General features: G+C 45.0%; 3 protein-coding genes across 3 annotated transcripts; 1 reads left to right on the top strand and 2 right to left on the bottom strand.

Annotated features, from left to right (window-relative positions):
* Positions 1-21,938: 21,938 nt before the first annotated feature.
* LOC120053933 (tudor domain-containing protein 5-like) lies at positions 21,939-35,900 on the bottom strand. The gene is made up of 13 exons (XM_039001248.1): positions 35,672-35,900; positions 34,652-35,134; positions 34,324-34,457; positions 33,917-34,000; positions 33,555-33,611; positions 33,201-33,375; positions 32,695-32,864; positions 32,200-32,420; positions 31,718-31,927; positions 28,779-28,845; positions 27,629-27,829; positions 27,339-27,512; positions 21,939-22,013 (listed from the first exon to the last, which is right to left on the bottom strand). The coding sequence occupies exons 1-13, from the start codon at positions 35,898-35,900 to the stop codon at positions 21,939-21,941; spliced, it is 2,280 nt and encodes a 759-aa protein (XP_038857176.1).
* An 8,327-nt stretch (positions 35,901-44,227) lies between these two features.
* axdnd1 (axonemal dynein light chain domain containing 1) lies at positions 44,228-59,655 on the bottom strand. Its single transcript, XM_039001249.1, has 25 exons — positions 59,648-59,655; positions 58,920-59,136; positions 58,604-58,707; positions 58,345-58,443; positions 57,970-58,059; positions 57,817-57,873; positions 56,877-56,985; positions 56,257-56,378; positions 55,439-55,579; positions 55,165-55,269; positions 54,723-54,843; positions 52,631-52,732; positions 52,261-52,427; positions 52,078-52,147; positions 51,305-51,539; positions 50,770-50,986; positions 50,532-50,625; positions 50,077-50,264; positions 47,620-47,710; positions 47,316-47,462; positions 46,366-46,452; positions 45,667-45,792; positions 45,459-45,550; positions 45,158-45,288; positions 44,228-44,459 (listed from the first exon to the last, which is right to left on the bottom strand). The coding sequence occupies exons 1-25, from the start codon at positions 59,653-59,655 to the stop codon at positions 44,344-44,346; spliced, it is 3,036 nt and encodes a 1,011-aa protein (XP_038857177.1). The 3' UTR covers positions 44,228-44,343.
* A 2,547-nt stretch (positions 59,656-62,202) lies between these two features.
* LOC120053675 (zinc finger protein 585A-like) lies at positions 62,203-65,150 on the top strand. Its single transcript, XM_039000852.1, has 4 exons — positions 62,203-62,647; positions 62,800-62,924; positions 63,681-63,783; positions 63,956-65,150. The coding sequence occupies exons 1-4, from the start codon at positions 62,374-62,376 to the stop codon at positions 64,927-64,929; spliced, it is 1,476 nt and encodes a 491-aa protein (XP_038856780.1). The 5' UTR covers positions 62,203-62,373; the 3' UTR covers positions 64,930-65,150.
* The last annotated feature ends 6,689 nt before the right edge of the window (positions 65,151-71,839 follow it).

Raw genomic sequence — 71,839 nt, forward strand, 5'->3', positions numbered from 1 at the left:
TGTTAACCTATACGGTCCGAATAATGATGATCCAAGCTTCTTTGAAAATATATATAAGAATTTATCAACTCTACAAGCAACACTAGACTCTATTATTATAGTGGGAGATTTTAATACGGTCTTAAATACCTCTATAGACCGGAAAGGAAATCACACTACAAACTATCACCCTCAGGCACTTAAGGAAATCATGAATGTCATGGATATATTGGAATTAGTGGATATATGGAGACTTAAATACCCTGATTTAGTGAGATATACATGGCGGAGGCTGAATCAAGCTAGTCGTCTTGACTACTTTCTTATACCATTCTCTCTGGCACCAAAAGTTAAAAAAGTGTTGATAGGGGACAGAATGCGGTCGGATCATCACATAATTGGCATATATATTTCTCTTACAGAATTTCCACGTGGGCGAGGATATTGGAAATTTAATCAAAGTCTACTAGATGATAAATTGTTTAGAACTAGGACAGAAGATTTTATAACTGACTTTTTCAGACATAACATAGGTACAGCAGATCCCCTTATTGTATGGGACACTTTTAAGTGTGCCTTTAGAGGCCATGCAATTCAGTACTCATCTATAAAACAAAGGGAATTTAGATCAAAAGAGTCCATATTAACAAAGGAAATTGAAGGACTAACAGTACAGTTAGATAGCAATAAAAACGGTACCATAGAGGCACAGAATAAGTTAGAGGAAAAACAAAAAGAAATGGAGGAACTTATTCAAGAAAGATCCAGTGTAATATATTATAAAAATAAAGCGAACTGGATGGAATATGGGGAAAAATGCACCAAATTCTTTTTCAATCTTCAATATAGAAATGCTACCAAAAAAAATGTATTAAAACTTGTTACAAATGATGGAGTCACGCATGATTCACCAAATGATATTTTGAAAGAGGAAGTAAAGTACTTTAAGAATATGTTTTCGTTTCAGGCTCCTCCATCTCCACTAACTGAAACTAATTGTATGGATTTTTTTCCTATTAATAATGTAAAATTAACATCTGTACAGAAAGACTCATGTGAAGGCCAAATTACAGAGGAGGAACTGCTTGATGCAATTGGGGCCTTTAAGGATGGGAAAACTCCAGGGCTGGATGGCATACCAGTGGAAGTATACAAAACTTTTTTTGATATACTCAAAGGACCATTATTAGCTTGTTTTAACCACTCCTATATAAATGGTAGATTATCAGACACGCAACAAGAAGGTCTGATATCGTTATTACTGAAACAGGACCCAAGTGGTATATATAAAGATCCAGTCCAATTAAAAAATTGGAGACCTCTTACACTTCAGTGTTGTGATGCAAAAATCCTAGCAAAATGCTTGGCGCATAGAATAAAAAAAGTTTTGTCAGATATTATTCATCCTAATCAGACAGGTTTTTTACATGGACGATACATTGGAGATAATATAAGGCAAGTACTGGAAACAATAGAACACTATGAAATATCGGGGACACCAGGTCTGGTTTTCATAGCTGATTTTGAAAAGGCTTTTGATAAAGTACGACTGGAGTTTATATATAAATGCCTAGAATATTTCAATTTTGGGGAATCTCTTATAAAATGGGTTAAAATTATGTATAGTAACCCTAGGTGTAAAATAGTAAATAATGGCTACATCTCAGAAAGTTTTAAACTATCTAGAGGAGTAAAACAAGGTTGTCCACTATCGGCATATCTATTTATTATTGCCATCGAAATGTTAGCTGTTAAAATTAGATCAAACATTAATATTAATGGATTAGAAATCCGTGGCTTAAAAACTAAGGTGTCATTGTACGCTGATGATTCATGTTTTCTTTTAAAACCACAACTAGAGTCTCTCCACGGCCTCATAGAGGATCTAGATACCTTTGCTATCCTCTCTGGATTAAAACCAAATTATGATAAATGTACCATATTACGTATTGGATCACTAAAAAATACACATTTTATATTGCCATGTAGTTTACCAATTAAATGGTCTGACGGAGATGTGGACATACTCGGTATAAAAATCCCAAAAGAAAGAAATGATCTCACTCCAATAAATTTTTATAGAAAGTTAGCAAAAATAGATAAGATCTTGCTACCATGGAAAGGAAAATACTTGTCTATTTGTGGAAAAATCACCCTGATTAACTCTTTAGTCATATCACAGTTTACCTATTTGCTTATGGTTTTGCCTACACCTAGTGACCTGCTTTTTAAATTATATGAACAAAAAATATTCCATTTTATTTGGAACGGCAAGCCAGATAAAATTAAAAGGGCCTATTTATATAACGAATATGAATTCGGAGGGCAGAAATTATTAAATATTAAAGCATTAGACCTCTCACTAAAGGCATCAGTCATACAAAAGTTATACTTAAATCCAAACTGGTTCTCTAGTAAATTGGTACGAATGTCTCATCCTATGTTCAAGAAGGGCCTTTTTCCCTTTATTCAGATTACACCTGCTCACTTTCGGTTGTTTGAAAAGGAAATAATCTCCAAAATATCCTTATTTTTTAAACAAGCCTTAGAAAGTTGGTTGCAATTTCAGTTTAATCCACCTGAAAGGACGGAACAAATAGTACAACAAATATTGTGGTTAAATTCAAATATAGTAATTGATAAAAAAACTGTATTTATCGAAGAAATGTTTAAAAAAGGTATAATTTTTGTGAATGATATCATAAATAGGACTGGTGGAGTTATGTCACACATGCAGCTAACACAGACATATGGAAATGTCTGCTCTACCCAAAATTACAACCAATTAATTGCAGCATTACCACAAAAATGGAAGAGGCAAGTAGAAGGGGAAAAAAGTAAGGAACTTGTATGTCGGCCCTGTATTAAAGAACATAAATGGTTAAAGAAAAGTGTGATAAATAAAAACATATACCAATTTCATTTAAGGACCAAAAAACTGACAGCTGTGCCATATAAATTGCAAAATAGTTGGGAAGAGATTTTCGATGTACCCATTCCATGGCACATGGTTTATGAATTGATACGCAAAACAACGCCGGATTCAAAACTTCGAATTTTTCAATTTAAATTACTGTACAAAATTCTTGCAACTAATAGAATGTTATATATATGGGGTATACAATCTTCCCAGCTCTGCAGATTCTGTTGTGAGGAGGCAGAGTCATTAGATCATTTATTTTGGTATTGTCCATATGTAGCTCGTTTTTGGTCACAGGTCCAGGAATGGCTGAAGAATTGCAACATTTGCCTAGAACTAACGCTACAGATAGCAATACTGGGGGATTTGAAAAGCCATAGTCAATCAATCAATAATATAATAATTATTTTAGCAAAAATGTTTATTTTTAATTTACAATCTGTAGAAGCTATGAGAATAGGAAGGTTCAAATCTTTTGTGAAGCATCACAGCACAGTTGAAAAATATATGGCAAATAAAAATCCGAAATGGATGATGTTGGAAGATAGATGGGAAGGGTTGAGTGGAACTGAAGGGTGGGACTAATAACAAGATAAACAATGTAGGGCATACGGGATCTGTGAAATGTGTATAGGTGCGGAGCTTTTGTGAAATAGCACAGTTACAAGTGGAAATAAAATTGGATGGACAACAGAAATAGAGGAAGGACTAAGAACAAACAAGAGAGAACTATTATAAAGTAGTCTGTGTCTGTAAAATAGGTATAAGATGTATAAATTGAAGGTAAAAGCAGAAGTGTTTATTAGTTTACTCCAATTGGGGGAGCGGTGGTAGGGTTACGGGGAATAATAATAAAGGTATATTCTTTAAAAAAGTATGTATGTCTATATAGGTATGTGTATGTATATATGTATATATGTATGCATGCGTGTATGGATATATATATTTACCCAAAAAAATATGGGGGATTGGAAATGATGCAGACAATTACATTGGAAGCAACATTCTTTCCGCAATATTAAGCTGATCCACCCCAAAAAAAAAAAAAAAAAAAAAACACACTCTAGATCAGAGACCTCTAACCCTGTTCCTGAAGAACTACCCTCCTGTAGGTTTACTCCAGGGCCCTCCAACCCTGTTCCTGAAGAACTACCCTCCTGTAGGTTTACACCAGAGCCCTCCAACCCTGTTCCTGAAGAACTATCCTCCTGTAGGTTTACACCAGGGCCCTCCAACCATATTCCTGAAGAACTACCCTCCTGTAGGTTTACACCAGAGCCCTCCAACCCTGTTCCTGAAGAACTACCCTCCTGTAGGTTTACACCAGGGCCCTCCAACCCTGTTCCTGAAGAACTATCCTCCTGTAGGTTTACACCAGGGCTCTCCAACCGTGTTACTGAAGAGCTACCATCCTGTAGGTTTACACCAGGGCTCTCCAACCCTGTTCCTCAAGAGCTACCCTCCTGTAGGTTTACACCAGGGCTCTCCAAACCTGTTCCTGGACAGCAACCCTCCTGTAGGTTTTCATTTCAACAGGTTTGGAGGCCCTGGTGTAAACCTTTAGGAGGGTAGCTTTCCAGGAACAGAGTTGGAGAGCCCTGCTTTAGATGGTCTATCCTAAGGTTTCCCAAACCCAGTTCAAATCTACACAGGAGTTGTTTACCAAGAACACCGTGAATGTTTCTGAGGCCAAGTTAAAGTTGACTTAAAATCTATGGCGAGACTTGAAAATCGTTCTCTACCAATGAACAACAACCGATTTGACAGAGCTTGAACCATTTTGAAAAGAATAATGGGAAAATGTTGCACAATCCAGGTGTGCAAAGCTCTTAGAGACTTACCCAGAAAGACTAGCAGCTGTAAGTCAGGGGTGTGAACACATAGAGTACCAGTCAAAAGTTTGGACACACCTACTCATTTCAAAGGTTTTTATTTATTTTCACTATTTTCTACATGGTAGAATAATAGTGAAGACATCAAAACTATGAAATTACACATATGGAATCATGTGGTAACCAAAAAAGTGTTAAACAAATCAAAATATATTTTATATTTGAGATTCTTCAAAGTAGCCACCCTTTGCCTTGATGACAGCTTTGCACACTCTTGGCATTCTCTCAACCAGCTTCATGAGGTGGTCAACTGGAATGCATTTCAATTAACAGGTGTGCCTTGTTAATTTGTGGAATTTCTTTCCTTCTTAATGCGTTTGAGACATTCAGTTGTGTTGTGACAAAGTAGGTGTGGTATACAGAACATAGCCCTACTTTGTAAAAGACCAAGTCCATATTATGGCAAGAACAGCTCAAATAAGCAAAGATAAATGACAGTCCATCATTACTTTAAGACATGAAGGTCAGTCAATGCGGAAAATTCAATAACTTTGAAAGTTTCTTCAAGTGCAGTTGCAAAAACCATCAAGCGCTATGATGAAACTGGCTCTGAGGACCGCCACAGGAAAGGAAGACCCTGAGTTACCTCCCATGTGAGTTAACAGCCTCAGAAATTGCAGCCCGAGTTCAAGTAACAGACACATCTCAACATCAACTGTTCAGAAGAGATTGCGTGAATGAGACTTTCATAGTCGAATTGCTGCAAAGAAACCACTACTAAAGGACACCAATAAGGAGACTTGCTTGGGCCAAGAAACATGAGCAATGGAAATTTGACAGGTGGAAATCTGTCCTTTGGTCTGACGAGTCCAAATTTGAGATTTTTTATCCAACCGCCGTGTCTTTGTGAGATGCAGTGTAGGTGAACGGATGATCTCCGCATGTGTGGTTCCCACCGTGAAGCATGGAGGAGGTGGTGTGATGGTGCTTTGCTGGTGACACAGTCAGTGATTTATTTAGAATTCAAGACACACTTAACCAGCATGGCTACCACAGCATTCTGCAGCGATACGCCATACCATTTGGTTTGCGCTTAGTGGGACTATCATTTGTTTTTCAACAGGACAATGACCCAACACACCTCCAGGCTGTGTAAGGGCTATTTGACCAAGAAGGAGAGTGATGGAGTGCTGCATCAGATGACCTGGCCTCCACAATCACCTGACCTCAACCCAATTGAGATGGTTTGGGATGAGTTGGACCGCAGAGTGAAGGAAAAGCAGCCATTATCTAAAATATATTTTGATTTGTTTAACACTTTTTTTGGTCACTACATAATTCCATATGTGTTATTTCATAGTTTTGATGTCTTTACTATTATTCTACAAATGTAGAAAATATTCAAAAATAAAATATTCATAAAGTAAAACTCTTGAATATGTAGGTGTCCAAACTTTTGACTGGTACTGTTTGTAAATTAGATATTTCTGTATATCATTTTCAATAAATTTGCAAAAATGTATAAAGATATTTTTTCACTTTGTCATAATGGGGCATTGTGTATATTATGGATCCCCATTAGCCTCTTCCTGGGGTAAAGCAAAATTAAGGCAGTTGTACAATTTTAAAAACATTACAATACATTCATAACAGATTTCACAACACACTAACTGTGTGCCCTCAGGCCCCTAATCCACTACCACATATCTACAACACAAAATCCATGTGTACGTGTGTATGTTATCGTGTGTGTGTATGCATGTGTCTATGTTTGTGTTGCTTCACAGTCCCTGCTTTCCATAAGGTGTATTTTTATATTTTAATTATTTAAAAAAAAAAGTTTACTGCTTGCATCAGTTACTTGATGTGGAATATAGTTCCATGTAGTCATGGGTGAGAAAAAAAAAAATATTTAATCAATTTTGAATTCAGGCTGTAACAACAAAATGTGGAGTAAGTTAAGGGGTGTGTATACTTCCTGAAAGTACTGTATACTCCAGGTTATTTTTAATCAACCTGTGAACAGTCAGATCGAGAAGCAGAGGATAAAGCAGATATTAAATGGTTTCTTAACCAGCAAGATATGACCCTCCCTCCTTGGAGGAAGACTTGCATTCTAGTTAACACTTAAGAACTGACTAAATTGGTGTCAGCTCACCATCTCAGGCCAGGGACCTAGAGGTTTAAGCCACTGCTATACAGTACTATAACTTATGCTTTCCGTTGCTAATTCTAGTTTCTGTGCTGCCCGCCCCCCTTTGAGCTGTAATGAGGCATTACCCTGAAGGCAGCATACGTTCTCCCTGCTACGGCCTTCTAAATGTCCAGGCCTCCTCCAATGCTGCTGGGGCAGGGCTCATTAAGGAACCATTTAATAGACTAATTGGCAGAGTTCAGTGCACAGGGGCCAGTGAGGATCCAAGGAGACAACACAGGCACATTCGGACCCCTGGCTCGCCATGTCACCTGGATCCAAAATGAAGGACGATATAGTCTTGTCGTGTCACAGACAGCACCGCAATAGAAAACAACGTCCTGTGTCCTCTGACATTGATCGTTTTGACAGGGGGAACATTTTTAGATACAGCTGTATACAGGGGTGAGTGGGTGGTGTTTCCTGATGAGGCAGAGAGTAGTTTAGTCATAGGGAAACAAGTCGTCAACTCAGATCACTCATGGTCTGATGCAGACGAGTTATTTTATTTATTGTTTTTCCATCATCATGTCCCAGGATTATTCGTCCTCTCTCCGAGTACACCTCAACACGCTGTAGGCCTGATGTAACGTCTTATTTGAAGTGACGTGCTGCAGAAAAAGCAGAGCATGAATAAAATGAGGAGCGAATGAGTAAAAGGATGAATCAGTGGATTGGTGGTTGGGGTGGGAGGGTTAGGTTCCGTCACATGTGATGGATGCACAGGGAGGTGATGGGTGGGGGCAGCCTTGGCCGGCCGGAGGGCAGGAGAGCGAGGGGTGCGGGGCGATGGAGGATGACAGGCTGCTTTCTCCTCTCTTTTCTTAGATGCTGACCACCTCTTCACACTCATAACTACCTTGGGTCACCGTTCATTTGGCACAAACAGATGAACAAGTTTTGAAATGGTAAACAAAAAAGACCGATCTTTTGCGACAGGTTTGGGTAGTGCTGTCCACAGTACTTCCTCCATTTCAAAAGCTTTTCTGTCATTTGTGTGCCACTTGACCCCGATGTGTGGGCGTATCTGATGGGACAAGATTTTAAGCATTTGCATTATAATTCTTACCTTTATTTGACCTTCTTGTTCTACTTTGGACATTGTCACTGTACTGTTCCTACTCTGTGTGAACGTGAAATCAAATTCAACATCTCCACAAGTTTTCAATTTGGTTTATTTTCAAAAAAATAAAATGACATTGTTTCTTTCTGTTTCATAACAGTGCCATTTGAAAAGTCCCTCGTCCTCTAAGGAAACTAACCTGCTGAGCAGTTAAACAGGCAACAGGCAACAGGTAGAAAAGGAGGAAACTAACCTGGTCATTATAATATGAAACACATAAAACGTATCAAAGCGTACCTAAAGGCAGAAAATAAAACTTAACTGGTAAAAACCCAACTCAAAGTTCTACAAAACAAGCTTTAGGATTATTTTCTATTTCGAAGGAGCGATCGACTCTGCACACATTCCTTGTAGTGTTAGAGAAAACATGGGAGACGTCTACATGACATCAATATCAAACCAAAAAAAGATGACTGACTGTAGGTAGCTAACATTCTAACAGGTAAGGATCATGGACTGATTGTAGGTAGCTAACATTCTAACAGGTAAGGATCATGTCTGCACATAGTAGGATGATGCTGGTTTGACCAGCTGTGCATTGAGGAAGTGTGTGTGTTCAGGCCATTTTGTGAGGGTACCAGTTGAGGAGGTGGGAACCAGTGCCGGTAGCCAGACGGGCGGCCGGGCCCAGGGCAAAGGGCGAGGTGACACGCAGCATGTCCCCCGTCCCAAACAGAGGGAACACGGATGTACCTAGACAACACAGGAAACACCTCATTAATGTAGACATCTTCCATGGCAGCAGAGTCAGAATCCTAACTTAAGATAAAAACAGCATCTTTGCATAAGTCGCCAACAGACATCAATGCACAATTTTCGTATGCACGACTTTTCCGGTGCCCCCGCACATTGACTCTGTACCGGTACCCCCTGTATACAGCCTCGCTATTGTTATTTTACTGCTGCTCTTTAATTATTTGTTACTCTTATCTTTTTTTTGTTGTTGGTATTTTTATTAAAACTGTATTGTTGGTTAAGGGCTTGTTAGTAAGCATTTCACTGTAAGGTTGCTGTTGTATTTGGCGCATGTGACAAATACAATTTGATTCATATAGCTGCAACACTGCTGCTGAACAACATTAGATGCTGGGTAAAGCTCAGCCTGCATGTTGTATTTCCATGGCCTGTGCGGGTCTTTTGTTCACAGCTTAACCAAAACCACTGCACTGTAACAGTGTATCAATATCAAGGCTTATGCAATTAGGTAACACAATTTGGTCAAATAGCTATGGTAACAGGTCTAATAGGATCAGTGTCAGTTTCTCTGTGCAGGGCCATTCACTAGTGGGGAATTTCATTGTGTTTCTCTAGCATAATTAGTGCTCAGGCTAACCCATGTGTGTGTACGTAAAATGTTTTCTGCATCGTGTGTGTGTGTGTGTGTAATGGTCTGTTTACCGTGTGTGTGTGTAATGGTCTGTTTACCGTGTGTGTGTGTAATGGTCTGTTTACCATGTGTGTGTGTGTGTAATGGTCTGTTTACACACACACACACACACACACACACACACATGGTAAACAGACCATTACACACACAAAACGGTAAACAGACCATTACACACACACACACGGTAAACAAACCATTACACACACACACACACGGTAAACAAACCATTAGACACACACGGTAAACAAACCATTACACACACACGGTAAACAAACCATTACACACACACACACGGTAAACAAAGCATTACACACACACACGGTAAACAAACCATTACACACACACACACACACACACACAAAATGGTACCATTACACATTAATGGTCTGTTTACCGTGTGTGTGTGTGTGTAATGGTCTGTTTACCGTGTGTGTGTGTGTGTGTGTAATGGTTTGTTTACCGTGTGTGTGTGTGTGTGTAATGGTCTGTTTACCGTGTGTGTGTTTGTAATGGTTTGTTTACCGTGTGTGTGTGTGTGTGTAATGGTCTGTTTACCGTGTGTGTGTGTGTGTGTGTAATGGTCTGTTTACCGTGTGTGTGTGTGTGTGTGTAATGGTTTGTTTACCGTGTGTGTGTGTGTGTGTAATGGTTTGTTTACCGTGTGTGTGTGTGTGTGTGTAATGGTTTGTTTACCGTGTGTGTATTTGTTAACCGTACCGTATGGGGCACTCTGGGTCTGCGTCAATCCGGAGGTATGGAGGCTCAGGGTTTTCAGAGTGGAGGGCACAGCAGGTATGAGGGACACCACCCCTCCATTTACATAGCATGGCTGCTTCAGCTCACCGGCACTAGGTGAAGGAGGAGGGGGCTGAAACACCTGGGGGACAGAGTGGGTAGTAAGGAAGATTATGCATTGACTGGGACTTCGGGAAAGCACCAAATCATAGAAACACAACCGGATAAAACAAATGCATATTTAGGGCACCAGCAATACATTCACACAGCATTCAGCATTAATAACACGTCATTTAGAAGAATGTGAAAACAAAACCCATCTCAAAGTAGAGCTGGGGGGATACAGGCTAGAGCTGGGGGAATACAGGCTAGAGCTGGGGGGGATACAGGCTAGAGCTGGGGGGGATACAGGCTAGAGCTGGGGGGGATACAGGCTAGAGCTGGGGGAATACAGGCTAGAGCTGGGGGGATACAGGCTAGAGCTGGGGGGGATACAGGCTAGAGCTGGGGGGGATACAGGCTAGAGCTGGGGGGATACAGGCTAGAGCTGGGGGAATACAGGCTAGAGCTGGGGGGGATACAGGCTAGAGCTGGGGGGGATACAGGCTAGAGCTGGGGGGGATACAGGCTAGAGCTGGGGGAATACAGGCTAGAGCTGGGGGGATACAGGCTAGAGCTGGGGGGATACAGGCTAGAGCTGGGGGGGATACAGGCTAGAGCTGGGGGGATACAGGCTAGAGCTGGGGGGATACAGGCCAGAGCTGGGGGGGGATACAGGCTACAGGCTAGAGCTGGGGTGAATACAGGCTAGAGCTGGGGTGAATACAGGCTAGAGCTGGGGGGGATACAGGCTAGAGCTGGGGGGGATACAGGCTAGAGCTGGGGGGATACAGGCTAGAGCTGGGGGGATACAGGCTAGAGCTGGGGGGATACAGGCTAGAGCTGGGGGGATACAGGCTAGAGCTGGGGGGGATACAGGCTAGAGCTGGGGGGATACAGGCTAGAGTTGGGGGGATACAGGCTAGAGTTGGGGGATACAGGCAGGAGCTGGGGGGATACAGGCTAGAACTGGGTGATACAGGCTAGAGCTGGGGGGATACAGGCTAGAGCTGGGGGGATACAGGCTAGAGCTGGGGGGATACAGGCTAGAGCTGGGGGAATACAGGCTAGAGCTGGGGGGGAATACAGGCTAGAGCTGGGGGGGATACAGGCTAGAGCTGGGGGGATACAGGCTAGAGCTGGGGGGATACAGGCTAGAGCTGGGGGGATACAGGCTAGAGCTGGGGGGATACAGGCTAGAGCTGGGGGGGATACAGGCTAGAGCTGGGGGGATACAGGCTAGAGCTGGGGGGATACAGGCTAGAGCTGGGGGGATACAGGCTAGAGCTGGGGGATACAGGCTAGAGTTGGGGGGATACAGGCTATAGTTGGGGGATACAGGCAGGAGCTGGGGGGATACAGGCTAGAGCTGGGGGGATACAGGCTAGAGCTGGGGGGATACAGGCTAGAGTTGGGGGATACAGGAAGGAGCTGGGGGGATACAGGCTAGAGCTGGGGGGAATACAGGCTAGAGCTGGGGGGATACAGGCTAGAGCTGGGGGGGATACAGGCTAGAGCTGGGGGGGATACAGGCTAGAGCTGGGGGAATACAGGCTAGAGCTGGGGGGGATACAGGCTAGAGCTGGGGGGGATACAGGCTAGAGCTGGGGGGATACAGGCTAGAGCTGGGGGGATACAGGCCAGAGCTGGGGGGGGGATACAGGCTACAGGCTAGAGCTGGGGATACAGGCTAGAGCTGGGGTGAATACAGGCTAGAGCTGGGGTGAATACAGGCTAGAGCTGGGGGGGATACAGGCTAGAGCTGGGGGGATACAGGCTAGAGCTGGGGGGATACAGGCTAGAGCTGGAGGAATACAGGCCAGAGCTGGGGGAATACAGGCCAGAGCTGGGGGAATACAGGCCAGAGCTGGGGGAATACAGGCTACAGGCCAGAGCTGGGGGAATACAGGCTACAGGCCAGAGCTGGGGGGGATACAGGCTAGAGCTGGGGGGGGGGATACAGGCTAGAGCTGGGGGGGATACAGGCTAGAGCTGGGGGGGATACAGGCTAGAGCTGGGGGGGATACAGGCTAGAGCTGGGGGGGGATACAGGCTAGAGCTGGGGGGGATACAGGCTAGAGCTGGGGGGGATACAGGCTAGAGCTGGGGGGGATACAGGCTAGAGCTGGGGGGGATACAGGCTAGAGCTGGGGGGGATACAGGCTAGAGCTGGGGGGATACAGGCTAGAGTTGGGGGGATACAGGCTAGAGTTGGGGGGATACAGGCTAGAGTTGGGGGATACAGGCAGGAGCTGGGGGGATACAGGCAAGAGCTGGGGGGATACAGGCTAGAGCTGGGGGGATACAGGCTAGAGCTGGGGGGATACAGGCTAGAGCTGGGTGATACAGGCTAGAGCTGGGTGATACAGGCTAGAGCTGGGGGGGATACAGGCTAGAGCTGGGGGGGATACAGGCTAGAGCTGGGGGGGTACAGGCTAGAGCTGGGGGGATACAGGCTAGAGCTGGGGGAATACAGGCCAGAGCTGGGGGAATACAGGCTACAGGCCAGAGCTGGGGGAATACAGGCTACAGGCCAGAGCTGGGGGAATACAGGCTACAGGCCAGAGCTGGGGGGGATACAGGCTAGAGCTGGGGGGGATACAGGCTAGAGCTGGGGGGGGATACAGGCTAGAGCTGGGGGGGGATACAGGCTAGAGCTGGGGGGGGATACAGGCTAGAGCTGGGGGGGATACAGGCTAGAGCTGGGGGGGATACAGGCTAGAGCTGGGGGATACAGGCTAGAGTTGGGGGGATACAGGCTAGAGTTGGGGGATACAGGCAGGAGCTGGGGGGATACAGGCTAGAGCTGGGGGGGATACAGGCTAGAGTTGGGGGATACAGGCTAGAGTTGGGGGGATACAGGCAGGAGCTGGGGGATACAGGCAGGAGCTGGGGGGATACAGGCTAGAGCTGGGGGGATACAGGCTAGAGCTGGGGGGATACAGGCTAGAGTTGGGGGATACAGGAAGGAGCTGGGGGGATACAGGCTAGAGCTGGGGATACAGGCTAGAGCTGGGGGGAATACAGGCTAGAGCTGGGGGATACAGGCTAGAGCTGGGGGGGATACAGGCTAGAGCTGGGGGGATACAGGCTAGAGCTGGGGGGGATACAGGCTAGAGCTGGGGGGGATACAGGCTAGAGCTGGGGGGGATACAGGAAGGAGCTGGGGGGATACAGGCTAGAGCTGGGGGGATACAGGCTAGAGCTGGGGGATACAGGCTAGAGTTGGGGGATACAGGAAGGAGCTGGGGGGATACAGGCTAGAGGTGGGGGGATACAGGCTAGAGCTGGGGGGGATACAGGCTAGAGCTGGGGGGATACAGGCTAGAGCTGGGGGGGATACAGGCTAGAGCTGGGGGGGGATACAGGCTAGAGCTGGGGGGGATACAGGCTAGAGCTGGGGGGGATACAGGCTAGAGCTGGGGGGGATACAGGCTAGAGTTGGGGGATACAGGAAGGAGCTGGGGGGATACAGGGTAGAGCTGGGGGGATACAGGCTAGAGCTGGGGGGAATACAGGCTAGAGCTGGGGGGGATACAGGCTAGAGCTGGGGGGGATACAGGCTAGAGCTGGGGGGATACAGGCTAGAGCTGGGGGGATACAGGCTAGAGCTGGGGGGGATACAGGCTAGAGCTGGGGGGGATACAGGCTAGAGCTGGGGGGATACAGGCTAGAGCTGGGGGGGGGATACAGGCTAGAGTTGGGGGATACAGGCTAGAGTTGGGGGATACAGGAAGGAGCTGGGGGGATACAGGCTAGAGCTGGGGGGGGATACAGGCTAGAGTTGGGGGATACAGGAAGGAGCTGGGGGGATACAGGCTAGAGCTGGGGGATACAGGAAGGAGCTGGGGGGATACAGGCTAGAGCTGGGGGGATACAGGCTAGAGCTGGGGGGAATACAGGCTAGAGCTGGGGGGGGATACAGGCTAGAGCTGGGGGGGGATACAGGCTAGAGCTGGGGGGGGATACAGGCTAGAGCTGGGGGATACAGGAAGGAGCTGGGGGGATACAGGCTAATAGTAATATCACTTTTTTCCAGAGGTTTGGATGATATATCTCTCCATTTCCTGTTTTTCTCTAAACAAATTTTAAAAAGGCCAAGACATAATTCTTAACTGAATTTTCTTTATTAAAAAAAATACGAGGCCTCAAGGCCTATTTGTGCAAAACAAATGACCACCACAAATAAACACACCCCCACATGTCTATTCTATTGTTTACGAATGTTTGACCACTAGCTATTTCAATATCTCATTTATATAATCATTTTGATTGAAAATGTATGAATTTAGTTCATTTGTTGATATAATTAAAACAGCCTGTGGTTATTTGCTATTGGATTGGCAGAATGACACAACTACTAACATATTAGCCTACAGCTGGCCTGAACATCACTGCTTTGAATGGACTTTAATCATCCAACGTCACACTTACCGATGGCGAGGTGAAGCCTGTTCCCAAAGCACTGCAGGTCCAGTTGTTCAAGCGCAATGCTTTTATCATGTTGCTCCTGCTGTCAGTTGTCATGCACACCTGTCGGTCTTCGCTCATCTTCCACGATGCCACAGTCATTGAAACCCTGGGTTATTACTTCCCCCGTATGATCATCAGGGAAGTAAGACGTCTGGGGGCAGACATTTTGCAATTTCCAGTCTTGATTTATGTAGTGGTCTGTCAAACTTAGGTATGGCTCTGACGTTCTGCTCGACCACAGATCGGCTGTGGTGGAAAAATGACAAACACTAGCCAGCTTCTCTGCCATTCTTTTGCGGGTAGCAGTGTATAATCACGGCAGGGCCTCTTCCGTGAAATACTTGCGGCTTGGCAGCTGATATTTGTGGTCAACTCTACCTAGCAGCTTTTTAAAGCCTGGCTTTTCTACTGTAAAGATTGGAACCATATCCTTCACTATGTAATAGGTCACTGCATCCGTTACCTCCTTCCACCTCAAACTTCTCTTGTCATAAGGTATAACGTTTGTAAAGGATGCGGGTATGGTAGTTTGTCTTTTAGCAGACGTTTTGGGAATGGGGCGACTGGTATCGGCGTTGCGTAGTTTCACGCGTTCCTCCCATTCCACCGCGTGTTGCAGGTGATGGAAGAGGTCGGTTGTGCTGCTGCTTTTCGTAGCAATTGTCTTTGACACATTTTGCACAAGACATTCGTTTGCTGAACATCAGACCTCTTCAACCCAAACCACTTCCATATTACTGAAAAAACATTGCAGCCATTTTGGGGATGATTTCATCCTCACGAGAGGCTGAGCTGGCTTCCTCACGTTCCATGTTGGTGGAACTCTTACCGCCGCTACACTTCTCCGGCGGGGTTACAATTCGTGAAAGGCTGTCTAGGGTTGTGATTGGTGGATAACCTCTGTGCACGTGTTGGACTGACAGAAGAGACCGTGAGATGCTGCGTTTGTAAAAAGTTACAACATTATAACAGAACCTCCATTCTTGCCATACAGGCATTTTCCACATCGCACTAAAACAAACTTGAATTTATTGAAAAAAACTCGATATCGCCCGGCCCTCTCTCAAAGTTCTTCATTTGTGTTTTATTTTGTTCCTCATGCAGGAATTTGGCACAAACAGGCTTTTTATTTTGGTTAATGAATTCAGAAATGAGAATATCGGGGGAGAGGAATTGTTCTCATTTTCTTCCAATTAACAAACAATTAAATATGCATTGCAGCAGTGCGTCCGGGGAGGATGTGCAGGGGCAGAGGTCTAATGCCTAACAAACACGACAACAGGAGGTCAGACTGCAGACTGCTTTCTAATGAAATGAGTTCTTACCAGCTGCTTAGTGGCGTTAGGCAGGTTGCCAGATAACGACCAAAACAACTGGACCTCAGGTAGAATATAATACAGTCTAGTTGGGACTGTTCTTTCAGTCTGACAACCTAAAACAAAGTATGCAGTATTTTCTGAGGCCAAAAGTCTGACCTCTGTCCTTACCTTAGCTGTGTCTCCATGGTTACCCAGGTCTGCCTTGGGCTGTACCACCTCTAGGGCAGGGGTGGGGGCAGGGGCGTTGGGTGTCCAGCCCTGGTCCCAGTCACTACAGCACAGCAGCAGCGGGTCCTTACTCTGCAGAGCTGCAAACGGGTTCAGGCCCCCCTGGAGAAACACAAACACACAACCTTAGATCATTCCTTTTGTAATCCCAGTTCCATTCTACATTAGCCTCGTTCCAGGTCTGTTTGAGCAGTCTCATCACCATAGGAGTTGGAGAGACAGCACACATATATAGGACCAGTCTAATTGCACACATTATAACAAGGTCTTATAACGTCACCATGTTCTAGAACCAAAGATAGCGGATAAATGAAGATAGTTCACTCAGGCCATTTACATTGAGAAAACAATGGTCAGTTCCGGTCTACTTAACTGGGTGGGTCTCCAATAGTCATCACTGAGATAGCAGCTGGGTCTGGTCTACTTAGTTCATTGAACCAGGAAAAAAAACAGCAAGTGGGGTGTCTCGCTTTCTCTTTCGGCTATGCTAAAATTATTTTCTGATAATTGTGGGGTCAAAGGTCATACCTGGGCTGTGGAGTTGACTTCTGTGACCTCGATGAACTCCAGTGCCGGGAGGTCAGGCAGAACTTCCTCTTCGTTGGTTTTGTTCCCGCCCACGAGGTTAGGGGTCTAAAACACACATCCATTACTTAACTACTGCACTTTACAATGCATCCTTCTTCCCTCCTATCCTTGAAGAAGTCACGACAACACGATGGGATATAGAGAAATATATATACACTGCTCAAAAAAATAAAGGGAACACTTAAACAACACAATGTAACTCCAAGTCAATCACACTTCTGTGAAATCAAACTGTCCAATTAGGAAGCAACACTGATTGACAATAAATTTCACATGCTGTTGTGCAAATGGAATAGACAAAAGGTGGAAATTATAGGCAATTAGTAAGACACCCCCAAAAAAGGAATGGTTCTGCAGGTGGTGACCACAGACAACTTCTCAGTTCCTATGCTTCCTGGCTGATGTTTTGGTCACTTTTGAATGCTGGTGGTGTTCTCACTCTAGTGGTAGCATGAGACGGAGTCTACAACCCACACAAGTGGCTCAGGTAGTGCAGTTCATCCAGGATGGCACATCAATGCGAGCTGTGGCAAAAAGGTTTGCTGTGTCTGTCAGCGTAGTGTCCAGAGCATGGAGGCGCTACCAGGAGACAGGCCAGTACATCAGGAGACGTGGAGGAGGCCGTAGGAGGGCAACAACCCAGCAGCAGGACCTCTACCTCCGCCTTTGTGCCAGGAGGTGCACTGCCAGAGCCCTGCAAAATGACCTCCAGCAGGCCACAAATGTGCATGTGTCAGCATATGGTCTCACAAGGGGTCTGAGGATCTCATCTCGGTACCTAATGGCAGTCAGGCTACCTCTGGCGAGCACATGGAGGGCTGTGCGGCCCCACAAAGAAATGCCACCCCACACCATGACTGACCCACCGCCAAACCGGTCATGCTGGAGGATGTTGCAGGCAGCAGAACGTTCTCCACGGCGTCTCCAGATTCTGTCACGTCTGTCACATGTGCTCATGTGCTCAGTGTGAACCTGCTTTCATCTGTGAAGAGCACAGGGCGCCAGTGGCGAATTTGCCAATCTTGGTGTTCTCTGGCAAATGCCAAACGTCCTGCACGGTGCTGGGCTGTAAGCACAACCCCCACCTGTGGACGTCGGGCCCTCATACCACCCTCATGGAGTCTGTTTCTGACCGTTTGAGCAGACACATGCACATTTGTGGCCTGCTGGAGGTCATTTTGCAGGGCTCTGGCAGTGCTCCTCCTGCTCAAAGGCGGAGGTAGCGGTCCTGCTGCTGGGTTGTTGCCCTCCTACGGCCTCCTCCACGTCTCCTGATGTACTGGCCTGTCTCCTGGTAGCGCCTCCATGCTCTGGACACTACGCTGACAGACACAGCAAACCTTTTTGCCACAGCTCGCATTGATGTGCCATCCTGGATGAACTGCACTACCTGAGCCACTTGTGTGGGTTGTAGACTCCGTCTCATGCTACCACTAGAGTGAGAGCACCGCCAGCATTCAAAAGTGACCAAAACATCAGCCAGGAAGCATAGGAACTGAGAAGTTGTCTGTGGTCACCACCTGCAGAATCACTCCTTTTTTGGGGGTGTCTTGCTAATTGCCTATAATTTCCACCTTTTGTCTATTCCATTTGCACAACAGCATGTGAAATTTATTGTCAATCAGTGTTGCTTCCTAAGTGGACAGTTTGATTTCATAGAAGTGTGATTGACTTGGAGTTACATTGTGTTGTTTAAGTGTTCCCTTTATTTTTTTGAGCAGTGTATATATATATATACACACACACACACAGAGAGATATAACACAATGGGATATATACAGGGAGAGAGAGATAACACGTTGGGATATAGAGAAAGAGAGATATATATACACACACACACAGAGAGCGATATAACAATGGGATATAGAGAGAGAGAGAGAGATATAACATTGGGATATATACGGAGAGATATAACACGATGGGATATAGAGAGACACAGTGCACAAAACATTAAGAACACCTGCTCTTTCCACGACATAGACCGACTAGGTGAATCGAGGTGAAAGCTATGATCCCTTATTGATGTCACTTGTTAAATCCACTTCAATCAGTGTAGATGAAGCGGAGGAGACAGGTTAAAGAAGGATTTCTAAGCCTTGAGACAATTGAGACATGGATTGTGTATGTGTGCCATAAAGCTGGTGAATGTGCAAGACAAAATATTTAAGTGCCTTTGAACGGGTTATGGTAGTAGGTGCCAGGCGCACCGGTTTGTGTCAAGAACTGCAACGCTGCTGGGTTTTTCACACTCAACAGTTTCCCGTGTGCATCAAGAATGGTCCATCACCCAAAGGACATCACTCAAAGCCAACTTGACACAACTGTGGGAAGCATTGTAGTCCACAAGGAACAGCATCGTTGTGGAACGCTTTTGACACCTTGTAAAGTCCATTCTCTGATACATTGAGGCTGTTCTGAGTACAAAAAAAGGAAGGGAGGGGGTGTAACTGAATATTAGGAAGGTATTCCTAATGTTTGGTACACTCAGTATAAACAAGGATTCTATTAAAAGGCTTTTGCTGAACCCTGTTGTGTCAGATCAGTGATCTGTTCAAGGAAAAGAGGAAGGATGCATTATATAGTATTTAAAAATGGTTGCTTACTTCTACCACATCAGTGTTGAATCATTCTCTCCCTGCATGGCGTGAGGCTGTGGACTCAACACTATTCATTCTTCTAAATGCACCAGGACAAGACCATCTCCATCAATGAGAAAAATCTAACAGGTCTGAAGCTGAAAACGCCTCCCTATGACTTAAATGGAAAACAGTAATGTGTGACAAAATCCATGGCTGTCTACCAGACTCCAGCCAGACCTCCACACAGTGCATGGGTGTTAACCAGCCAGGCCTCAGACCTCCACACAGCACAAGGCTGTTAAAAAGCCTCCAGCCAGGCCTCAGACCTCCACACAGCACAAGGCTGTTAAGAAGCCTCCAGCCAGGCCTCAGACCTCCACACAGCACAAGGCTGTTAAAAAGCCTCCAGCCAGGCCTCAGACCTCCACACAGCACAAGGCTGTTAAGAAGCCTCCAGCCAGGCCTCAGACCTCCACACAGCACAAGGCTGTTAAGAAGCCTCCAGCCAGGCCTCAGACCACCACACAGCACAAGGCTGTTAAGAAGCCTCCAGCCAGGCCTCAGACCACCACACAGCACAAGGCTGTTAAGAAGCCTCCAGCCAGGCCTCAGTCCGCCACACAGCACAAGGCTGTTAAGAAGCTTCCAGCCAGGCCTCAGACCTCCACACAGCACAAGGCTGTTAAGAAGCTTCCAGCCAGGCCTCAGACCTCCACACAGCACAAGGCTGTTAAGAAGCCTCCAGCCAGGCCTCAGACCTCCACACAGCACAAGGCTGTTAAGAAGCCTCCAGCCAGGCCTCAGACCACCACACAGCACAAGGCTGTTAAGAAGCCTCCAGCCAGGCCTCAGACCTCCACACAGCACAAGGCTGTTAAGAAGCCTCCAGCCAGGCCTCAGACCACCACACAGCACAAGGCTGTTAAGAAGCCTCCAGCCAGGCCTCAGACCTCCACACAGCACAAGGCTGTTAAGAAGCCTCCAGCCAGGCCTCAGACCTCCACACAGCACAAGGCTGTTAAGAAGCTTCCAGCCAGGCCTCAGACCACCACACAGCACAAGGCTGTTAAGAAGCCTCCAGCCAGGCCTCAGACCTCCACACAGCACAAGGCTGTTAAGAAGCCTCCAGCCAGGCCTCAGACCACCACACAGCACAAGGCTGTTAAGAAGCCTCCAGCCAGGCCTCAGACCTCCACAGTAGTTTCCATAACGGGTGGATGATGCTCTTGCATCCCCACATAACACAGTCCTGACGGAACACTGCAATTCCTCTCTTTCCCGTTTCAGCAGAACTACTTTAACTGCCCCCCCCCCTCTCTCTCGCTCTCTCTGCCTCCCCCTCTCAATTCAATTCAAGGGGCTTTATTGGCATGGGAAACATATGTTAACATTGCCAAAGCAAGTGAAGTAGTAACAAAAGTGAAATAAACAAAAATAAACATTACACTCACAGAAGTTCCAAAAGAAGAAAGACATTTGAAATGTCATATATGTATATATACAGTGTTGTAACGATGTGCAAATGGTTAAAGTACAAACCGGAAAATAAATAAACAAATATGGGTTGTATTTACAATGTTGTTTGTTCTTCACTGGTTGACCTTTTCTTGTGGCAACAGGTCACAAATCTTGCTGCTGTGATGTCACACTGGAATTTCACCCAGTAGATATTACTCATATCTGCTGTCCTGCGCCTGACTCATCTCACCAGCTACACACAGACGCATTACAGAATTATTCACCACCGAATGGAGTCAGCAGGACCAGTGGTGGTAGAGGAGCGCATCCAGCAGCACGCGACCATGTTGAAACGTCTGGGCACCGCCATGGATCGCATGCTGCAGACGATGGATCGTTGGGAGAGAGGAGGTCGTCCAGCGCCTCCACCAGCCCAACTACAGCAGGCCCCACTGTCCACCCCTCCTTCACCCGGTCCCAGCGGGATTCGGCTCGCTCTCCCGAGGGAGTATGATGGGACGGCTGCCGGATGCCAGGGGTTTCTACTCCAGCTGGAGCTCTACCTGGCGACCGTCCACCCGGCTCCTTCGGGACGTGAGAAAGTGTCCGCCCTCGTCTCCTGCCTCTCAGGCAAAGCCCTGGAGTGGGCCAACGCCGTATGGAGTGAAGGAGACGCGGCGTTGGACAATTACGCTGAGTTCACCCGCCGCTTTCGGGCAGTTTTCGACCACCCGCCTGAGGGTAGAGCGGCGGATGAATGTCTGTTCCACCTGAGGCAGGGGGCGAGGAGCGCGCAGGATTTCGCTTTGGACTTCCGGACCCTGGCCCACAGCGCGGGATGGAACGACAGGGCCCTGATCGATCACTACAGGTGCAGTTTGCGCGAGGACGTTCGTCGGGAGTTGGCCTGCCGAGACACCACCTTCACGTTGGACCAGCTGTTGGATCTGTCTATCCGGCTGGACAACCTGCTGGCTGTCTGAGGATGTCCGAATCGGGGCCTGTCAGTTCCATCCCCCAGCACCTACGCTCCGACGCCCATGAAGCTGGGACGTGCTGCGCTTAGGGCGACCGGAGTAGGGGCCATTCCCTGCACCATCTGTGGCCGCAGAGGGCACACTGCTGGTCGGTGCTGGGGAGGTTCCTCAGGGAGTCGAGGCAGCAGGCAGGGCACTATCGTGTCACCACAGGTGAGTCGGGACCAGGCTCACCCAGAGCCCCGTTGTTCACATATATGTGTTTATTAAATATCCTGAGTTTTCCCCGCATTCCCAGCATAAGACGCTTGTAGATTCAGGCGCAGCTGGGAATTTTATTGACCGTTCATTTGCTCATAGTTTAGAGATCCCCCTTGTTCCTGTGGATATGCCCTTCCCTGTGCACGCCCTAGATAGTCGACCATTAGGGTCAGGGCTGATTAGGGAGGCAACCGCTCCACTAAGCATGGTTACGCAGGAGGGTCACAAGGAGAGAATCAGTCTCTTCCTTATTGATTCTCCTGTGTTTCCCGTGGTGCTGGGCCTACCTTGGTTGGCCTGTCATGACCCCACTATTTCGTGGCAACAGAGGGCTCTCAAGGGGTGGTCACGAGAGTGCTCAGGGAGGTGTGTAGGAGTTTCCATCGGTGCGACTACGGTGGAAAGTCCAGACCAGGTCTCCACCGTGCGCATCCCCTCAGAATATGCCGATTTGGCTCTCGCCTTCTGTAAGAAGAAGGCGACTCAATTACCACGCCATCGACGAGGGGAATGTACGATAAATCTCATGGTAGACGCAGCACTTCCCAGGAGTCACGTGTATCCTCTGTCACAGGAGGAGATGGCGGATATGGAAACATATGTCTCCGAATCCCTGGGGCAGGGATACATTTGGCCCTCCACTTCACCTGCCTCTTCGAGTTTCTTTTTTGTGAAGAAGAAGGATGGAGGTCTGCGCCCGTGTATTGACTATCGGGGTATCAGTCAGATCACAGTGAGGTACAGCTACCTGCTGCCTCTCATCGCCAGTGCGATCGAGTCAATGCACGGGGTGCGCTTCTTCACAAAATTGGATCTCAGGAGCGCTTACAACCTGGTGCGTATCCGGGAGGGGGACGAGTGGAAGACGGCATTTAGTACCACCTCAGGGCACTATGAGTACCTCGTCATGCCGTACGGGTTGATGAATGCTCCATCAGTCTTCCAGGCCTTTGTTGACGAGATTTTCCGGGTCCTGCACGGACAGGGTGTGGTGTATATCGACGACATTCTGATATACTCCGCTACACACGCCGAGCATGTGTCCCTGGTGCGCAGGGTGCTTGGTCGACTGTTGGAGCATGACCTGTACGTCAAGGCTGAGAAATGTCTGTTCTTCCAACAGTCCGTCTCCTTCCTAGGGTACCGCATTTCCACTTCAGGGGTGGAGATGGAGAGTGACCGCATTTCAGCCGTGCGTAATTGGCCGACTCCCACCACGGTAAAGGAAGTGCAGCGGTTTCTAGGGTTTGCCAACTACTTTGCCAACTATGGTAGCGGCTCCCATTACCTCACTGCTGAAGTAGTCGGCTGAGGCGGACAGGGCTTTGGGTCACCTGAAGGCTCTGTTTACCTCGGCTCCCGTGCTGGCTCATCCGGATCCCGCTTTGGCATTTATAGTGGAGGTGGACGCGTCCGAGGCTGGGATAGGAGCCGTGCTCTCTCAGCGCTCGGGCACGCTATCAAAGCTCCGCACCTGTGCTTTCTTTTCGAAGAAGCTCAACCCTGCAGAGCGAAACTATGATGTGGGGCACCGGGAGCTGTTGGCTGTTGTCAAGGCTCTGAAGGCGTGGAGACATTGGCTTGAGGGGGCTAAACACCCTTTCCTCATCTGGACTGACCACCGCAATCTGGAGTACATCCGGGCGGCGAGGAGACTGAACCCTCGCTAGGCAAGGTGGGCCATGTTTTTACCCATTTTCTTTTCATTCTGTCCTGTCCTACAGACCAGGATCCCAGAACGCTAAGGCAGACGCACTGTCCCGGATGTATGACACAGAGGAACGGTCCATGGATCACACTCCCATACTTCCGGCCTCTTGCCTGGTGGCACCGGTGGTGTGGGAGCTGGACGCGGAAATCGAGCGGGCGTTACGCACTGAGCACACTCCCCCCCCAGTGTCCAGCAGGGCGCCTGTACGTTCCGTCTGCTGTCCGCGACCGTTTGATCTATTGGGCCCACGTCACCCTCCTCTGGTCATCCTGGCATCGGTCGGACGGTGCGTTGCCTTAGTGGGAAGTACTGGTGGTCCACCTTGGCCAAGGACGTGAGGGTTTATGTTTCCTCCTGCTCGGTGTGCTCCCAGTGCAAGGCTCCCAGGCACCTGCCCAGAGGGAAGTTACAACCCCTACCCGTTCCACAACGGCCATGGTCGCACCTGTTGGTGGACTTCTTTTAAAAAATTTTTTTTTTAATTTGACCCCCTTTTCTCCCCAATTTTTCGTGGAATCTAATCGCTAGTAATTACTATCTTGTCTCATCGCTACAACTCCCGTACGGGCTCGGGAGAGACGAAGGTCAAAAGCCATGCGTCCTCCGAAGCACAACCCAACCAAGCCGCACTGCTTCTTAACACAGCGCGCCTCCAACCCGGAAGCCAGCCGCACCAATGTGTCGGAGGAAACACCGTGCACCTGGCCCCCTTGGTTAGCGCGCACTGCGCCCGGCCCGCCACGGGAGTCGCTGGAGCGCGATGAGACAAGGATATCCCTACCGGCCAAACCCTCCCTAACCCGGACGACGCTAGGCCAATTGTGCGTCGCCCCACGGACCTCCCGGTCGCGGCCGGCTGCGACAGAGCCTGGGCGCGAACCCAGAGACTCTGGTGGCGCAGCCCTACAGACTGCGGAGGCCCTGTTCACTCACGTCTTCCGGCACTACGGGGTGCCTGAGGACATAGTCTCTGACCGGGGTCCCCAGTTCACGTCCAGGGTCTGGAGAGCTTTCATGGAACGTCTGGGGGTCTCGGTCAGCAGCACCTCAGGTTTTCACCCCGAGAGTAACGGGCAGGTGGAGAGAGTAAACCAGGATGTGGGTAGGTTTCTGCGGTCATATTGCCAGGACCAGCCGGGGGAGTGGGCGGCGTTCATCCCCTGGGCAGAGATGGCCCAAAACTCACTCCGCCACTCCTACACTAACCTCTCTCCCTTCCAGTGCGTACTGGGGTATCAGTCAGTTCTGGCACCTTGGCATCAGAGCCAGATTGAAGCTCCAGTGGTGGACGAATGGTTTAAGCGCTCGGAGGAGACCTGGTATGCCGCCCATGTGCACCTGCAACGGGCCGTGAGGCAGCAGAAGGCCAGCGCCAACCGCAGTGAGGCCCCGGTGTTCGCACCGGGAGACCGGGTCTGGCTCTCGACCCGAAACCTGCCCCTCCGCCTGGGTCCGCGGTTTGTGGGGCCATTCAAAGTCCTGAGGAGACTGAACGAGGTATGCTACATGTTACAGCTTCCCCCAGATTACCGTATTAATCCCTTGCTCCATGTGTCTCTCCTCAGGCCGGTGGTGGCTGGTTAACTCCAGGAGTCTGAGGTGTGGGAGGTTCCTCCGCCCCCTCTGGACATTGAAGAGGCCCCGGCTTATGCTGTTCGAACCATCCTGGACGCGAGGTGTCGGGCGAGGGGCCTTCAGTACCTCGTGAAGGGGTACGGTCCGGAGGAGAGATGCTGGGTGCCGGTGGAGGACGTCTTGGACCCTTCGTTGCTGCGGGAGTTCAACCTTCTTCATCCGGATCGCCCTGCGCCTCGTCCTTCGGGTCGTCCCCGAGGTCTGTGTCGGCGCGCTGCTGGAGCTGCGCATCAAGGGGGGATACTGTCACGACTTCCGCCCGAAGTCGGTCCCTCTCCTTGTTCGGGCGGCTTTCAGCGGTCGACGTCACCGACCTTCTAGCCATCGCCGATCCACTTTTCATTTTCCATTTGTTTTGTCTTACACACCTGGTTTCAATCCCCCAATTACTTGTTCATTATTTAACCCTCTGTTCCCCCATGTTTGTTTGTGAGTAATTGTTTATTGTATTGCGGTCCGTATTTGTGGCCTTGTATTTATACGATGTGTATTGTGATATATTTGAGTAAAATTGTTTTCATTACTCATATCTGCTGTCCTGCGCCTGACTCATCTCACCAGCTACACACAGACGCATTACAGTCTGTGTAATCTGAGGGAAATGTGTGTCTCCAATATGGTCATTCTTTTGGCAGCCTGTGTTCTCTTCAGAGCCAGGTCTGCCTTTCACAATAGCAAGGCTATGCTCACTGAGTCTGTACATAGTAAAAGCTTTCTTTAAGTTTGGCTCAGTCAGTGGTCAGGTATTCTGCCACTGTGTACTCTCTGTTTAGGGCCAAATAGCATTCTAGTTTGCTCTGTTTTTTTTGTTAATTACTTGACACATTGGAAATAATTTTCTTTTTGTTTTCTCATGATTTGGTTGGGTCTAATTGTGTTGCTGTCCTGGGCTCTGTGTGGTCTGTTTGCGTTTGTGAAAAGAGCCCCAGGACCAGCTTGCTTAGGGGACTCTTCTCCAGGTTAATTTCTCTGTAGGTGATGGCTTTGTTATGGAAGGTTTGGGAATCGCTTCCTTTTAGGTGGTTGTAGAATTTAACGTCTCTTTTCTGGATTTTGATAATTAGCGGGTATCGGCCTAATTCTGCTCTGCATGCATTATTTGGTGTTTTACGTTGTACACAGAGGATATTTTTGCAGAATCTCAATTTGGTGTTTGTCCCATTTTGTGTATTCTTGGTTGGTGACAACCATAAAGGGCAATGGGTTCTATAACTGATTCAAGGGCCTCCTTGGTTCTCTCTCTCTCCCCCTCTCCCTCCCTCTCCTAAAGCTGGGGCCGCCGCTAATGACTACTAACGCTGGGGCCGCCACTACTGACTACTAACGCTGGGGCCGCCGCTACTGACTACTAATGCTGGGCCCGCCGCTACTAACGCTGGGGCCGACTACTGACTACTAACACTGGGGCCGCCACTACTAACGCTGGGGCTGCTTTTACTACTGCTACTAACTACTAACGCTGGGGCTGCTACTACTACTGCTACTAACTACTAACGCTGGGGCTGCTACTACTACTGCTACTAACTACTAACGCTGGGACTGATACTACTACTAACGCTGGGACTGATACTACTACTAACGCTGGGACTGCTACTACTACTAACGCTGGGACTGCTACTACTACTAACGCTGGGACTGCTACTACTACTAATGCTGGGACTGCTACTACTACTAACGCTGGGACTGCTCTGCCAGTTCTTCTGTAGTCTGATAAGGGCTGTTATGTGGACAGTGTTAGTGGAGGAGAGAATGCTATAGTAAGAGAGACAGGGTGTCGTCTCTGTGTGTGCGTGTGTGTGTGTGTGTGAAATATGCGTGCATGTGAGAAGGTATTCTGTACCGTGTGAGTGGGGCAAGGGGAGCTCTTGGGCAGGGGTTGGGTGGTGTGCTGGAAAGTGATGGTGGTGGCTTCGTGGCAAGGCTCCAGGGTGGGGTCCTCATCCTCTATTTCCATTCCCTCGCCGAACACGCCTTCGCCCAGATAGAGGCTCACTGGGTTGAACTGGTTACACAACTGAGAGGACAGATGGGATGAAGAGAAGGTTATGGGAGATTGCATTGGATCATTGAATAACTAAATGGGAAATGCCTTGACATTTGATAGGTTTGTAATGTCAGCACGTGACTGACCGCTGCGCTGACGGCGGGGGCGCAGCAGAGCCCATGGCCCTGGGCCTGCAGGGCGCTGTGGATGTACACGTCCTCCTCGGTGTGCGTGTCGCACAGAAAGAGCTGCAGGAAGTCGGCGTGGTAGCCATGCAGGGCTGCCACCAGGGTACGGTCACAACATAGCTTCTGAAAGGAGGTCTTGGCGTTGGCACTCCAGCTGCCCTGGGAGGAGAGAAACACGGTGGGTTTCAGTTCTTCTCAGATCAGAGACTGTGTATTAAGAGGGTGGGTTTCAGTTCTTCGCAGACCAGAGACTGTGTATTAAGAGGGTGGGTTTCAGTTATTCTCAGATCAGAGACTGTGTATTAAGAGGGTGGGTTTCAGTTCTTCTCAGATCAGAGACTGTATGTATTAAGAGGGTGGGTTTCCGTTCTTCTCAGATCAGAGACTGTATGTATTAAGAGGGTGGGTTTCCGTTCTTCTCAGATCAGAGACTGTATGTATTAAGAGGGTGGGTTTCAGTTCTTCTCAGATCAGAGACTGTATGTATTAAGAGGGTGGGTTTCAGTTCTTCTCAGACCAGAGACTGTATGTATTAAGAGGGTGGGTTTCAGTTCTTCTCAGATCAGAGACTGTATGTATTAAGAGGGTGGGTTTCAGTTCTTCTCAGACCAGAGACTATGTATTAAAAGGGTGGGTTTCAGTTCTTCTCAGACCAGAGACTATGTATTAAGAGGGTGGGTTTCAGTTCTTCTCAGATCAGAGACTGTATGTATTAAGAGGGTGGGTTTCAGTTCTTCTCAGACCAGAGACTATGTATTAAAAGGGTGGGTTTCAGTTCTTCTCAGACCAGAGACTATGTATTAAAAGGGTGGGTTTCAGTTCTTCTCAGACCAGAGACTGTATGTATTAAGAGGGTGGGTTTCAGTTCTTCTCAGACCAGAGACTATGTATTAAGAGGGTGGGTTTCAGTTCTTCTCAGATCAGAGACTGTATGTATTAAGCGTCTCAGAGAAGTAGTACTGATATAGGATTTGTTTGATATTATATGGACAGCGGGGTGGGGGATCTGATCCTAAATCCAGCCAGCGATACTAAAGACACTTTATTAATTCATGAATCTGGGTCCACGGAAGGTAGATTGTGTAAACAGTAGCGTAGAAGGTCTTACACCGAAAGGCTTGATTCCAGCCAGCGATGACGGGACTGCTTGTGCTGGGAGCTCTGAGTAACAAGACCTGAGGGGGATAGACAACTCTTTCTGTTACCACTTTGCACAGAGCAACGCATCGATCAACACATGGTGACATCAGATACTAGGGATACAAACAGTCACTTCCAATACCTTTCCTTCTCAATTCTACAGCTGATGATTAGTGGGCAAAAGAAAGGAAAACATTGTCTTCATCCCAAATGACACCCTATTGCCTTTTCAGTGCACTACCTATCCAGTCCCCCATCTAGACAATTGCCTAAGGAGTAGGGGTCTAGGGTTCTGGACATGACCACAGGCTATGTCCCAAATTACACACTATTCCCTTTTAAGTACACTACCTATCCAGTCCTTTCAGATCTATGCCACGGGCAAGGGGAAAAGGGTTGGTTGTGGACAGGGGATTTGTCCCAAATGGCTGGTCAATAGTAGTGTACGATATACAGGGTTCATACACATTTTGACAGATGGAATTTCATGACTTTTAACCAAATTTCCATGACCAACAATTGGCGCCGCGTCTATGTACACTACCATTCAAAAGTTTGGGGTCACTTAGAAAAGCACATGTTTTGTCCATTAAAATAACTTAAAATGTATCAGAAATACAGTGTAGAAATTGTTAATGTTGTAAATGGCTATTGTAGCTGGAAACGGCTAATTTTGTTTTTTAATGGAATATCTACAGAGGCGTAGAGGCCCATTATCAGCAACAATCACTCCAGTGTTCCAATGGCACGTTGTGTTAGCTAATCCAAGTTTATCATTTTAAAAGGCTAATTGATCATTAGAAAACCCTTTTGCAATTATGTTAGCACAGCTGAAAACTGTTGATTAAAGAAGCTTCAGATAAAGGAGCATCAGTATGTGGGTTCGATTACAGGCTCAAAATGGCTAGAAACAAAGACCTTTCTTCTGAAACTTGTCAGTCTATTCTTGTTCAGAGAAATTAAGGCTATTCCATGTGAGAAATTGCCAAGAAACTGAAGATCTCGTACAACGCTGGGTAGCCTCAACTGGCAGCTTCATTAAATAGTACCCGCAAAACACCAGTCTCAACGTCAACAGCGAAGAGGCAACTCCGGGATGCTGGCCTTCTAGGCAGAGTTCCTCTGTCCAGTGTCTGTTCTTTTTCTCATAATATTTTATTTTTATTAGCCAGTCAGAGATGTGGCTTTTTCTTTGCAACTCTGCCTAGAAGGCCAGCATCCCGGAGTCACCTCTTCACTGTTGACGTTGAGACTGGTGTTTTGCAGGTACTATTTAATGAAGATGCTAGTTGAGGACTTGTGAGGCGTCTGTTTCTCAAACTAGACACTAATGTACTTGTCGTCTTGCTCAGGTTGTGCACCTGGGCCTCCCACTCCCGCGCTGTTCTGTGAAGGGAGTAGTACACAGCGTTGTACGAGATCTTCAGTTTCCTTGCAATTTCTCGCATGGAATAGCCTTCATTTCTCAGAACAAGAATAGACTGATGAGTTTTAGAAGAAAGGTCTTTGTTTCTGACCATTTTGAGCCTGTAACTGAACCCACAAATGCCGATGCTCCAGATACTCAGCCATTGGAACACAGTAGTGACGGTTGCTGATAATGGGCCTCTGTAATTTGATGTTATTTTAAATAAAAATAAAAAAACATGCTTTTCTTTCATAAACAAAGACATTTCTAAGTGACCCCAAACTTTTGAACGGTAGTGTATAAATAAAAAATGAAGTGTAATGTCGTCTCGACACTTGGAGGCTGCTCTCTGATCCCATGAACCATCTTCTGTCGTTGTGCAAGGCCCTTAACCCCCCCAAAGTAGAATACCTGTTTGACAACTGTATGAAACATGTGGTCAACCCTCAGTCTGGAGAGCTACTGGGTGTGCAGGCGTTTGATCAAGCCCTGCTCAAACACAGTTTATCAAGGTCCAGTTGAGCTGTTAATTTTCTAAAAATGAGGTTTGTTAGAGGGGGGAATAAAAGCCTGGACACCATTAGCTCTCCTGGAGGATGGTTGACCACTCTTCATGTATAACATTGCAACCAAATACGTATTATGCCTTTTGAAATAATTCGCTGATTCAATATATCAAAGATTAAATGGCTATGGTAGGCTACAAATCTTTATATTCAACCAGACCAAAAATGGACTTGAGGAAATGTAACTTCGCTATGCATCTTAGCTACTTTAGAAGTGTTTACTTTGCAGGCTGACAAGCATCTATTGAGTTGCAATGTCCCCTACATTGGATGTCCAAATCAACTGGAAGTATCTACAAAACTAGTTTTGAAGCCACATAATCCAAAAGAAAGGCTAGAAATATTTTTTCCTAAAATCACTGTTTGCGATTCACAAATTATCATTTTGATTCACATGATTCGATTCACCGCAATTGAACCGAATCCCAACTAATACAACGGCGTGAATTGTTTGTTTTGTCAAAAATAATCATTTAAATCATTATAAAAAGGTTAACTTTCTATATCCTTATTCGCAATTGTCGTTGAAAGTTTTTTGGGACATGACGAAAAAATGAATACACGCTCATAATAGGTTAACAGTTACCGAGCGGGTACAAGATATGTTTTGAATTGGCTACCTAGTTATTCGTCTGTTCTCCATCATAGTCTAAAGGCCTACCTGCTACTGCAATGTCCGACTGTCCCTCTAACACAGACGCACTAAAGATCCTGGCTGATATGATAATGTGACTAAATAAATTACATTAACAGACATTTTGAAATTAATTACCATTACTTTTCCAAAACTTTTCAGATTTGATCAATTCCCAAAACTTTTCCAAGCCTGGAAAACATCATTTTAAAATTGTATGACTTTTCCAGGATTTTCATGACCTTACAAACCCTGTATATAGGAAATATGGTGTCATTTGGTCACAGTCGGGGTCCTACTTGAGGAAGTTGAGGCTGCTCCTCTGGACAGTGGTGAGGTCTCCAAAGTCCACGTAGTAGACCTCTGCATGGGTGTCGTTGAGGACACGGTGAACCACCACGCGGTAGAACCAGATGCCCTGGGGCGCCACGCAGCACACCTGGCCCGTACGCACGTAGCGCTCCGGCAGACGGTAACGCTCCGACACCTCGGGACAGGTGTAGCAGCTCCTGGAGGGAGGGAGGGGAAAGAGAGGGAGGACGAGAGAGCACCAAAACATACCATTCAGTTTCTTACACCCCTAGTCTCCTCTCCTTCATGTGCATTGACCTAAAAACACACTCGATAGTTGAGGGTAACACAGTGGACAACTACTAGATATGAACAGTTACTGCACATTCATACCAAACAAGCCAATTGGACTACATGTCAAATCCCAGCCACTGAGGCAGGGAAGCCTCTCCTCCCTATCCCTCCAGTCCAGCAGAGGGCTGTTGTTCACCTCATCTCAATCATCATGTTCTCCAGGGCGCGGGCCTCCTGGCTCTCATCAAAGCGGATGTAGAAGTTCGAGGGTGACTCCACGTGCTCCACCAGCACGGCCACCAGCTCCCGAGGGCCCCTGCACGTGGGGGCCCTCAGCCTCTGGCCCCGCATGGCGTCCGGGGGAATCACCGCCCCACGCCGACAACGCACCGGCAACGAGCCGTACATATCCACCATCTGAGGGAAGCAGCCATAAACAGAATATGTGTGTACACTCTTATGCATGTGAACAAGTATACATAAGCACATTCTACACAGATATGGACCATAGTGACACAGATTTTCCTGTCTGCAAAACTGCAGGCTTTGGGTGCAGGCTTTCATTTGTGCCCAGCACGTACACACTTCATGTATTTTATCAGCACTTTGAGCGTTGTGTCCCTCAAAGGGCAGCCAGCTCCGCTCCTGGTCTCAAGCCAAGGCAGATGCCTTTCCCCAGGCTCCAGCTCACCTGGTAGAAGGTCTTGGTGGTGATGCGGAGCTCCATGTCTTCCTCCAAGTTGGGCTTGGTCTCGCCTCCCTCTCCCTCCCAGGGAGACTCCCCACAGCTGAAGTAGTAGCCCGTACCTGATGGGTTCAGAGCCTTGACACCCTCAACAGGGCCTTCGGGCTCCGCCGTTCCTACCACAACACCACACAAATAATACCAAAGTGACATACTGAATGAGATCAGTCATGACACACTTAGACCCCAAATACCTGTTTTGTTGAATCTTAAATGGGCAACAAAAGTTAGACATTTTGGTTATAACAATGAGTTAGTAATCAATCAAAATGTGATTGTCCTGAACTAACATCTGGCTAGGAATAAAGTGGATAGGTGTTGTGTGTGAGCCAGAGATTGCCCCCTAACCACTGATCTAAGGTCAGATATTTGTTTACCCACCTGATGGTTCATTTGAGGATTGGTAGTGGTGTAATCTGATCCTAGGTTAAAGCCAGAGGAGCGTAGCAGACCTGGTTGTTGAGGCGTTGTGTGTCCAGGGGCATTCTGGATGTCCATGACCACCCATTGGTTGCCCTCGTTGCCCGCCATGCGCTGCAGGTAGAGCGTGTCGCTCAGGGCGCCCACCATCTCCGTGGTACTCATGAAGCCACTCTGGACCACCGGCAGCTCCTCCCCAAACACCCTCTGGGGTCAACCGTGGGTCATAAGGGCAACAAAGGTCAGCGCAACATACAAGACACTAACAAGAAGTAATACTTTGTGATTAAAAAAACTCAAAATGATTAGGCTTCATTAGGCATTGGTTAGTATGTAGGCATTCCAAAGGGAATGCATTTGATTTGTCAATATAAAGTATAAATTACCTTGAATTCTGCAGGGAGATCGTGGACGGATAGTCCCTCACTGTTTTGGGCTACAACCTATATGGAAGGTTCGTCGTGTTAGAATCTCTACTGTCATTAGATTTGGTATTTGGGTGGAGACAGCATGTGTCCCAAATGGCACCTTAGTCCTTATATAGTGCCCTGGTCAATAGTAGTGTACTATATGAGCCCTGGTAAAATGGGCCCTGGTCAATAGTAGTGTACTATATGAGCCCTGGTAAAATGGGCCCTGGTCAATAGTAGTGTACTATATGAGCCCTGGTAAAATGGGCCCTGGTCAATAGTAGTAGTGTACTATAAAGGGAATAGGGTGCTCATTGGGATGCAGACAGTGGACTGACCTGGCGAAGCTTGGCCTTTAGTTCTGGACTGACAGTGCCCGCTTGCCCGTTCTCCAGAATACGCTGCCTAAGCTCCTCCTCCAGCTGCAGATGCCAATCAACACAAGCAAAACATGACAAGGGGGAGGGGCTACAAGGCATTTGTTCTACTTTTCACTACTGCTATTCAGAAGCACATTCGCTTCCCTTCTTTAAAAATCAGGACTTTTGCCTTCTTAAACTTTCACAAGCACAGACCCAAGATACAGCACAGTAACTTGGTTGTAAGCCTGATGTTGGCAGATCTGAATGTTACGTTGGCAGGCTTTGCACCCAATCAAAAACAAGATCACGGGGGAAACTATTTTTACGTGGCTGAACACACACCACAGAGGTAAAGACAGCAGGAACGACAGCAGTATACACACCTTGATGACACACTTCTGAAACAGTTGTCCATCCTGCGTGGGTTCAGGTTCAGGCTGTGGTGTTGTGTAATCCATTGGCAGAGAGCCCTGGTCCCCCTCTGGGCTGTTAAGGACTGCAGCCTCAGGGAGGGGCGCTGGTACCACAAGATTCTGGGTACTGGACACTGGATTCGGAGTACTGGACTCCGTGGTGTGTCTTTCTACTGGGACTGGATATATAAAACCGATATTATTTTTTCAATGTTTACTGTACATGAGCAGCAATCAATTAAATTCATCATTATCTGCTTGAAATAGAGTTATAGCTTTCACTGTGGGACCAACCAACCTGAGTTTGTCTGGGTCATCTGCCTTACGATAGGAACCGTTTTGAAGGTCTGCTTCAATGGGAATAACGGCTTTATTGGTCCGGTCCTCATCCGTGATGCCACCACTGCCCTCCTGAGGGACAGCTGGGAGCCCATCCTGCTTTGTGTGACTGCCACCAGGTCGGCGGCCGCCGCCAGCATCTCGGCGATGGAATAGAAGCCGTAGTTGTTGACACGTAAAGGGAAGCCGAAGCGGCGGGCGAAGGCTGTCTCCAGCTCCGATAGACCCACGGCCCCATGGGAGAGCAGCTGGTGGAGCTGGGCCCGGAGCTGAGCCGGCAGGGCCGGGGGTACGTGGCCACGCCGCGGCAGGACCATGGGGTTGTGATGCTGGTAGCGTGGGGAGAAGAAGCCCACACCGCCACGCTGAGCAGGGGCCTTCTTGGCACTGCGCTGCTTGGCCACCAACTCCACGATGCCTCTGGTGGCGTCATCAGCCACGGCTGCAGAATGGGTGGAAAAAAAGATGCACTGGTGTACGACACCCCCCCCCCCGCAAGGCAGGAGGGCCCACAGGCTCTGGGGACCCCCCCAAAATATCAACAAATAATGTTGGGTTGGGGGCCCCCTGGAGGTCACCCCCCCTTCCCAGATAGCATATGAACAGGTCATAAGCCATGGCAAAAATGTTGAGAATTACAGAACATTTGCTGTAAAATAATTTCGCTCAGCCTCATTGCAAAAAGGCCTCGCTCAGACCTTGCGGGGCTCCGTGAAACTGCGGTATGCCACTGGAGAGATGGGTTGATATGCTGGAGTTGAATTGATATCTGTGTTCTGGTATATTCTTCCTCTCCTGTTACTGTGCATACTATACTCAAGCATGAGGCAAAATGTAACTCTTGTCAACAAATATGAAAACGATAGCATGCTATGTGCCAAAACAATTCTGCCTATAATGTCACGTGTTAAAGACAAAACAAACTTGCTTTGACACAACAGTCAGCAAATCAACAGTTGGACTAGTACTCAGTACTTACCCTTCAACACTATGCTGCCATCTCCCAGATAGAGGACATACACCACGTCGGGCATCTCGCGGATCATGTCCAGCACGTTGCGGAAGCCAAGGATCCTCAGGGGCATGGGGTGGCCCAGCATGTTGATGTAGTCTCTCTTCAGCTGATCTGGGGTCAGGCCCTGCTTGGCTGAGATGAGCAGGGAGCGCACATCCTTCTTCAGGCTCGAGAGCAACTGCTCCTGGGTCATTCTGCGAGACTTGACAGAGGCTACAGTTTAGCTAACTAATGCATTTTCTTTACAATAAACACTGAAATGTGCAAAGAATCCACCCCCCATTGGACCAACTAGCTAATTAGGCTAACGACTGGTCACAATGTGAAACGTATTTCATCAAAGTACTAACGTTAACTACTGTAGGTCGCTCACAAAAAAAAGATACACTGGCTAGCCTATTTCAACACGCATTCAGTTTCCATATTTTAGCTAACTTACACTAGCAACTCGTGAAGACCAATCTTTCCTACAGGAGGTCAATCAGTCTGTCAATTTATTCCACGGTACTCGTCTGAAGTCTGCAGGTGCAGATAAATGAATGGATTCAATTCGTTAACAGCATGTAGCCAACACTGTCCACATAGCATCAATTAGCACAGCTGAAACAGGTGGTTAGCGGTGTTCCATTCCACTTAGCTCTGGTGCAGGGCGTTAGTAACGTGCTGGACCAGAGATACATTCCACTTAGCTCTGGTGCAGGGCGTTAGTAACGTGCTGGACCAGAGATACATTCCACTTAGCTCTGGTGCAGGGCGTTAGTAACGTGCTGGACCAGAGATACATTCCACTTAGCTCTGGTGCAGGGCGTTAGTAACGTGCTGGACCAGAGATACATTCCACTTAGCTCTGGTGCAGGGCGTTAGTAACGTGCTGGACCAGAGATACATTCCACTTAGCTCTGGTGCAGGGCGTTAGTAACGTGCTGGACCAGAGATACATTCCACTTAGCTCTGGTGCAAGGCGTTAGTAACGTGCTGGACCAGAAATACATTCCACTTAGCTCTGGTGCAAGGCGTTAGTAACGTGCTGGACCAGAGATACATTCCACTTAGCTCTGGTGCAAGGCGTTAGTAACGTGCTGGACCAGAGATACATTCCACCACACTAGCGAGACAAAATCAGTGCACGTCACGAGCCATACAGTTAGAAGATAACTACTTAAAGATTTATTTAGATTTTTTTTTAAATGCATTTGGCTTATTCACATCTAGTAGTGCTTCTACACCTGCATTCTAGCTGTTTGGGGTTTTAGGCTGGGTCTCTGTACAGCACTTCGAGATATTAGCTGATGTACGAAGGGCTATATAAAATAAACTTGATTGATTGATTGATTGATAGTCTCAGAACACATGTTTTCTTCCAAAGTTGTGCAATATATAGGAAAATTGAATGGTTACTCACTGAAGACACATTTTCTGGAATCAGGCAACGAGTGAGTGTGTACGTGCAAGTATGGCGAGCAAATACAGACAAAATCACTTCCAAAATCATGATTAACCTTGTTATTGCCATGGCAAGTTGCTTAATTAACGTTATCAAAAATGATTACATACATCTACAAAAGTTACTACAACTATGAATACAATACAATTATTATATTAAAACACTTAATTATTTCAAAAGCTGAAACAACGGAGCCATAATTAATAGCCTAATATTAATGAACAATAATAAGACATATGAATGACAGACTATTCAATCATTTGTTCATCAAATCTAATCATTTCTAATAAACTAAAATACTTTGTTTCTTGGCCTAGGTGAGGGCCTTGACGAGAATTCATTACAGCAGGGGAAATGTAGGTCAAATACTTAATTTACAGTTTAATTAAATTGTGTCTGGGAGGATGTGTGTCTTTCCTGTACTAAAAACCAACACCTTTTTGGAAAAGACAAACATCTGAGTCTGCACATTCCCAACAGTGACTCCCCGACCCAAGCACAAAGATCTGCAAAGTAACCCTTTCTCCAATGATATTCCTCACATGACTGGGTATGATCATGTAAACAAAACAAAAATTACAACTTATATTTCAAACTAGCAGCCCTTGACAAAGGCTTCCTCCCTGTCCTATAGGTGATCGCAACTGAGGAAGGGAGGGCCGTTGAAACCAAGACAGCCACTCAAACAGCAAACCAACTAGCAACAAGCTTTGGGTTGCACACTTCTCACCAGCTACAGACATGCCAAGAGGGATGGAGAAACACCTGGAGTCAGCTTCCCCTTTCCGCGGGCATGGAAGATGGCGAAGAGAGAACATTCTGGGTCCCCGACTTTCAGGGGCCGCCGTCACAGGGGCACCAAGACAGTGAGGCTCCCTGAGGAACATGAGGAAAGTAGTGCCAAAGAGGGATTACCCAGGAGACCAAGGGAGAGGAAGAGATAGAAGACAAGCCAGTCAAGTCCACCTCAACTGTTGTGGACGGCATAGCGCGAGAGAGAACGTGAGCGGAGAGGAGAACAAAGAGCTTATGGCCTTAATAGAGAGTGAATGGCAGGAGGAGGAAGGTGAGACATGTTATCAATATCTTAAATGTCATTATAAACTGGTTGGTTCGAGTGCTGAATACTGATTGGCTGACAGCCATGGTATATCAGACCGTATACTACGGGTATGACAAAATATGTATTTATACTGCTCTAATTATGTTGGTAACCAGTTTATAATAACAATTAGGCACCTCGGGGGTTTGTGGTGTATCCAGGCACATAGGAACAGCCCTTAGCCGTGGTATATTGGCCATACACCACACCCCCTTAGGCCTTATTGCTTAAATATACTGGGCCCTTATTCACAAAGTGTGCCAGAGTGAGAGTGCTGACTAGGATCAGTTTAGAAATCCTAATGAATAAGAGGGAGGAGCTGATCCTAAATGAGCACTCCTACTCTGAGACACTTTGTGAATAAGGGCCCTATTTTTTTATTTTAAATTATAATTTATTTGAAAGGACCTTAGTTTACTGTTACTGTACAGTACGTCTGAATGCAGTGTACTGTAAGTCAATGTACTGTGAAGTAAATCTGAATGTACTGTGCAGTATGTCTGAATGTTTTGTGCAGTAAATCTGAATGTACTGTGCAGTATGTCTGAATGTACTGTGTAGTAAGTCTGAATGTACTGTGCAGTAGGTCTGAATGTACTGTGCAGTAGGTCTGAATGTACTGTGCAGTAGGTCTGAATGTACTGTGCAGTAGGTCTGAATGTACTGTGCAGTATGTCTGAATGTACTGTGTAGTAAGTCTGAATGTACTGTGCAGTAGGTCTGAATGTACTGTGCAGTAGGTCTGAATGTACTGTGCAGTAGGTCTGAATGTACTGTGCAGTAGGTCTGAATGTACTGTGCAGTAGGTCTGAATGTACTGTGCAGTAGGTCTGAATGTTCTGTGCAGTAAGTCAATGTACTGTAAGTCTGAATGTTATTTGTCGCCACCAGGCTTGAAGTCGTGGAGTCTTGGAGTGTGTGAGTCGCTATTTCATGATGTCATCTCCAACTGGTTCTGTGTGAAGGTAAGCATTTTCCACCTTCCCTTACTGTAGACAAACAACACTTATTACACACAGGATGTACAGTACATTACAAACCTTGACGTTGACTGTATAAAAATGTTTCAGGCAATAGTTCAGCTTAAAATATTTCTGGGTTTGACTATTTTCCACATTGTGTTGAACAGCACTCATCAATTGGTAGATTTCCTTATTGTACTTTGTAAGTATATAATTGTATTGTATCATTGAAATGTAATATTTTGTGAATGACTACATTTACAAGGATTCAGAACCCCATGTATTTTTTAAGAATAATATAAACTTTGGAGTAAGAAGGTGTTTGGTTCTTTGTATTTTACATTGACAAACACAGTGGGCTGTCTTTCTCTGTGTGTCATTCCGATACGGCAAGTATTGATTGACAGCTAGCCACTGTGTTGATTGACAGGTTGTGAGGGAGCATGAGAGAGCTGTGATCTTCAGATAGGGTCACTTACTGCAAGGGAGACCCAGGGGACTTGTTATTATAATATTATTTGATGACTCATTGAACGAGTCATTCATAGTTTCTACGAATAATTGGATTGTCTTAGGGACACACCTTGCGGGCTACTCGTAAAATGGTGACACAGGAAAACGCAATGACACATTTTTTTTCAAACATGGAAGAATTGTCTTAGGCTAGATGAGACATGCATCAAACAAATCTCTCTGAATTTCTCAAATGAGTTTAAAATGGATTTGAAAAGGCAACTGGTAAGATTTACCACAGCACAAGTCTTGTGAACAACCTCCATTGTCCATATGTTCATTATACTGTACACTACACAGTATGTCAGTACCTCTACAATCTCTATCTACTGCTTCCGGGACCAAGGCCTACTTTTCTACCTCCCACTCCTCTATGTTTTTTAGAAAGTGGACATCCGTCCAAAAATTCTCAATTGTTATCCAATTGGTCACAGTACGGAAACTCCTCTGACAGCTCTACAGAGAAACACAAACTACATCAAATATTCAAATATAATTTTCTCTGAGCATGAATCTTTTCCAGGTGGTAACCAAGGATCTGGTGAGCACTGAATGTTATAATTACTGAATAGAGAACATGGTTCTATGCTGTACTGCCCTGTCAAGTGTGAGTGCTGTGCTGCAGGTGACAGACAGAGATGTTTACATTTAAGTGCCTTGCTCAAAGGCACCATCACCTAGTCGGCTCGGGGATTCAAACCAGCAACCTATCGGTTAATGGCCTAACACTCTTAACCGCTAGGCTACCTGCTGCCCCATTCTAGCCCACCACAACTTCACCCACATCCTTCTGGGCAGGAAGAGGCTCGCCCAGAAGATCCAGGTACCTAACCTACAGTTCACTCTTTGATACGGGTCTGTATATTTTCCAGACCTGGGATCAGATACTATTTAAAATTGTTCAAATACTGTTTGCTCAGTCTAACCTAACTAGAGTGCCAGATAGGTGGGGTTTACAGTTTGAACTATTCAATTGGTCCATTAAGCCAGGCAAGCTAAATCATGCACAGATAATGTATTTTAAATGATTTCAAATAGTATTTAAACCTATGTGTGATATTGACATTTGATATTGACCTTGGTTGTTCATGGAATTTGGTAGTGAGCAGGCTCACTGATGTGTGAATCACATGGAGTGTCCAAGAACTTGAGTGAATGGGTGGTGGTATATATTCTCAACACTAGAGTGAATCATGCTGCCTTTTATATCTACATGTGGCTTTTGATTCTGTAGCTTGCCAATGTGGGATCAAGATGGACAGAGCAGAAATGTAAGACTCATCATCAATGACAGATTACAAACGGGCATTTGTAACATTTCCTGAACAAAACAACGCAACGACTCATTTCATTTTCAAAGGCTGGTGTCGTAAAACATTCTGTGAATGGAGCAGGTACATGTTGGAATTTCCAAAAACGTGTGTGTCCACTGTGTGCGCATTTCACCATTGTGATGGACTGAAAGGGTGGGTGTGTGAAGACCGTTCTATTCCTGCTCGTTGGCGACATCAGCTGGCCAGAAGAGAGGTAGGCCCGGAAGGGTAAGAGCCTAATTACACACACCTGAATATAATTAGCTTGGAAGTTGGGTGGTGTTTTTTATTTATTTTTTACCTGGCTTTAGCCAGATCTATTTTTGGTCTGGAGCAGCAAGAGCTGACATACAAAGCCCTTCAACGCTGGGAGGGATCTTGAACCCAACTGTACAGGAACCTACCAGATGTTATTTGGCCCTAGACCTGACCCCAGTAAGGTTTAAGCCTGTTGAATTTCTGTTTTCTTTTGTTGGATACGCCAGTAAACAGCTTAGCTGTCTGGTAGCAGAGAGGGACCGGAAGACCCGTGTAGAAAGGCTCAAGGAAGAGCTAGGTTTTGGTTTTATTGTTATCCGGCACTGTGGCGTTTTCCAGGAGAAAGGTCAATTTTGGTCTACGCTTGTGTTACTTCTCACTCTAGTCACTTGCTGGCCAGCCCCCCACCGCTACACCGTGTTCATTTCAGAGAGGACCTTTGTCTCCCCATTGAGCTGCAGCATAGTCTAGCTGTAGAGGCTGAGACCAGCCCAAATAAAAGTACGTAATAAAAGAGGTGTGTGTGTCGACATCAACGTATGTCAGAATGATAAACATAAAAAGCCAAACAGCAAGCATTGCCAACTTGCAGGCCTTGCCTCCCCTCCTCCCTGTCCTGTAGGTGATTGTTGCAGCGGGAGAGAAGGCAGCCTGTGACACTGAAGTCTTCCCTGGACTCCCTCTCTGGTTCCCCCCACCGCCGCCACCATCCACCTCCTGCTACACACCCTCACCATCCCCTCTGACCTGCCCCCTGATGCTTAACCACCCCAGCTCCAGCCAATCCCATTCTGACAGGAGAGACCAAAGAGAAAGACAGATGGCCCATGATGTAGTAAGTAGACAGACAAAGGGAAGCGTCTTAATTCAGATGCAACAGCTGCGTGGTTGGTCCCAGGGAACCTGATTTTGCCACTCGTTGTTTCATATCAGTGCTGATGAAGGGAAGGAAGCAAGGAGAGGACACCATTAAAGATTGAGATACACCCTTCATATCAGTTTGAAGAAGTGTGAAAATATAACTGTTTTGGGGGGGGTTCTCTGTAAATAAATATAAATCAGTAGAAATATGTTTTTATTGTATGATTCATTCAACATACTGATGACACACTGCAAACCAGCTAAGTCAGACAGGGTAATATGAGGGTAAATAGGGTCCATAATAAATAAATGATATTGATATTATTATTAAAAAGGAACCATATAGTATGAACATAACTAGAGGGAACCATATAGTATAAACATGACTAGAGGGAACCATATAGTATGAACATGACTAGAGGGAACCATATAGTATAAACATGACTAGAGGGAACCATATAGTATAAACATGACTAGAGGGAACCATATAGTATAAACATGACTAGAGGGAACCATATAGTATGAACATGACTAGAGGGAACCATATAGTATAAACATGACTAGAGGGAACCATATAGTATGAACATGACTAGAGGGAACCATATAGTATAAACATGACTAGAGGGAACCATATAGTATAAACATGACTATAGAGGGAACCATATAGTATAAACATGACTATAGAGGGAACCATATAGTATGAACATGACTAGAGGGAACCATATAGTATAAACATGACTATAGAGAACCATATAGTATAAACATGACTAGAGGGAACCATATAGTATGAACATGACTAGAGGGAACCATATAGTATAAACATGACTAGAGGGAACCATATAGTATAAACATGACTAGAGGGAACCATATAGTATAAACATGACTAGAGGGAACCATATAGTATAAACATGACTAGAGGGAACCATATATTATGAACATGACTAGAGGGAACCATATAGTATAAACATGACTAGAGGGAACCATATAGTATAAACATGACTAGAGGGAACCATATAGTATGAACATGACTAGAGGGAACCATATAGTATGAACATGACTAGAGGGAACCATATAGTATGAACATGACTAGAGGGAACCATATAGTATGAACATGACTAGAGGGAACCATATAGTATAAACATGACTAGAGGGAACCATATAGTATAAACATGACTATAGAGGGAACCATATAGTATAAACATGACTAGAGGGAACCATATAGTATGAACATGACTAGAGGGAACCATATAGTATAAACATGACTAGAGGGAACCATATAGTATGAACATGACTAGAGGGAACCATATAGTATAAACATGACTATAGAGGGAACCATATAGTATAAACATGACTAGAGGGAACCATATAGTATGAACATGACTAGAGGGAACCATATAGTATAAACATGACTATAGAGGGAACCATATAGTATAAACATGACTAGAGGGAACCATATAGTATGAACATGACTAGAGGGAACCATATAGTATGAACATGACTAGAGGGAACCATATAGTATAAACATGACTATAGAGGGAACCATATAGTATAAACATGACTATAGAGGGAACCATATAGTATAAACATGACTATAGAGGGAACCATATAGTATAAACATGACTATAGAGGGAACCATATAGTATGAACATGACTAGAGGGAACCATATAGTATAAACATGACTAGAGGGAACCATATAGTATAAACATGACTAGAGGGAACCATATAGTATGAACATGACTAGAGGGAACCATATAGTATAAACATGACTATAGAGGGAACCATATAGTATAAACATGACTAGAGGGAACCATATAGTATAAACATGACTATAGAGGGAACCATATAGTATAAACATGACTATAGAGGGAACCATATAGTATAAACATGACTATAGAGGGAACCATATAGTATAAACATGACTATAGAGGGAACCATATAGTATAAACATGACTATAGAGGGAACCATATGTCACATAACCTTGTTGTAAGGACATGATTGCTTAACAAATAGCATGTAAATTACAGAACAACCCAAAAAAAGGCAACTGATTAAACACTGTTGAACGCCGAGTCATACAATACATCACGTTGTGTTTATTCGTTTGTCAAATACAAAGTGGTTGGATCTTCAGAGGAGCAGAGTTTCACATTACATCTGAAGCTACAGTACTGTTTTCAGGGTTCAGCGTTTCTTGGGCTTGGTTTGTCTGGGGCTAGGCTCAGGCTTCTGACTCACTGGTTTGGGTTCAGGGCTGGACACCTTTGACTTGGGAGACGCTGCCACAGACTGCTTGCTCACTGTAATGCAAATTGTATGGATGAGTGTCCAAAACCCAAATCCAACAGTTTTGACCTATCACTGAAGGGGTGTTATGGTGATGACCTATCACAGCGGTGTTAAGTTGTTGTCCTATCACAGCAGTGTGTTGACCTGTCACAGAGGTGTGTTATGGTGTTGACCTATCACAGCGGTGTGTTACGCTGTTGACCTATCACAGCACTGTGTTGACCTATCACAGCGGTGTGTTACGCTGTTGACCTATCACAGAGGTGTGTTACGCTGTTGTCCTATCACAGAGGTGTGTTACGCTGTTGACCTATCACAGAGGTGTGTTGACCTATCACAGCGGTGTGTTACGCTGTTGTCCTATCACAGAGGTGTGTTACGGTGTTGATCTATCACAGAGGTGTGTTACGCTGTTGACCTATCACAGAGGTGTGTTACGTGTTGTCCTATCACAGAGGTGTGTTACGGTGTTGACCTATGACAGAGGTGTGTTACGGTGTTGATCTATCACAGAGGTGTGTTACGTGTTGATCTATCACAGAGGTGTGTTACGGTGTTGATCTATCACAGAGGTGTGTTACGTGTTGATCTATCACAGAGGTGTGTTACGGTGTTGATCTATCACAGAGGTGTGTTACGGTGTTGACCTATCACAGAGGTGTGTTATGGTGTTGACCTATCACAGAGGTGTGTTATGGTGTTGACCTACCTTTGGCCTCCAGACTGGGCCTGCCCTGTAGCTGTCTCTCCAGATCTTGGATCTTCTCCAGCGCAGCCTGGAGGGCCTCCTCTGCCTTTAAGGCCCGCTCCTCTGCTCGCTGGACACGAGCCTCAACCCCACTGACAGACAAGCACAGACAGACACAGACAGACAGGCAGGTACAGACAGACAGAGACAAACATGCACACAAAATCAAAAAAGCACACAGGCAAGATGGCCCTTGTAGGACAGAAAAATAAAGTGAAGCACTTTAGATAGTGTGGCCGCTCATGAATGACAAATAACTTACAGTAACTCGTGCTGCAGAACCCCTACTGTGGCCAGGGCATCAAAGGCTCTCTGACCGTTAGGTGTGTGTGGACGGGCAACCATGTCTTCAGTCTGCCGAGGGCCAAACAAAGAAGATTTGGACATTGGATCTGAATGTCTGTCTTTCTACAACAATGTTTTCATAATGAAATGATATACTGGTAAAACACACAGCACCATGTACTGACCCCATCCAGCTGAATAGTATCCTCCCCCAGGGTTCGCTCAATGATGTTACCATCATGGCCTATCAGCTTCATAATAGAGCCGGCCAGTGAGCACTCCATGGCCTCTTCTGGGTACTCTGCCTCCACCTGCAGGTCAAAAATAGGTATTGCAGAACAATTCCAAAACTGCAGTCGATGAGACATCTAACCTCTGGCTCTCTGGACAATATTAAAACGTGAGTGAAAATATGTGAAGGGCGAAGTTGCTAATAGAACTAGGGTCCGTTTAGCATTTCCCCATTAATGGTAAAGATTATGATTGGGGGATGGGAAGCTCATTCTAGATCTCACCCCGGAGCTGTATAAAAACAAGTCACTTGCAAATCAAATCAAATGTTATTTGTCACATAGCCAAATATAACAGGTGTAGACCTTACCGTGAAATGCTTACTTATAAGCCCTTAACCAACAATGCAGTTTAAGAAATAAAGTTAAGAAAATATTTACTAAATAAACTAAAGTAAAAAAATAAAAAGTAACACAATAAAATAACGAGGCTATATACATATACAGAGTCAGGTAATTTCAATGATTTGGATTAGGATTACTTGTTGAACACCTCTCAGGTATTGGAATAGGACATGGCCAGTTTTGTTTCAAAATGTGTTTTAGTAGTATTTTTTGGTGTAGCTACTGCAGGTGTTAGCTCATCATGTGTACGACCTCAATGAATTCCATTGGACTCTTCTTGTTCGGCTCCTCTTCTTCATCCAAAGCTTCTAGTGGAACAACTGCCGGTAGGTTCATCTAAGGAAAGTAGGTGATGTAATTATAAACGCAGCAATAAAATAAACTGCCTTTTTCAGGACCCTGTCTTTCAAAGATAATACGTAAAAATCCAAATAACTTCACAGATCTTCATTGTAAAGGGTTGAAACACTGTTTCTCATGCTTGTTCAATGAACCATAAACAATGTATGAACACGCACCTGTGGAACGGTCATTAAAACACTAACAGCTTACAGACGGTAGGCAATTAAGGTCACAGTTATGAAAACTTAGGACACTAAAGAGGCCTTTCTACTGACTCTGAGCGTTGCAAAATAAATTAGAAATCTATATTATTCAATTATTGCACCCACACTGCTCGCGCGCACCAACGAGCGTCTGCGTTGCCAAAGGCTAAAATAGAAGTCAGTTCTATTTCTGACACAGATCAGTCCTGCCTCTCCCATCTCCTCATTGGTTTATAGAAGCAGGTACCCATGTGCCATCTCCTCATTGGTTATACCCACGTGAGTGACTGAAGACGAACAAGGTCAGTGGCGGTAATGCACTTAATTTATGAAAGTTGCCAATCGCAATATAAAGTCAGGAGAAGAAAAAGCCTGGAAGGATGAGAGATGACTAGAAATGATTCGGTTGACCGTTTTATGTGTGCATTAATTGGTGGAGTAGAGGACCTTGTGCATTTCAGGTAAAATAACAACTCAATGTTTATATCCCAGGACAAATTAGATAGCAATTGCGAGCTAGTTGACATTTCAATCAAATGTAAATCAAAACTAGAAATTAAACTGATGTCAGTGCCCAGTGGGATGGTATTCACACATCAGGTGGCTAACTGCAGGGTAGGGAGGGATCACAGTAAAGGATTATGACAGGCTCACCAGAGATTCCATGCTGTGCATCGCAGAGGGAAGGAGTTCCGTAAAAGAACGGTGGACCAAATTCAGTGTGACGCGCAGCTCCACGGGACTGCCCTTCTTGTCGGACAGCAGGATCCGACAGGACTCCATCCACTCGCCACATTCCCTCTGAGCAGCGTGAACGTGCACACATACACACACACACATACACGCATAAACACACGCGCACAAACACACAAAGTTTAGCATTCACATCCTTGATTCCAAAACATTGAGAATGTTAGCAGGCTCTACACAGCAAGCCTTTGTGTGGGTCAGTGAGTACCTGCAGTTTGTTGAGCTCAGAAAGCTCATTCTCTGAGTCATCCCGAGCCATGCTCCTCTGAATCTCCTCCTCCACAATGGCCCGGCAAGAGCTGCACAGAGAGAGAGAGAAAAAAAGCTCTGAGTTAGTGTGAACCATCTTCTTATACCCGAAATCCCCAAGATCCACTCATCGCTAGGTTTTCAGACTTTACGATCCAGTGTGGCTCAGTTGGTAGAGCATGGCGCTTGCAATGTCAGGATTGTGAGTTCGATTCCCTCTGGGGCCACCCACACGAAAATGTATGCACGCACTGTAAGTCAGTCTACTGTAAGTCAGATAAAAGCTTCTGCTAAATGGCATTGAGGAGTATACCACCTCAGTCATCGGCTTCATCAATAAGTGCATCGACGACGTCGTCCCCACAGTGACCGTATGTAGATATCCCAACCAGAAGCCATGGATTACAGGCAACATCCACATCGAGTTAAAGAGCTGCCGCTTTCAAGGAGCGGGACACTAATCCGAACGCTTATAAGAAATCCCGATATGCACTCAGACGAACCATCAAACAAGAAAAGCGTCAATACAGGATTAAGATTGAATCCTACTACACCGGCTCTGACGCTCTTCGGATGTGGCAGGGCTTGAAAACTATTACGGACTACAAAGGGAAAACCAAGCGAGAGCCTACCAGATGAGCTAAATGCCTTTTATGCTCGCTTCGAGGCAAGCAACACTAAAGCATGCATGAGAGCACCAGCTGTTCTGGATGACTATGTGATAACGCTCTCGGTAGCCGATGTGAGCAAGACCTTTAAACAGGTCAACATTCACAAAGCCGCGGGCCAGATGGATTACCCGGACGTGTCCTCAAAGCATGTCTGGACCAACTGGCAAGTGTCTTCACTGACATTTTCAACCTCTCCCTGACAGAGTCTGTAATACCTACATGTTTCAAGCAGACCACCATAGTCCCTGCGCCCAAGGGAGCGAAGGTAACCTGCCTAAATGATTACCGCCCCATAGCACTCACGTCGGTAGCCATGAAGTACTTTGAAAGGCTGGTCATGGCTCACCTCAACAGCATCCTCCCGGATACCCAAGACCCATTCCAATTCGCATACCACCCCAACAGATCCACAGATATCGCACTCAATCACACGCAACACTGCCCTTTCCCACCTGGACAAAAGGAACACGTGAAAGAAAAAAAAAACGTAAGGTAAGGACCATGAGACTAAACACCTCCCTCTGCAACTGGATCCTGGAATTCCTGACGGGCCGCCCCCAGTTGGTAAGGGTAGGCAACAACACGTCTGCCACGCTGATCTTCAACACTGGGGCCCCTCAGGGGTGTGTACTTAGTCCCCTCCTGTACTCCCTGTTCACCCACGACTGTGTGGCCAAACACGACACCAACACCATCATTAAGTTTGCTGACGACACAACAGTGGTAGGCCTGATCACCGACAACGATGAGACGCCTATAGAGAACTGGCAGTGTGGTGCCAGGACAACAACCTCTCCCTCAATGTGAGCTAGACAAAGGAGCTGATTGTGGACTACAGGAAAAGGCAGGCCGAACAGGCCCCCATTAATAACATCAACGGGGCTGTTGTGGAGCGGGTGGAGATTTTCAAGTTCCTTGGTCTCCAAATCACCAACGAACTATCATGGTCCAAACACACCAAGACAGTCATGAAGAGGGCACGACAAAACCTTTTCCCCCTCAGGAGACTGAAAAGACTTGGCATGGGTCCTCAGATCCTCAAAATGTTCTACAGCTGCACCATCGAGAGCATCCTGATCGGTTGCATCACCGCCTGGTATGGCAACTGCTCGGCATCTGACGGTAAGGTGCTACAGATGGTAGTGCATACGGCCCAGTACATCACTGGGGCCAAGCTTCTTGCCACCCAGGACATATATAACAGGCGGTGTCAGAGGAAAGCCCATAAAATTGTCAGCGACTCCAGTCATCCAAGTTAGACTGTTTTCTTTGCTACCGCATGGCAAACAGTACCAGAGCGCGAAGTCTAGGACCAAAAGGCACCTTAACAGCTTCTACCCCCAAGCCATTAGACTGCTGAACAATTAAACAAATGGCCACCGGTACCCCCTCCATTTGTTTGTACACTGCTACGACTTGCTGTTTATTATCTATGCATAGTCACTTCACCCCTACCTACATGTACATATTACCTCAACTAACCTGTACCCCTGCACACTGACTCAGTACCAGTACCCCCTGTATATAACCGCGTTATTGTTATGTTATTGTGTTACTTTTTGTTATTATTATTATTATTTTTAAATGTATTATTATTATTATTTTTACCTTAGTTTATTTGGTCAATATTTTCTTAACTCTTTCTTGAACTGCACTGTTGGTTAAGGGCTGGTAAGTAAGCATTTCACAGTAAGGTCTACACTTATTCGGAGCATGTGACAAATAAAGTTTGATTTGATATTTACCTGGTGATATATTTGGAGAAGTAGTCCAGTTTCTCTGAGAGGTTCTTGGCGTCTTCCTCTAGTTGCTCCAGGGAGACCTCCATGATGGCGGTGGTGTTGAGCCCCGGCAGGGCGTCACAGTGGTCTGGGACCATCTGGAGGAGCATGTCCACCATCCAGCGAGTCAGAGCCGTGTGGATGGAGTTCACCTGGAAACACAGGCCAGAGACAATACGTAGGGGCTGGAGGGGTACTCTATTCCTTTTATAGTGCACTAACAGTAGTGCACTATATAGGGAATAGGGTGTCATTTGGGACGCATCCAATATCTTCCCAGAAGGTCTCTGGTCAAAACCAGTGCACTATAAAGGGAATAGAGTGCAATTTGGAATGCATCCATAAAATCAAACGTACACACATTCCAATAGCAGGTAAAGGAATTGCTATCCAAGGACAGCTATGCCCGTCTCCAGTACCTCCTCACATAGCCTTCGGTTCTCACAGTCAAAGAAGTTGGCTTGGGTCAAGATGAACTCCCGGAGAGTGTTGAAAACATCATTGATCTCGATCCTGGAATAGACACAAATTGTTTGACAAAAAACAAAAGAAGCTTCGCAACAAACGGGCTCTGGTCAAAAGTAGTGTACTATACAGGGAATATTGTGCCATTTGGGACAAACATATAGAGTACAAAGAGGGGCCAGGAGAACTCACTGGACGTGTGGTTTGTGCTTGACCCTCTCATTCTCAGGCTGGGTGCTGTGGACGTGTTTCAAGGACTCCTCCGCCAGCAACATCCAGCTACCCAGGGCCTTCTCCAGCTTCAGCCAATCACAGTGGGGCAGCTTCTCGGGGCGGCCAACAAGGGCCTTCAGTCGGGTGGCCCAGAATTCCATCACCCTAACCAGACACATCAGTTGCTTGTGGATTCCTGAAAGGGCCACACAGACCAGTTGGTAAGGGATACATTCAGGTATGTATGGGATTATCAGGGTTCTTCAGTATGGACCAACATTTGTTGAATCCGGGGGGGTTCATGATGGGATGAAGAAAACCCTGCACACCCAGTACATAGTTCTCCAGAATTCTACCCTCGTGCTCCGGTTTCCTGGGTTCTGCTGTATATTCCCTCCAGACTGCGTCCGTCTCTCACACTCTCTCACCGCCATAGAAATGCAATCTATAGAACATGCATCCCAATTCTAATCAACTTTTCTGTGACAATGGGTCATTCCATTTCTAAGCTCACCACTCTCGCCGTTGATGCGTGTGCCCAGCTGCTTGTGAAGCTCCGACACGGCAAGGCCCAGCTCCCTCATGGCCTCCTGGCCCCTGGGGGGCTCGCCGTCTGGGGCCGGGTGTCTCCTGAAGAGACGGAGGCCCACCTCCTCCCAGGCCTCCTGCAGCTGGCCCAGCATGTTGAGGGTCTCCTGGCAGGAGAGGAGGTCTTCGCCCCCGTAGCGCTCACACTGAATGGTCAACGCCTGGAGGATGGGGGAGAGGATGGAGATGTCAGTGGGACTGTCCGTTATACCTGACACACAGCAGCAGCTCCCGAGTGGCGCAGCGGCTAAGGGACTGCATCTCAGTGCTAGAGGCGTCACTACAGACTCTGGTGCGATTCCAGGCTGTATCACAACCGGCCGTGATTGGGAGTCCCATAGAGCAACGCACAATTGGCCTAGCATGGTCCGTGTTTGGGTTTGGCCTGGGTAGGCCGTCATTGTAAATATCTGTTCTTAACTGACTTGCCTAGTTAAATAAAGGTTAAATAAAATAAACAGGCCAGCTCAGTACAGCTAAGCTTGGCTCAGCACGGTTTGACTCAGTAGTGTGAAAAGGGTATTATAGTGGTGCTACACTAGTGACATACAGTGGAGCAGTATTCTTCAATCCTGGTCCTGAGGACTCACAGAGTGTGCAGGGTTTTGTTCCAGTCTAGTACTAAAATATATCCGGTGATACACATATGAAAGCGTTAAAAACCTCAACATTAAAACAGGAACATAAAAAAATTCTTACATTGGACCACTGTTTCAAATCTGAATAAAGCTGTTCTTCTGAAACTTTCTCAAATTTCGGATCCGGGCTCCTACAAAACAAACAAACATCGCAATGATATGAAGACAAAACAATGACAACTGCTCCCGTGACAGGCTGACAGTCATCTCTATGAGTAGGTGCCAGTGGGCATGTCTACGCTACCTGATGTTGGCGCCAACGGACGTGTGCCATTTGACGATGTCAGCCTGTATGCTACTTATCCCCTCACAGTGGCCATGCTCAGCCTCTCTCAGACTCTGCACGAAGGACGTCAGCTGCTCCTTCCACTGCTCTGTCAGCTGCATTATATGGTTCAGGTCTTCTGTGTCCTACGAGATACAAGGTTTGTTTATGTATCATTATTATTTTCATCAGTATGAAGTTGTTTTATTCCAATTCAGTCAATTTGGCAGTATATGAGGGATGAGACCAGAACAACATAGAAAAATAGGATACCGTATCAATAATAGAGGATTTCAGAAAAGCAGGAATTCCCATCCCGGTGAATGGCCTATGACAGTGTGGAGTTTACCTTGGAGGTCAGGAAGAGTGTAAAGTGCTCAGCAGTCTTGGTCCAGGTCTGCTCACTGACGTGAAGCCTGCTGGCCAGCTGGAGGTTGTTCAACTTGATCACCTGGGAGGAAACAAATCAATATCAACAACTCTGATACATATGCAAATAGGGTTGTATTCATAACGGTACTTCGTAGCAAAACATTTTGCAACGGAAAACTAAAATGTCCTGGTAGCTCCTCCCTGTTTCTTCCGTTTGGTGCCAAAAGAATAAACCCCAGTTAACACTAGGATCAGGACAAGAGAAGTCTGCGGTTCTGCTCCCTTCTCTCCTCCCCTTCACTTTGAGATCTACAGTACCAGTCAAAAGTTTGGACACACCTACTCATTCAAGGGTTTTTCTTTATTTTTACTATTTTCTACATTGTACAATAATAGTGAAGACATCAAAACTATGAAATTACACATATGGAATCATGTAGTAACCAAAAAAAAGTGTTAAACAAATAAAAATATATTTTAGATTTTAAATTCTACACAGTAGCCACCCTTTGCCTTGATGACAGCTTTGCACACTCTTGGCATTCTCTCAACCTCTCACCTGGAATGCATTTCAATTAACAGGTGTGCCTTCTTAAAAGTTAATTTGGGGAATTTATTTCCTTCCAATCAGTTGTGTTGTGACAAGGTAGGGGTGGTATACAGAAGACAGTCCTATTTGGTAAAATACCAAGTACATATTATGGCAAGAACAGTTCAAATAAGCAAAGAGAAACGACAGTCCATCATTACTGTAAGACACGAAGGTCAGTCAATGCGGAAAATTTCAAGAACTGCTGCAGAGGATAAGTTCATTAGAGCACCTCAGATTGCAGCCCAAATAAATGCTTCACATAGTTCAAGTAACAGATACATCTCAACATCAACTGTTCAGAGGAGATTGCATCAATCAGGTCCTTCATGGTCAAATTGCTGCAAAGAAACCACTACTTAAGGACACCAATAAAAAGAAGACTTGCTTGGGCCAAGAAACACAAGCAATGGACATTAGACTGGTGGAAATCTGTCCTTTGGTCTGATCAGTCCAAATTTGAGATTTTTGGTTCCAACCGCCGTGTTTTTGTGAGACGTAGAGTGGGTGAATGGATGAACTCCACAAGTGTGGTTCCCACCGTGAAGCATGGAGGAGGAGGTGTGATGGTGCTTTGCTGGTGACACTGTCAGTGATTTATTTAGAATTCAAGGCACACTTAACCAGCATGGCTACCACAGCATTCTGCAGCGATACGCCATACCATCTGGTTTGCACTTAGTGGGACTATCATTTGTTTTCAACAGGACAATGACCCAAAACACACCTCCAGGCTGTGTAAGGGCTATTTGACCAAGAAGGAGAGTGATGGTGCTGCATCAGATGACCTGGCCTCCACAACCACCCGACCTCAACCCAATTGAGATGGTTTGGGATGAGTTGGACCGCATAGTGAAGGAAAAGCAGCCAACAAGTGCTCAGCATATGTGGGAACTCCTTCAAGACTGTTGGAAAAGTATTCCTCATGAAGCTGGTTGAGAGAATGCCAAGAGTGTGCAAAGCTGTCATCAAGGCAAAGGGTGACTACTTTGAAGAATCTAAAATATATTTTGATTTGTTTAACACTTTTTTGGTTACTACATGATTCCATATGTGTTATTTTATAGTTTTGATGTATTCACTATTATTTGAGTAAAAATAAAAACAAACCCTTGAATGAGTAGGTGTGTCTAAACTTTTGACTCGTACTGTATGTCCTAACCTAGCTATGCATTCTATTGTATTTCAACATATCCTAATGTTGCTAATGCTACGACAAAATGGCTGACAAGGACTGACGGACGGACAAGATAGATAGAAAGACAGACAGACAGAAATACTGACAAAAGGACAGCAAGACAGACAGACAGACAGACAGACAGACAGACAGACAGACAGACAGACAGACAGACAGACATTGAGTGACAGGTTGTAGGTGGTAGGAACGGACGGGCGGACAGACTGACAGAGACAGACAGACAGAGGACCAAAGAGAGAAGGACAGAGGAACGGACGGGCGGACAGACAGACAGAGACCGACCTTGAGGGCCAAGTTGTAAGTGACTCTGCTCCACAGGTCTCTCTCGTTCGTCAGTCTGGCCACCTGTCCCTCCAATCTCCTCCTCTGCATCTCATACAGGCCATGGTACTCTCCCACCACACTGAGGACACAGGTACATAGAGGTCATAGGTCATACATCCAAGTACAGTTTACAGTACAGTAGATAAGAGTTGTTCCTACTTTTTCATATTTAGCCGTTTGTGTACATATTATGTACATATTATCCCAGATTATTTTCAGAGATTTCGTCTTTGCAAAGTTTGCACAATTTAGATAAGGGGTAGAAGGATAGGAGACATAAAGCATGTTCAGATAGGGGATAGAAGACAAGAAGCAAAGCTAAAAACATTAAACTTAGTAAACAGCGTCTGTGTACAGTATGCACAGCAGCAGGTATGATGATGGCCAATCAGTCACTTACTCAGAGTTCTTCTGTGATTGTTCCAGAGCCTTGGCCAGCTCCTGCTGTGCTTTCTCAGCCTGCTTGGACACATACTCGTCATGCTCCTTCATCTTACACAGCTCTCTGAAGTGCACACGCACAAGAACACACAGACAAAAATCATATACATAGCTAAGGGGGGAAAAATCGTATAAATTATGTACTGTATATATCATTATAGATTCTGTAATTGCAGACACACACAAACACCCCCCCCCCCCCCCTCCCAACACACACACAGTCCCAGGCTCACGTGTTGAGCTTAGAGATGGAGCTCCTGAAGCAGATGATCTCCTCTGTGAGCCTGCGGTCCAGAGCTCTCTGGGCCAGTGTCTCTGTGTGGAGACCCTTCAGCTGCCTGGGGATACGGTCCAACAGAGCCACATATCTCTGTCTGGACCACAGGAGCACACAAGGAGAGACACAGTTAGACCTACACTGAGTATACCAAACATTAGGAATACCTTCCTAATATTGAGTTACACCCCCTCCCTTCCTTTTTACACTCAGAACAGCCTCAATTTGTCGGGGCATGGACTCTACAAGGTGTTGAAAGTGTTCCACAGGGATGCTGGCCCATGTTGACTCTAATGCTTCCCACAGTTTTGTCAAGTTGGCTTGATGTCCTTTGGGTGGTGGACCATTTTTAATACACACGGGAAACTGTTGAGTGTGAAAAACCCAGCAGTGTTTGTTGCAGTTCTTGACACAAACCGGTGCGCTTGGCACCTACTGCCGTACTCCGTTCAAAGGCACTTAAATATTTTGTCTTGTCCATTCACCCTCTGAATGGCAAACATACACAATCCGTGTCTCAATTTTCTCAAGACTTCAAAATCCTTCTTTAAACCGTCTCCTCCCCTTCATCTACACTGATTGAAGTGGATTTAACAAGTGACATCAATAAGGGATCATAGCTTTCACCTGGATTCACCTGGTCAGTCTATGTCATGGAAAGAGCAGGTGTTCTTAATGTTTTGTACACTCAGTGTTTGAACTGGATCCTGGATCGCATTCATAAGGGCACACTGGAGAAAAAGGTTAATGGAGTCCCCTCCCCCCTGTACTTACCTGAGCTTAGCCAGGAGCTGTCCTCTCTCAGCACACTCCACACTGACCTGTCTGATCAGCTCATGGAACACTATGTTGTAGATGTTCTGTTCCACACGCACCAGCTCTAGAAGGCCTTGCATCTGGGTAGGGGGTCACAGAGATGATGTGTGTCTCAAATGGCACACTATTCACTACATAGGGTAATACTTTGACCCGGGACCCATAGGGCTCTGTGTACACTATAGGGAATAGGGTGCCATTTGGAACGCAAACGATATCATCAACCAAGGCACAGAGAACAAAATGAGCTAAAATGGTTGAATTAAGTCAAAGGTAATGTCCTGTCCAATCCAGTTCAATTACCTACATTATGTCACTTCAGGAAACGTACATATGTTACCTATGCCAATTCGGTCACACTTGATTTGAACTGTACGTCATTACATGTTGTCATAAACATGACAACAAATGTGATAAAATGTCAGAGACAGAAAGCTGTAGAATAAACATGATACTGTTTGCATCCCAAATGGCACCCTATTCCCTATATAGTGCATGATTTATAGGCCCTGGTCAAAAGTAGTGCACTACCTAGGGAATAGGGTGCTATTTGGGATTGACTCTGTGTCCTGGTTTACCTGTGACAGTCCAGTCAGCGCTCTGTACTCCTGGTTGACCCCTGCTCTGTCCAACATCTCATCCATCACCTTCATCAGCTGCACTGCCTCCAGCCGCCCGCTGGGCCTCCTGTGGCATACACACACACAGATACACGTATACACACACGTACAAACACACAAACACACGCACAGACACACACACACACACACACACGCACGTACAAACACACACGCACGTACAAACACACAAGCACAAACACACACACACGCACGCACAAACACACACGTACAAACACACACGCACAGAAACACACACGCACAGAAACACATACATAACAGTGGTCACCAACCCTGGTCGTGAGAGCTACAGTGTGTGTACAGATCAAGAACCTGATCAGGCCGGCCACGACCGGGAGGTCCATGGGGCGACGCACAATTGGCCCAGCATCGTCCGGGTTAGGGAGGGTTTGGCCGGCAGGGATATCCTTGTCTCATTGCGCACTAGCGACTCCTGTGGCGGGCCAGGTGCAGTGCACGCTGACCAGGTCGCCAGGTGTACAGTGTTTCCTCCGACACATTGGTGCGGCTGGCTTCTGGGTTGGATGTGCGTTGTGTCAAGAAGCAGTGCGGCTTGGTTGGGTTGTGTTTCGGAGGACGCATGGCTCTCGACCTTCGCCTCCCGAGTCTGTACGGGAGTTGCAGCGATGAGACAAGACTAACTAATTGGATATGACGAAATTAGGGAGAAAAAAAGGGGTAAAATTCAAAAATAAAAAATATTTTAAAAATTTAAAAAGAACCTGATCAGCTGAATTAGGTGTTAGTGCTGGGATAGAACAAAAGTCTGCACTTCCTGTAACTCTGATTACGGCTATAGACATTTGCCATGTTGTTACACCCATCATGATCCATTGTCATTCAGAACACTGCAAGTTGACATGATCACTTTTTCACTCACATTGATGGAAAGACTTTGAGCATCCTTTCGTCGTCCTCCAACAGTACTGTGAATTTACTAAAACGGGAGAGAGGAATAGAAGTCAGAAGGTGAGGACATTATCATTAAGCAGAGGGGGAAAATACAACACACAGTAGAATTCTCCTCACTCACTCGTCATAGCACTCCAGTCCTTGAACCCCTTTGTTTTTCACAATGTGATATTCCTCTGGGATGAGGCTCTCCATAAGGCTCATGTCCTGGGGAGAACAACACAAGGGCCTGTTAAACCACACAGAACAGACTGTGTCTGGTAATGACTGTGTCTGGAATCAGATCAATTCATTGACGATGGCCACACATTTAAAGGCAATGGCATTTGGGTGCACTCATTTGCATCTCCCGGTGCCCCGGTGCGTAGAGATTTCACTTTAGAACCAATGGAATGGTCTAAAATGTGCAGCCTCCGCCAATCTGGTGCACCGGACTATGCAAAATATAAGCGCCCATTTGTGTTTTTACATGTATGTCCGGGCTCTACTTTCCTTTTGAATGCCCTGTGTGTGGGTGGTGCCCCTGTCAGCCATGGGTGGCAGGGGAATCCTCTCCCTCTGAGAGGCCATGGAATCACACAAAAAGGAGATGTCCCTGAGCCAACACACAACACAAAACAATCACAGACAGAAAATGAGTATTGTATTTTTCTATAAACATGTAGATACACTGATATGGCAGCTCATGTCCCCCCTCTCCGTCCCCCATGGCTTTTGCATTGCAAATTCCCAACAAGGATTATTTTTGGTCAAACCTGCCCGCTCCTGTCAATGACGTTGGTTGATCGAGAAAGTATTTGTATTTCTTGCGTCCGACTGGGTGATGCCAAACCGCGTCCGTGTGTCGTATTCCATAGACCTAAGGGAGGCAGTTAAACCAACAATAAACAACCATAGACAAACAAAAAACGATTTACTTACAAACAATGTAGTAACACTGTATTGACTTCCTGGGACCACGCATTGAGAATGTGGCAGGAATCTGGTTAGACTTGACTCTGGCATTTGACATCTATGCTGGACCAAACCGCACTAAAGCCCTGGACCAGAGTTACCATACATAAACCATACCTTGAAGTCTTTGGGGGTCTTGGTTAGCTTTGGGGGTCCCAGCCTATCATGGGGACAGATGGTTGAGGTGAGGGTGGCCAGGAGCTCATCTGGGATCAAGTCATTCTGCATCGGGACAAGCTGCATCTTTGATCGATCTGTCACTGGCACCTGTTTCTCTTTCAGCTCAGGGAGTTCTGAAAGGGCTGAAGACAGTACACAGACATACAAAATAATGCTCAATTAAGTCAATCAATCAAATGTATTTATAAAGGTGTTCTGCAAAGTATTGTATTGTAAGGGAAAATGTCTGAAAGCTGAAATATTGGAATTCATAGGTACATGATAGAGAGAGAGCACATGTTATGCCACAGCTACTGTTGCAAGCTATGTGTAACTAGGGTCAGTGCTATCTTAACCATTTTAAATGTCACCTTCAGGGACGTCTGAAGGATCCCGCATAGCACACACCGTGTAGCTAGCTAGCTAGCTTCACAAGCAGGATAGAAACACCACGCATACACCTGTCTGTCCATAGTTTACCTCTATCATGATCTTCCACAGGCGATACAAGAGAATGACTTGACTTTATCCTTCGGCCCTCTGGTTTCGGTAAGACAGGAGGTGACGGGCTTGATTTTATGGATGCAGACATCCTCAACTAACGTTAGCTAGCTAGCTAGAAAATGTAAACAATAATACTAATTATAGCGAGCTATCTAACGTTAGCCAAAAATAGCCCAATTAACGTTAGCATGTTCGCATGTAGTCGATAACTCGCCACTTCCAAGCAACTTTGTTCTGCATAGCGTTGTTATAAATATTAGCGTCCATGAGAGAGCAAAGTAGCTAGCTAAAACCTTACTGAAGAACTTTAGTGTCACTGGAATTATTTCAAAACTCCTGTCAGACACTTCCCCCCATGGAGTTGTTGCTATGGACGCTCAACTGCAACAGATGGGCGTGTCTGTAGACTAGGAGGGTCGGAGAAAATCCCTCGTTCCCATGGAGAGTCCCAAATTTCATAAACCCAGTCCCAGGAGGTTGGTGGCACCTTAATTGGGGAGGACCGGCTCGTGGTAATGGCTGGAATGGTATCAAATACATCGAGAGCATCCTGACCGGTTGCATCACAGCCTGGTATGGCAACTGCTCGGCATCTGACCGTAAGAAGCTACAGAGGGTAGTGCGTATGGCCCAGTGGCTTCCAGCCATCCAGGACCTATATACTAGGAGGTGTCAGATGACAGCCCCAAAAAATGTCACAGACTCCAGTCACCTAAGTCATAGACTGTTCTCTCTGCTACCGCACGGCAAGCGGTACCGGAGCGCCAAGTCTAGAACCAAAAGGCTCCTTAACAGCTTCTACCCCCAAGCCATAAGACTGCTGAACAATTAATCAAATGGCCACCCGGACTATTCTTTTTTTAAATGCATTGGTCTCAGAGCATTTCGTGTTATATTATATGTAAATCAGCGACCATGATATGTTACGAACTACAAATCGTATTAAATGTTACGAATTTGCAAAACGTAAAATATGTTACGAATTTGCAAAACCTACTATATGTTACGATTTTGCAAAACATGATATCTTACGAATTCTAGCTGGTTAACGTTAGCTAAAATAGGGTTTAGGGCTAAGGTTATGGTTACTTTTAGGAGTTAAGTTAAAAGGTTGGGGAAAGGGTTAGCTAAAATAGTTAATGTTAGGGTTAGGCGATGAGAGGGTTAGCTAAAAGGATTAGGGGAAGGGTTAGCTAAACAAGTTGTAAGTAGTTGAAAAGTTGCTAATTAGCTAAAATTTGAACTGCAACCTTTGGGTAGCTAGACATTCACGTTATATTGAAGTGGATTAAAACAAGTGACATCAATAAGGGATCATAGTTTTCACCTGGATTCACCTAGTCAGTCTATGTCATGGAAAGAGCAGGTGTTCCTAATGTTTTGTACACTCAGTGTATGTACAAATGTGTTGGACGTGCGCTGACAATGAAATTGTTATTGTCTAATGCTGACTATTCTAACTATTTGCTGTATAATCAAATACAAACAATTTATGAATTTTAAAAAAACATGCTACTAATCACAATAACAAGTAAATCAATGTTTGTAGACAATAGTTAATCAGGTGGCAAGGCATGGGAATGTTTCCTGGGGAGTGTCAATGCTTGTTATCACTTTAGTGTTGTTTTGCACATTTAGCCACACCGATCTTAGGTTTAAGCAAAATTTGTAACGTTTTGAGCAGTGGTGTAAAGTACCTAAGTAAAAATACTTTTAAGTACTACTTAAATAGTTTTTTGGGGTATCTGTACTTCACTTTACTATTTATATTTTTAACAACTTTTACTCCACTACATTCCTAAAGAAAAGAATGTACTTGTTACTCCTTACATTTTCCCTGACACCCAAAAGTACTCGTTACATTTTGAATGCTTAGCAGGACAGGAAAATGGTCTAATTCGCGCACTTATCAAGCGAACATCCCTGGTCATCCCTACTGCCGCTGATCTGGCAGACTCACTAAACACAAATGCTTCGACTCACTAAACACAAATGCTTCGTTTGTAAATGAAGTCTGCGTGCTGAACTGTGACCCTGGCTATCCGTAAATTTAAAAAACAAGAAAATCGTGTTGTCTGGTTTGCTTAATATAAGACATTGTAAATGATTTATACTTTTATTTTTTATGCTTAAGTACATTTAAAACCAAATACTTTTAGATTTTTACTCAAGTAGTATTTTACTGGGTGACTTTTACTTTTGTCATTTTATTTTAAGGTATCTTTACTTTTACTCAAATATGAAAATTGGGTACTTTGGTTTTGAGTTTTAAAACATGTTAAAATGATTCAAAGGCCTATGCTATGTTTATGTGTAGGTCCATCCACATAATTATATATAGAACAGTATTGTAATGTTTCTCTATTGACTTAAAAAAAAAAAAAAAATTGTAACACAGTGTCGTTTTTTGGGTCCAAGATTTTTTAAATAAATGGCGTTAATTGTCTTCGTATCTGTGTCCTCTATCTATATCTCTATATCCTCTATTCTCACATTTCTAATGACACTCAGACATATCCGACAATTGTACGGACTAAATGTACTATATTTTTAATTGGTTTCTAAATGGATTATGTAAAGATTCGAATAACCGCCTTCATCTCTGGTTTATGTCTGTAGTCCATGCTGGACAGGCGCGTGCGCATTGTGTGCAATGATTTCCAACAAGCAACTCCATTGGCTAAGAATTTGGAAACGTGATTGGCGTAGTACTCTCACGCAGTCTTGTAGTGCGGAATGCTTCTTCGTTTACAGTAGGTTGGAGTCTCTGTTACAACTGTAACGTTATAAACCCTCTAACAACATCAACTGACTCATAGACAAATGCCGTGTGTCTGTGTAGATTAGGGTACAAAATAGTTTGAGGTACCTTGCTATAACAAGATTTTCAGTCCATTTGTGGGACACAATGTCGTCTTCCGTTCCTTTTCACACACAGCTCACCTCCATTATGGAGGTCTTGATGAACGCGGCCGTGTCAGAAATATGCGAACTTGTGGACGATGGATACGCCGTTTTACACTTGGAAATATCTCGAAGTCAAAAAGAAAATGACGTTTTGAAGGAGAGATTACATATAATGGAGACGCGTAATGCGCATGGACATGGAAAGAAGTCAGTAGGCCTAGCTCACGAGCACTCCATCAGAAATCACCTCCCAGTGAAACCAGTCCTCAACTTGGGTAACTTTTGTTTACAATTGTAGGGATTTAACCAATGTTTTTGATATCACCACTATTTTACTAGCCACCGTAGTCAATGATATACTTTTCGTGGGTTTTCTCCTAATTTCTGTTGTGCCAGGTCCGTATTTAACTTATTTTTGTGTATTTAGAGACTGGTGAAAATCGATATAACGGGAGTCCCATGGGGAAAGAGTTGAACCACCTTTGCAGCGATGAGGAGCATCCAAGCAAAGAAAATGAAGATTCTGTAAAACAGTCTTGTGCTGTTATGAAGGTAGATGACTAATGTGATAAAATGTAAAATATCTCTTACTAGAAAATGTTAACTACGGTTTCAGGCACCCTAGTTAAAAATGCAGTACTGGTATGATAGTCTAGGACAGGGTTAGTCAAGTACTATTTGAGAAGGTCCGGTCACACAGATTTCCTAGTTGGTTAAGATCCGATTGGATAATGTAATTTATCGGCGTAGTAACAAACCCACACCTCGCAACCCATGCAACACCAAACTGTTCACACCCTCATGTTTGCTGAGAGAAAATGTAGCATTTTTTAAAGCAGATTTAACGCAATTCTACACATTTTGCATGGGGCAGAGATTTTTTTGTTATTGTTTTAAAGCGAATTTCCTGCAATTCTACGCATTCTCCCATGTCTTATGTGTGTTTATATGATACCAGGGGTCGAAGCCCCGACCGAGTAAAAAAGCCCCAACATTGTATAAATTTTTTACGGGAACCTGCAATCCGAATTGACCGCGTTCTGGGTCCGGATCCGGTCCGCAGTCCGCCAGTTGAGTATGGGGGGTCTAGGAGTTCTTCTCAATGGACTATTATATTATTACTTTCTTTACATAATTGGAGTGACATGCTCTTCTTGATATGTTATTGACATTTTCTTTTACCTGCATTGGTCATAAAAAAGTGCATATTCAATACATACAACAATACAGACCATACTTACATAATGATCTCTGAGATGTCATATTATTGAAAACTTTTAAGAAAGGATGAATCTGGTTCCCTTACAGTCTATGGTGAAGGAGATGCGTAAGCCTGGGTGCATCCAAATCAAAGAGGAAAGACTGGAGGGCACCATAAGCCTACAGAATTACCCAATGATAAAAGGGGAGAGTAAGTGCAATGGAAGCCTATAATAAAATGTAAAATGCCAGTCATATGGAATTATCTATACTAGAAAATACCAACCCCATCTTAGAATGATTTCTCCAAAAGTCAAGGAAAGACAATTATACACTACGATTCACTGTTCAGTTATATTTAATACATTCTTTCCTCTCTATAGGCAGTGTTGAATCAGGTGCTGATGAAGACAAAAGAGATGTGATTGGGCACACTCAGATCGACAGTCTCTTTGAGGACTATGATTCTCACATCAACGCAGACCAAGAAAGCGAGAGCACGTTCCAGAAGCTTCAGCATACGAATGTTGCACACCACGTACAGAGGCAGGGATACTCAGGCTTGTGGACACCAAGAAGCACTGAAACAGATTCTGAGGATCCAGCTTGCTCTTATGCTGCAGAAATGAGCCCCACTCGTGTCACAGCTCACACAAAGCAACAACGACAGAATTCCGTAGCTGAGGAAACTTTGTTCGCTGTTGAATCTCACAATGTGAAACCAGAGGCTGCAATGCTTGATTCTGGACCCTATGAAGAAAAATATCAATCTAGCAGTAATGATAATTATTATGATAATGATAGCAGTAATGATTTGCATCCACAAAACAGCATCTCTTCCGAGGCTAGTGAAAACTTTGGAAATATTTTCTCTAACAGTCAAGAAAATATGAGAGAGAACACAGCAAGGTCAAAGGTGGGCATAGTCCAACGCTACATGGCAGGACATACAATTCAGCACAGGGTTGGCAAGCGAGAAAAACGGTTTGTTTGTGGCTTCTGCAGAAAAAGTTTCACTTGTCCAAAGTATCTTCAGTCTCACCAGCGGGTTCACACAGGAGAGAAACCCTTCAGCTGCTCTCAGTGTGGGAAGAGGTTTGGCCAAGCTGGTTATCTGAAGAAACATCAGAACGTCCACACGGGAGAGAAACCATTTGTTTGCCCACTGTGTGGAAAGCGGTTTGCGGACTCTAGTAATCTTATCAGACACAAGAGTGTTCACACAGGAGAAAGACCCTTCATCTGCATACAGTGTGGGGAGAGGTTTGCTGCGAAAGACAACCTTAGAATTCACCTAGAGAGAAACCATTCTGGTTGCTCAAGTGCTGAAGATGTGATGTCACCGAGTATACCATGAACACGATTAGTCATGAATAATTCAGCATTTTAACATTTTTGACTGATACTCGTTTTGGCTGTAGTGGGCTATTTGACATTTACAGTTGAGGACTAGTTTTGTAACAAAATGAATGGAATTATAAAAAAAATATTTTTAATGTGTGCCTCCATTAATATTCATATTTCAAAAGTGCTGCAAGCAATATATGAAAGGTGCAATAAACTTTTTTCAGAATTGCACCTGAAAATGTATGTTTTTGTGAAGTAAACAATTTGAAGAATAAGGCCGTGACTTCTGCGATTTCCCTGCAAATAAAAGTCCTGCAAATGAAGACGGTAATTATAAAAAAAAAAAATATTTTTTTTACAAATGGTCGAAATTTGTAAGACTTATCATTTTGTTTAACAATATAACATTTTTTAAAAAGCGGCCATCAGCAGTAGAAACGATAACAAAGCGGACTTTCCTTGATTCAGTAAAAACCTGAGGGATGATATGTAACCACTCTCAAATTCATAGACAGAACTATGGTTGACTGACCATCCATGATATCAAAATTATAGTTTGAACCATGTTTTGAGGCTATATTGGTCACATGTTCTATGTTTACAAACATTGGAGTAAAACAAGCTTATATTTTGGGTTCTGATGGGGTACGACAGTTGAACAAAGTTCATGAGGCATTTATAAGTTAAATTCTTCAAGAATCAATGAATACATATTTTTTATAAGTCCAAAAATAAATGTAACAACTGCTGATTGCCCCTTTAATAGCACAAATCATATTATAGCATTGACAATATTGTTAACAGGATTAAAAGTAGTGATTACTAGATCGTGATTATGGTAATAACAGTAATACAAATAAAACATAATGCTACTCTTAATAGTAATAACAATATTATTAATAATATAATTATAAACTTTAGAAAACCCATTTTAAACACATTGTTATTTAGCCCATTTGTATTGCACGATGTCCACTACATTTTTCATTTTGGAACATGCATTGCACAGTACATAATTGCCTGTACGTTGTGTCGCAGCAAAAGGGAGTCCATTCTACTCAGGAGCAATTCTAGTTTCCAAAACCACAGAGTTTACACCCAGAGGAGTGTCGCTGGTCATTTTGCAGCCCTTAAAAGAGTGGCCAATCATCTTAAATGCTGTAATTTTTCCTATTGGACACAAAAGTCAGTTGGACTTTGGAGCTGGTGTCAGCCAGACTAACTCTGTGATAGAACTATCAATATATCATTTGTAAATACCTCTGAATTTATTGTACTCAATACTTAAGTAATTATAAATATTATACAGAGCTTGCACAGTTAAAAATAAGCATTGTCAATGGGACATACATTTGACTTTTATGGGTTTTACTGCATGTGAAATATCAGCAGGCCTATTTCATTAAGTTAGAGAATGTATTGGATAACTTACTGAGATTGAAATTGTTATAATCCATCAAAATAAACAAGTAACTCAACAATATTAAAGAATAACACATACAGTATAATACATTTCATTTTTCAGGCCTTCGTATCTGCAGAATATCTATACCTGTACAACTGTACTTGTTGTTCGTATGAGTTTCTCTCATAATACAATATGCTCATTACATAATTGTACAGTTGGTCCTACAGTTATTTACATTGATTACCACAATTTTACAACGTGTACAATATCTGTGAAATTGAGATATTTACAATAGATATGTGTATTCACAGTCCTGCTGCAACATAAAGATAAGTGTCACCTTGATACAAAATGTTTCATATTCATTTTTTCGGCTTGATATGCCAAAAATAACAATGCGCACACACACACAATGCTTCATTATTCTCCATTCTCAAATCTACTTAGACGTCACATGCATTTTCCTGCATTTCTGGACATTGCATCCAGGAGCACTTAGATTGTCTTGTCTTGACAGTCTTTCGTCATTCCAGCAGTTACTTCCCTGGTTTCTCCCAGGATGGCAGAACGTAAACTTCAGATATTTTACATTCTTGAATATCCAGATTGAAAGGACTATATATATATATATTATTTAATCTCCTCATTGCATCAGCATTTAATCTTCTCATTGCATCAGCATTTACAATCTCACTGGATGTTTCTCCAAACACTAGAGACTCAAAGTATATACAGTTCTGAGGTCGAACACTGGCAGTAACCTCATTAGTCGTCACTCTCCCCAGTAAGAAAACTTGTTGTTTGGTGCTGGCGCCTATGCACACTGAGTAAAACACATCATTCTCATTCTTGTCTCAATGAGTAAGAGAGAGGTATTGAACAGTATTACTAAATCACAGTGTCTACCAAATATAATCCAGAGGATTGGAAGAGTAAAACATCTGCCTTCATGGTAGTCTGGGGGCTGTTTAACATAGAAAAGTAGCCTATACTACAAGTGTCCTAATGGAGACCAGGCAGGCAGCAATCCAGTTTAGTTTGTCATATTAGCATACACTGCTAGTTAGTAACAACCAGTTAATGATGCTGTGCCTAACTAATAAATCCAAGATAGATCAAACATCACTACGGTTTCTGAAAGAAATCAAAAGTCAATAACATTCTCCTTTCCTAGTACAAATACTCACAATTGTGGACTGTTTCAGTACAAACAATTAGTATTTCAGAGTAGCAAGTCTTTTTTCCCCCTTGTTTTGTTTTGCTCTTCACATGAACAATTCCCATAACTGTGTCAACTAGGACATTGCGGTAGACAGCCGTTTGTCCGCAGCAACATAGGGATTATTCTGCCCTGCAACAGCTGCTGTCTCTCTTTTTTTTTCAGAACGTAAGTATTTTCGGAATTTAAAGAGTATTTTGTCTCAATGTTGTTGTTTTCTTAAGTGTCACTAAACCTCAGGGGTAGTTTTACCTCTCAACCTTTGGAGGTCATTCTCACCGGTTGTGGTGAGGCTGGCTTGTTGGTGGTCTGAGTGAGGGTATAGGAGATGGCTGGCTCACAGGCAGGGCCTGTGCAATGTTCTCACTGGTAGACTGGGTGACTGACTGGCTTGTTGGTGGTCTGAGGGTGTAGGAGATGGATGGCTCAAAAGCAGGGCCTGTGTGATGTCCTCACTCGCTGTTCTGGTGCTGTCTGTCCGGAGTAGGTGACTCTGGTACAGCTTGAAGGTGTTTCGATGAGCGACGTTGCCGTGTTAAGTTTCAACAACGTAGGATCTCAACTCTGGAGATTTGCTGATGACCACTGCTGGTGTTTTCCATCCCTTCTCTCCATCCAGCTTGACTCTTATTTTTTTAATTTAACTAGGCAAGTCAGTTAAGAACAAATTCTTATTTACAATGACCTTGTTCAGGGGCAGAACAACAGATTTTTTACCTTGTCAGCTCAGGGATTCGATCTAGCAACCTTTCGGTTACTGTCCCAACGCTCTAACCACTAGGCTACCTGCCGCCCCAAAGATTAGTTCCCTTACCTGAACTATACCCTTGACAGAGTGTAAGGGGCGCACTGAATGCCTCCTGTTGTAGAAGCTTGTTTGACTTTCTGATCCTTATGTTTCACACTATCGTGGCTGATGTGCTTTGGTTGTAGTTTTTCGGCATGGGGACGGTCATCCGGATCTGTCGTCCTGTCATGAGTTGCGCTGGTTTGCTCCTGTTGCACTGATAGGCGTGGCTCGGTAGCACATTAAAGCTGGTTGTTTGAGAATTTGTTTAGCTGTTTGACAGCTTTTTCTGCAGTTTGCCGGCAGGTAATAGAGGCTGGAGGTGGTATATGGATGAAACCATACTTCTTTCTGAACTCGTCTAACTCAGTACAGACAAACTGGGTAGCGTTGCCGCTAACGAGTTTGGTAGGAATCCCCTAACTCACTTGTGGTAGTCTATGTCTCTGGAGAAGTAGTCCACCACTTCAAGGTATTTCTTGCCCTCTATTGCTCACACAGGTCAACTGCGATCTGCCACAGACTCTTTAGATAAAGGTGTCGTGACAAGTGGCTCTCTTTTTTGAGTTGGTTTATTCTCTGTACAGAACTTGCATGATGTCACTTTTCTTGCTTTGTGGGCGCTGATGCCCGGCAACCACACAGACATCTTGGGCCTTTCTCTGGCACTTTGTCAGCCCCATGTGACCTTTGTGTATCTGTTGTAGAACATCTTCTTCCTGTGAAGCTGGGATGACGATCCTGTCTTGATACAACACTAGTCCGTCCAGCTCCAATAGATGTGCTCTCGCTGTGTTGTATCCCTGTAGCGAGTAGGGTAGATGCGCCATTCTCTGAGGCCAGCCTTTCGGATGTGGCTGATAGCCATTTGTAGGTCTCGGTCGCTGCATGTCACCGCTCTGATGTCATCCAGCCTGTGTGTAGACTGTAGACACTGGTCTGCTTTCCACCACATGCTTGGACTTCTTCTTCTTCTTCTGACTCTGATTTGTTTTCTTTCAGTGGGTTTCTTGCATTGATTATCCATGCCTCCATTAAGCAAATGTGTTTTGTAAATGGTTGTCTTGTTTTTTCGATTGTCAGGTTGTGGTTTATCCATACTTCCCCCATTGACCACACTCTTGGACTGTAACAGTTGAATCATTGAGGCTTTTTTAACATGGGCTTCTCATAGCCTATTCATACTTGATATCGTACGCAAGTGGTCCATCTATGGCAAATCCTAAGAAGAAGGACACCTTTTCTGTACTGTAACCACTTCTTATTCCACCCAGATAGGCTGGCCGAACTGGGATTTTGAGTTTGCCATAATTGGCATAAAGTTCTGATTGCTCAACGGTTCCATTGACCCTATAGAGACGGTCAATGATTTCCCTCTCCTTAAAAATGCCTCCACTCCGCCAAAGTTGGGCCAAATCAGCACGTGGTATGCCTGAAAAACACTCATCAAGTTTGGGTTTAGTTACAAGTCTTTGTAATCCTTTTTTTGGACCCAAGTAGAAGTGAGCAATGGTGCTGCTCTTTCTCAACAAATAGGACATTTGCTTGTGGGATGATTTCCCAAGTGAGTTCACATATGTCCTTATATTGGTGTCTTCTCCATTTGAATCTGGCCAAAGCAACAACAAAGCCAGATAGTATGGCTCAGGGAAGGGATGTTGCACTCCTATATCTTGCAATGTTTTCATAAGAATATCATTGAGTTCATTGTGTCTCTTCACATGTTTAGATCTTGGCTTCAGCGTGTGGAGAATTATATTTACCAAAATGAAATTGGTTTCTACTTTTCTATTTTGCACAGAATTATGGCGCAGGAATGTGTAGCATTCTGTGATTTTTTCCACTTCCTCTGCAGTCTTGTCTATCTTTTGATGGAACCCTAGATGCAACTTTGCAAGTATCCCTGCAAAAGTGTCTGCATTATTTTCCTCGAGAAACATCCTACGCTCTTCAATATCCACGTTTAATCTGAGTTCAGGTTTGTCCGCTCGTTCTTTAAATATTTCCGCTGGGGAAGAGCAGACCAGTGTTATGTACCTGGTGAAATGATCCGAGATTTTCTTCTGATTCAATGATTCAAGCTCTCCTGTATTGTTTCCTTTAATGTATGTGAAGTAACCATTGAAGAATTCAAAAACTTTCTTGACCTGAGGTTTCAAAGCAAGGAGAAATTGTGTATGTTCTTTGATAATATCAACATATTTACTGTTGATTTCATTATCTTCTTTAGGCACATTTTTGATGGGTAGTGTTCCTTTCAGAAAGCTCTGCATGTACATCCTTTTCACTGGATCAGTACCTTCAAAGAATGGCAGGTTGCTTATCATTTCAAAGACTGTCAGTGTAGTTTCCATCTCTCCCACATAACCAGAGGTGTTGTAGGGTGTTTTTGTGAGATTTTCATCAGTTTGATCTTCTGTTTCATTCTTCATGGCCAGCTTTTGAGCCATTTGAAAGGCCTTTGAGGCTTTTTGTGCTATCTTTAGGTTAGTCTCAAAGTCCTCTGGCTTGAGTGGAGTCTTTAGCTTTTCACTCTGAATATTATGTTTAAGATTACTTTTGTAAACCTGTCCAACTGTATCAGCTGTGTATGAGTTTTCTTTGACTCTCATTGCATTTTCTGCCCAAATGAGTGCTTGGGGAAAATCTTGCTCATAGAGGTAGAGATACCTTGCAAGAGCTTGTGGAATAGATGCCCTTGTAACAAACCGGGAAGATGCTTTCACAAAGATGTCTCGGATGTTTTGTCCTCCCTCTTGACTGTGAATTTTTTCTATCAATGGAGAAAAATGAGTCGCTCCCACTTTTTTGCGCTGCCTTTCAACTAGCACGCGTTGAATTGTTAGCATGAGGGTGTCTTTTACTACACAGGGTTTGAACAATATATCACAGTGCAGCATGTCCAAGGTTATTTCACTCCGTTTAATGTTGTAGCGTCTGTCCAACTCTTCAAGACATGCAGAGGCTATATCATGATGAAGGATTCGAATTGCTTTGTATCCTCCACGGTCCTCAACATTTAATTGTTTTAGCAAATTGGAGTAAGGCTCCATTCTGTCAAGTACACGATCTTCACCCCAGTAAGCCATTCGCAAACTTTTCATCCCCAAAAATTCCTCACAGAGAGACATAGATATGTCTGATTCTGCATCATATGAGTTCAACAATGCTAAGAAGGCAAGAAGTTGAGCTTTCTTTGTGCTCATGTCCAAGTCCTTCAGAGTGTTGCTCACAACATCAGCTATGTACTTCTTGTCAAAGTTACTCTTCATGATCATAAAACTGTAGAAGTTTTCAGGTTTTTCATGACTTTCTTTAAGTTCCACCAGTTTTTCCTCAAAATCATCTTGTTCCTTTTTGGTCAGTTTAGCAGTTATCTGCAGTCTGTTTGTTGAGCAGTGTTTGAACTGGTCCTCAGGGTTATGGCAACGAACACAACTCACAATAATGACTTTTGAGTTTGATGAATCTTCTACAGTTCTGCTTGTGTTTTCCTCTTCAAAAGC

Source organism: Salvelinus namaycush, chromosome 9 (assembly GCF_016432855.1).
Source record: "Salvelinus namaycush isolate Seneca chromosome 9, SaNama_1.0, whole genome shotgun sequence".
In the NCBI taxonomy this organism is placed as follows: Eukaryota; Metazoa; Chordata; class Actinopteri; order Salmoniformes; family Salmonidae; genus Salvelinus; species Salvelinus namaycush.

What these genes read in the sequence shown, in the direction of transcription:
- LOC120053933 (XM_039001248.1), bottom strand. Translation starts at nt 35,900, where the DNA reads ATGACCCAGGAGCAGTTGCTCTCGAGCCTGAAGAAGGATGTGCGCTCC. An exon ending in CCCCCGCCGTCAGCGCAGCG is followed by an intron (nt 27,513 to 27,628) that starts GTCAGTCACGTG and finishes CTGTCCTCTCAG; the next exon opens with TTGTGTAACCAGTTCAACCC. An exon ending in CCCCTTGCCCCACTCACACG is followed by an intron (nt 22,014 to 27,338) that starts GTACAGAATACC and finishes CTGCGGCCACAG; the next exon opens with ATGGTGCAGGGAATGGCCCC.
- axdnd1 (XM_039001249.1), bottom strand. An exon ending in AGACCCCCAAAGACTTCAAG is followed by an intron (nt 58,708 to 58,919) that starts GTATGGTTTATG and finishes TGCCTCCCTTAG; the next exon opens with GTCTATGGAATACGACACAC. An exon ending in ACGCATCAACGGCGAGAGTG is followed by an intron (nt 50,987 to 51,304) that starts GTGAGCTTAGAA and finishes TGGCCCTTTCAG; the next exon opens with GAATCCACAAGCAACTGATG.
- LOC120053675 (XM_039000852.1), top strand. Translation starts at nt 62,374, where the DNA reads ATGTCGTCTTCCGTTCCTTTTCACACACAGCTCACCTCCATTATGGAG. An exon ending in GAAACCAGTCCTCAACTTGG is followed by an intron (nt 62,648 to 62,799) that starts GTAACTTTTGTT and finishes TTGTGTATTTAG; the next exon opens with AGACTGGTGAAAATCGATAT. An exon ending in CCCAATGATAAAAGGGGAGA is followed by an intron (nt 63,784 to 63,955) that starts GTAAGTGCAATG and finishes TCCTCTCTATAG; the next exon opens with GCAGTGTTGAATCAGGTGCT.